The 71,116-nt window shown below is 40.7% G+C and overlaps 3 protein-coding genes across 6 annotated transcripts; 1 reads left to right on the plus strand and 2 right to left on the minus strand.

Moving 5' to 3' along the window:
• Positions 1 to 6,322: 6,322 nt before the first annotated feature.
• UQCRB (ubiquinol-cytochrome c reductase binding protein) lies at positions 6,323 to 11,289 on the minus strand. Its single transcript, XM_069854399.1, has 4 exons — positions 11,211 to 11,289; positions 9,558 to 9,629; positions 7,686 to 7,852; positions 6,323 to 6,564 (listed from the first exon to the last, which is right to left on the minus strand). Exons 1-4 carry the CDS (start codon positions 11,227 to 11,229, stop codon positions 6,487 to 6,489), a joined length of 336 nt encoding a protein of 111 aa, XP_069710500.1. The 5' UTR covers positions 11,230 to 11,289; the 3' UTR covers positions 6,323 to 6,486.
• Positions 11,290 to 14,546: 3,257 nt separating this feature from the next.
• Positions 14,547 to 28,690, minus strand: MTERF3 (mitochondrial transcription termination factor 3). The gene is made up of 7 exons (XM_069854400.1): positions 28,357 to 28,690; positions 25,570 to 25,722; positions 24,537 to 24,726; positions 21,209 to 21,356; positions 19,899 to 19,970; positions 16,937 to 17,098; positions 14,547 to 14,806 (listed from the first exon to the last, which is right to left on the minus strand). Exons 1-7 carry the CDS (start codon positions 28,664 to 28,666, stop codon positions 14,612 to 14,614), a joined length of 1,230 nt encoding a protein of 409 aa, XP_069710501.1. The 5' UTR covers positions 28,667 to 28,690; the 3' UTR covers positions 14,547 to 14,611.
• A 213-nt stretch (positions 28,691 to 28,903) lies between these two features.
• PTDSS1 (phosphatidylserine synthase 1) lies at positions 28,904 to 60,477 on the plus strand. 4 transcript variants are annotated; one of them, XM_069854401.1, is made up of 13 exons: positions 28,909 to 29,130; positions 34,996 to 35,087; positions 36,611 to 36,655; positions 38,748 to 38,872; positions 42,734 to 42,892; positions 46,318 to 46,469; positions 48,281 to 48,422; positions 49,378 to 49,490; positions 50,983 to 51,048; positions 53,857 to 53,956; positions 55,131 to 55,199; positions 55,729 to 55,798; positions 57,146 to 60,477. In XM_069854401.1, the coding sequence occupies exons 1-13, from the start codon at positions 28,952 to 28,954 to the stop codon at positions 57,256 to 57,258; spliced, it is 1,425 nt and encodes a 474-aa protein (XP_069710502.1). In that variant the 5' UTR covers positions 28,909 to 28,951; the 3' UTR covers positions 57,259 to 60,477. The 4 variants fall into 4 exon arrangements, with proteins under 4 accessions (XP_069710504.1, XP_069710505.1, XP_069710502.1 ...); XM_069854402.1 differs by having other exon boundaries at positions 28,910 to 29,130; positions 57,149 to 60,477; XM_069854403.1 differs by lacking the exon at positions 53,857 to 53,956 and having other exon boundaries at positions 28,904 to 29,130.
• The last annotated feature ends 10,639 nt before the right edge of the window (positions 60,478 to 71,116 follow it).

Below are 71,116 nucleotides of genomic sequence, written 5' to 3' on the forward strand. Positions count from 1 at the left end.
ACCTGGGCTGCCTTGTGCAAACATTGAACTATAGGTCTAAATGTCTAATCTGTCATAATTACATCACCAGTCTAATAATGGGAACAATGGCCTCTCCACAAGACAGCTGTAATTCTGAAAAAAAACATGCTTTGTTACTTTTCCCCATGAATTTATTTTATTCTGGTTCATGTTGCTTGGGTTTGTTTGGCTTTGGGGTTTTTTTTGTGGGTTTTTTTTTCAAATAAAGCATCTCCAGCTGCTCTATTTAAGTGCAGACCCAATGCAGAGCCAGGTCCTGACATTGCCCTGCTAGAGCCTAAGCGCTCCTAGGCAGAGATGACTGCCTCCATAGAGCTCTGAAATTCTGATCTCACCCCTTCTCTGCTACCTCTGCTTTTGCAACGCACACAGCAGAGCTGAGCCAAACTTCACCTGGCAGCAGAATATGTTTTGCTTTCTATCAGAGCCACCTCCATGCTGCCGTGACAGTCTCATGAGCTCCAGCAGGCAGGCTGGGCGCTGAGCATCGCTGGAGGCCTGCTTATACACCGATGGAAAATTAAAGAAGTTCTCTTCCGTCTTCTTCAGGGCAAAAGTGCAGCTGAGAAACATTTAGTATTTGGAGATTTTTTTGTTAATTGAAGTAAACCAAACATATCTAGCTGCTTTTATGACTATTTCATAACAGTATCTTTTTAAGCTAATACTCCACCAGGGAGCACAACTTGCAGGCAAAAAATCCTCTGAAGTGCCTTGAAGAGATCTGAGCTTTAGACACAGAGCTTTGCTGCTTATAAACAATCATTTCAATCTGCTGGGCCACAGAGGGAGTATGAGGCTTCATAAAAGGGCTTAGGTGTTGTAATACTGAGTGCAGCACCGCTTAACTCCATGTCTTGCTATCCAGCCTCCCCATGCAATCCAGAAGATTTAGACACAAAGAACCAGATCTGCACAGGCCAGCAGGGAACCACTTCAGGAACTGCTGAGGAGAGCTCAGCCCAGCTGCACTGAGGTACCTCTTTCTGATCAGGTTTCAAGCCCCAGATCCTTTCCTAGTACAGGAACTGACGAAGCACACGCTCATAAAAAGGCAACAGCAATTCCGGCACTTGCCTGGGCTTTGGAAGAGAAAGGTCCAGTGCTTCTCTTTCACTGCAGAAATGGAGTCACCCCAAACCCAGAGCTGCCCTGTAGTATTCAAGAGCATCCTATTCTAACCATTCTGGTTTTCACAGAAAGAAACAGATACGGTTGAGCCAGAGAAGATGGACACTTAGACTGCATCTAGGCACTCTGAAGGCAGAACAAGAGCAGCTTGGGCTCCATTCATGATCTGGTTCAATGGGTGACACATACTCTTTAGGGAAGACTTCAGTTTCAGTGAATGCCATGAACTTGAGGTTCCTGTAGTTAAGAAACACAGGTTTAACCCTCTGCAGTGGCCTACAAAGCACCCTGGCCTTTCCCTAACCACAACATACTTCCCTCTCCTCATTCTTCTACTCTGAGGTCCGATTTCCCAAAATATGTTCAACCATGCATTTTTCTTTCTCCCCCTTCTTAGTGGCCATCTTTGGTCTGTACATAAATACCTCATCCTCACCACACACCCTTAAAGCAGGCAAAGGGGATTAAGGTCAACTTAGACTACATATAAGGAAGAATTTCTTCAGTACGAGAGTGGTGAGGCACTGGACCAGGTTGCCCAGGGAATCTGTGGCTGCCCCATCCCTGGAAGTGTTCAAGGCCAGGCTGAATGGGGCTTTGGGCAGCCTGATCTAATGGGAGTTGGAACTAGAAGGTCCCTTCCAACCCAAACCATTCTATGATTCTATGACTCTATGATTCTATGATTATTTTAGCTACACTTCCTCCAAATCCTTGCACTTGCTTTTCTAATCTTGGGTCTATCCCAGTCCCTCACCTGTTCTGCATACCTTACCCAAGCCCTTGGCTTAACTCCTTGGTCTAGGTCCCAGGGCTGGCTTAGCACTTGGGTACCACAGAAGAGACCCGAGCAGGGCAGAAGTCATGACTGAAGACAATCAACCAGTAAGCAGTAATTGCCCAAGCAGGTAAATGCCTCCAAGCAGGTGAAGTCAGGCATTGCCCTTATTTTGATGCAGCCTAGGAAACAGCTCTAACCAAACTACTCAAGTCAGGGTCTCTCCCTGGTGCAGTTAATTATATCTTTCACAGTAGAACAGTCAGCGAATAGGACTAACAGCCCCACTGCACTCCAGAAAACACATTAATTAGAGAACTAGGGCATAAAGGGAACAGTGAATGCTCACCTTTTAGCGAATAAAAAGGAATCGAGCCCATGATTAAATGATCAGTGAGTAGAAGACCTTGAGGGCTCCTTCTTCAGACACACTGTGAGAACACTCGGTTTGTCAGGGAAGCAGAAGCGCGCTTCGTTTCTGGCACCTCAAGGTATCAGACCGGCCTGTCACCTCGTCCCAGCACCACCAGCACTGAGGCCCTGGGTGAGCCAACAAGTGTCTGACACTGAAAAAACTACAAAACTGCCAAATGAAGCGTACGATTTGCACAGCCTGCAGAGGAATTTGAGGAAACGGAGTTTTAGGATCAGGTCTAGCTCTTCAAGGGCACTTAGATGCTAAACCAAATTGTTTATAATGGAGATATTTCCCCACAGATTTTTCAAGATCTTAGCCCTTTGGGCCTTAGACCAGCTGAAAGAGGCTAAGAGAAGTGAAGTCACTCAAGGCAGCTCAGGTCAGCTGAGTTCTAGTCCCAGTCTACCCTGGAGCAGCGGTGGCTCAGGTTTCCTCTGCCTGCTCCGCACTACAAGGGCAGCCCTCACCCCAGCCAGTTTCGGTCCATGAAAACTGATCATAAGGGTGCAACAGGGGAAATCCTTATGATAATCTTTGACCTTTACTGTCTAGAGAGAAAGTGCTTCAAGTAGGAATGTGTGTACCATATTAAGGCTAAAACAGTTCCATTTTAATGACAAGCATGATGTTTCATCAAAATGCTTATGAGATTTATATCTGCTGTAGCTTTCCTTTGGATGGAAGTTGGATGTAAAACAAGCATATGTTTCTTGTTACAAAGCTGCAAAAAAATCCATTGTTTCTAGGTTGACTGATTCAAAACGTAAAGAAATCAATCTGCCATAACAAACACCATCTTAAACAATCAAAATATATTTAACTTATATTTCACTATGTAGTTAATAAAAGAACTTAAAGCACAGCCTAGGCTCACTTAAAAGTGATGAAAATTAATTCAAGCTGAAACTGTCATCAAACTGCATGATTACCAATGTCAACTCAGACTCCCTCTTAATTTGACATGCATAATATACATGTGCAAAGATGTGAACTCAAACTACAAACAGACCTCAGTGATTTATGTAATTTTTATAGAATTTATACCCAAAAAACTACATTAATGAAGATGAAGGTTTCCAAGCCAGCTTCCAAGGAAATGCAAGATGCATCATTGCCTTGTGCATTGTATGTCCTTAAATTGGAGGTTTGTGTTTTTCCCAGCAGGAACCCCTCTCTCATTCAAGAATTCTTTTCAAGCCTATTCAGCGCACAGCTCAACCTTGCTTTCTGCATACTGTGCAGGCCACAAATGTATCAGCTTCTTTACAAGTATTTCTGCATGTACCATCTGAGGAATAAGGATTGGAGGCCTTTTTCAAATCTGTGAGAATCCCTGCAAGATTTGCTCCTGGTACCACCATCTCTACCACCCATTTTTGTGTCTGGATGAATACCGACACTTCCACCAAATATTCAGAAGAGTCCAGGAAAAATCTACTTCTGCAGCCATAGCCCAATACACCACATATTAAGCATTTAGCAAAATACTTGGTGAGTTTCTATGAACCGAGCATCTTGCTCAATGTTGTAGAACCACCTCTTTACAGCCACAGGAGAAAAACCCAGTTCTCCAAACCACAATGCTCTTTACTTCACCTTCAGACTGTCTTTTTACCTCTGGCAGTTGGACCTCCTTTACTATTACAATGGTTTTCCTTAAAATGAGGCAATTTTGCAGCTAGAAAGCTCATGGCTGCAGTCCTGAATCATTCATAGAGGAGCACACAGCCCATACAAGGAATACGGCAGAGTCCCACAGAAAGCTGCACAGGTGGGAAGGAAGCATTACAAGGAAATTACAGATCTGAAAATCCCTAATATTTTCAAGTCTATTCCTTCCCATCCCAAATTTTTAAGGATAAATGTTAAGGATCAAAAAATGGGAATCACACTGACCCTCCAGCTCCTCACCAGCATGATTCAGATCTTTTACACAAGAAAACTGTTTCCTCCAGCTACAGATCACTGCTAGTAGCTCAGCATGCAAAGAGGGGAACACCAGAGGGTGAAATATGAAATGTCTTCCAAGTTACTTGTCTATTAGCCAGTAGCACAAGCATCCAAATCTCACATCACATATTCTAGATAAGAGTTTGCAGTATCTAACACAAAGCTGCTGGTTCCCAGGCAACAGATACCCTTTTACATCCACCTTCTTCCTCTGTTTCTCACTATTTCTAGATTTTCCTGAATGTCTTAAAGACTACACAGCCATCTCTGCCAAAAACCCAACAAATACATTTTCCTTACCAATATAATTCTAAGATACAACTAAACAGCATCCGTTGAACCTTTCCAAAATACTTCAATGGGATACTACTGCACATAATTGGAACTTGAAGTTAAAAATGATCAATCCAAGTCAGAAGCATCTGAAAACATGTGTAAATGAAGCTGTCAAACAACCTCAGCCTCAGTGAACAGGCGAGCTCTTAACATGGCTTCCTTTTCTCTCCTCCCCGAGATGCTATAAACATCACTTTGAAGACTCTTTTATTAACTTCAGCTACTCACTTCTGACTTTTAAAATGTTAAATTTGAGTGTGAAGAGGTCAGTGATTTCATATCTGTTAGGCCAATTGGAGCACAGATAATGAAACAGTTCTAATTCCATTAGAAAAATTATGTATTCTAATAATGCCATAAACTGAAGTGTGAAACTTCAAGCCCTATTCGTCTCTTGGAAGAAAATCAGAGTTCTCAAAAATTCATCAAATTCTGTATGCTTTAACCCTAAGATTTTACTATAGCAGATGAAAGAAAACTCGCATTCTTAATATCATCCCCCTATAGACTTCCAAGAAACAATGGTGATGCAGATATTTTTGTAGCATTTTATCACATCAGGCTGTGAAGTTTTTAAATAACTATTTCACCTAGGGATCACTGTATCCATTCTACAGCAACCAGAGCAGGCAGATGAAGGTTAGTAACAGAAAGATGAGCAAAGCTAAAAGACAGTTTCCAGTCTATCTTCTAATCCAATATTATATTTTCCTGGTCATACCAATCCAGAACTACAGACACTGTTTGTTCTGTATTTATGCAATTTTGTTTTTTTCCTGAACTGTTATAGCTTTCAGTCACTATATTCTTGTATTTGGCAGACAAGCATGCATAACAGGAAAAAAGAAACACTGGGATTATCACACAAGATTGTGTACTTCACAAAAAGGGCTCTATGTGATAGCCTGCAAATTTCACATGTAATATCAAAATTGGTCTCAAATTAACACTACCATTAAATGATGAAAGACTAAACTCAAGGTCTTCAGCCAGTGAGGGCTGGTATTTTCCAGATACAACTGAATTCCTTCTGTTTTTAAGCAGCACTTGAATTCCATGTATATCTCTAATGTCATTAAGCCTGATAGTTTAAAATACTTGATAACAATCACTAAACAACAGTGTGCTTTAGTCCATGAATAAAATATAAGAGAAGTTAATTAAGTGGTTGAAAGCACATCAGCATAACATTTTTACTTTTTAAAAGGATAAAAAGTCTCAAGAAACTGCAGTGAGACAGACATTATGTTTTTATGAAAACAGCCTTTTAAGGATTTACAATCTATATGGTATAAAATGCTAGCAAAACACGCCCTGATTTTGTGATTAAGAAATAATCTATGTTTTAAGTTATTCGACTATGAATGTATTTAGATGCACAAAATATTACATTCTACTGTCTCATGATGCCATCGTAACATCAAGCACCGGTCCAGTATTGTCTCCAGGGAGAAGTGACAAAGGAAAGAAAAGAAAAACCTTTTTAATTTAACAGAGCAACTAGCACCAACAGGCTTGCATGTTTCTTACCTAACCCTACAAATGCAGAAAACAGCTGTGCTATGAGAAGAGTAAGAATCAAAAAGCTGGAACGAAGACTGCATACCACTAAGCTAGTATGTAATGTATATGCTCATAGGAAAGATCTGAACATTAGCCTGTTAACATTTACAAAGAACTCTTCCAAGTAGATTTTATACTTTGACATGTTTATTTTAGTTGGATGAGCAGATTCAATGAACACGCTGAAACAGTATTCCTCAGCCTCACATTTGCCTCCCGGTAGGCTTCTATAACCAAATGTTTAAAAATATCAGAAATATGTGGATATTTGCACGAAGTAGTTCAATAGTTATTTCTTGTTCCACGCTTCTCTTTCAAGTCTTTCGCGGATTACTTCTTTTAGGTACGGTTCAAGATAATGCTTATCCTGAAAAAGAAGAGAATATATTTAAACTTATAGGGAGGTCCAGAAACATCTCAGGCCATTCCTTCAGATTACTTGCCTCAGATTCCTCCTCAGATTTGACCAAAACCCAGCTTAACAAGAAAAAAAAAAAGAAATCAAACATTACTTACTCTGAAAGGTAAACTTTGTATCTGCCAAGACTGCAGCAATAACTAATTCCTAATGCTTCGCCAACATTAACAAGCAAAGTGATGCTTCCAGCTACACCTTTAGAAACAATGTTCTTTTGGCAGATTCACAAATGTACAAAATCCATGTTAATTAGTTCAAAGTTCAACTATAATACTCTGGAGGAACTCATTTTGAACTTAACTTCTAAACAGCACTGTAAACTTGGATTCAGTGGAACACCGTGGCCATGTGTAACACTTACAAACCGAACTGCTGCTTAAGGAACTACACAAACAGTTATCCAATGCAGTAGCTACCTAAGTATGAACAATAATGCCACAAGAAAGAGCCTCTGTTTATATACCCTTACAGTAGCCTGTAAGCAGAAGTTAAGTGATAAGATTCCTTTCTGCCTTGTAACTTGAAGAAAGCCAAGATGGACAGTAATGCAAAGTCTGTGAGTCAATCCAGCACAAAAAAAAATTTATTTACATCTGAAAAGGAAGGTGCAGTTTGTTTTTCAAATGATGACACTTATTTTAATGCAAGATTTCCCTTTAAAGTTATTCCTTTTTGACATATTCATGAATAAAAGCTTTGGCTCAAGATTTTCTATAAGACAATGAAATTCATCAGAAAAACAAGAGACCTTTTGTAAGACTTCTAAGCTAGTTACAGTGTCTACCCGACAGCTTAGCAGAAATATTTTGTCTGAATCCAGACAACGTGCTATGGCTCTAAGCTGTAGTGTAAGCTTTCATCATCTTGAGAAAATTTTTGTAATTTCCACTGAAAAATAAAAATTTCTAAACAGGAATGAAAAGCTGTGTTTACCAGAGGTATCTTACAAGACACACTAATTTACTCACAAAGTGCACACAAGCATGTGTCTCTGAAGACAGAAAACCCCAAAGACCAGTCATAGCAGTGCCTTGTAAGACTTCCACCTTGGAAACACTCAGTACACGTACCTCTTCATACTTCACCCACTGGTCTTTTGGAAGGATCCGATGTTTCAGGCTTAAGTCAAGTGCTCTCTTTATGCGAAATATTCTCTCATTGTAAACATCTTCCGGAAGTCTCTTCAGTGCTTCTTTTACATCATCATCTTCATACAATGTATCATCTCGCATTAATCCTGTACCAAGAAGATTTTACAGTATCACCGGGTAAGTGTTCTCATGTAAGACTCAGGATTGAAAAACTGATGATTTTTCTACATAACATAGGCAAAACACTTCCAATGCAAAATTATAAAGAAAACCCAAACCAATTCAGGAGAAGGTAAGCACTAATTGCTCACGGAGAACAAACTTTAAAACACCAGCTTTCATATATTCCATTTACTCGGTTTTACTCCTTTTCTTAAGGAGGAATGGGGAAAAAGGGGTTTTTAATTCAATGTGTTTCATAAGAGTATATATACACAGAACAATAACTATTCTGGATCTGAGGAGCGGCCTTACATCCATCTAACTGTATTTAAGATGACTGTGAAGGTAAAGGGTTTGAGAGTTCTGAATCCATTAGTCAGTCAAACACAGATGTGGCTGCTCCAGTACCGAAGAATTATTCTCTAAACTCCACTATACATAATGACTAGATTGCCACTGGCTACATTAAGCTATGGAAACCTGAAGCTAGATATTTAAGTGCAAGCTGGTTCCCTCTCGCACCATCTCAAATCCGAGTTAAATCAGAGAAAGCACCTAGTCTTCTCAAAGCCAAGAACACTCCCACACTGCATGCAACAAGAGATTATTGAAATTTAACCAACCCTGTTTTAAGTTTCAGTATTAAAAGCATAGGACAAACTGTTACTTCTGTAACATTCCAAGTCTAATGCAGATTCCAAGAGTGACCTACTGACCGTGGTTAAAGGTTTTGATCTGGTGTGACTGAATTGGCAGTGGTCTCTCAATAAACCAGAAATTTATTCTTGAATTCAGTCTTGTAATTTATTTCAAAGGCACAGTGAATGTGGCTGCTAGTTTAATCACAAGATTAAATTGCGTGTTTCTCCTCAGTTTTCAGTTGCTTGCCCAGAAAAGCAGCAAAAAGTATTAATGCATTTAAGAATTTCAGCAGACAGATACAAAAAGAAGGGCTAAGCGCAGCACCTCTGCAGCAAAGACCTAAGCTTATTCCTCTACAGTCATCTGACAACTTTTTTCTAACTTCTCCAGGGCAAGTATGTTAACCTCCTTCAAATTATTTGCTCATATTGTGGTCAGCAGTAAATTACAGCCTCTGAATATTCAGATTCTCTCGTCATTCAAGAACAGTTATGCCATCTACATAGTTGAAATTAACTTGGTAATAACTCTGAGCAAATTGAAGTCAACAGCATCAAGATAACCTCCTCTGCTTAAAGAAACACTATTTTCACATCCACTGCACCTCTGCATAGACCAGACAGACATCAAGTGAAGTTATGGTGATACAAAGGGCAGACCTAACTAAATCCTTTCTTGAACTTTAGATACTTTGTGTAAATATTACAGACAGATGACTGCTGTCAGTGGGAACCAATAAATCATCAAGGTTTCAGAACTACTTCGTGAAAGTTTTTTTAACTGCCCCAGCTTAAACTTGGCAGTTAGAAGTTATTTCACTGAAAGCAAGAACAAACAATGGAGTAACAGAAAAGTCACTGATTCCTTACTAGGTAGCAATCACTATGGCTGACGCTATTGCTAACTTTTCCCCCACAGTAGTAGTAGTAGCTAATTTTGATAAAAAATACTTACACCAAAGTAAGCATACATACATCAGTTATGAACCATAATTAGTTTGAGGATTGCTACAAATGCAAAATTTTTAAAACTCAATAAAACACTTACCAAGTTTGTTGAATCCAGCTGCATTATAGTACCACTTGCGAATCTTGTCTATAAGGCGACCGCCTCCTGCAACTGAACGTGACCATCATCAGATAAAATTCAACACTTACACACTACTATGACAGTACACAAATATTTCCTGGCCTCCTTCACATGCAGTAATGCAACGATACACCAAGTCTGAACTTGAACATACATGACTTGGCCTCTCTGCTTTTCAGTATCTCTTAGCTGACACTGACTAGGCAGAACGAGTGCTTGTTACCTACAACAATTTGACCTCTATTTCACTAAATATGAATAACAGAGTGTTTTAAGGCTTGGAACAATGCTAACAGGTCACTGTCAATGACAGCACCAATACATTCAGGCTCCATAATTCTTACTTGAGGAAAAATCATAATGTTCTACATAAAGCAAAAGCAAAGCTGGGGAAGGGCTTTTTATCAAGGAGTGCAGTGATAGCATGAGGGGTAAAGGTTTTAAGCTGAAGGAGAGTAGATTTAGATTTAAGAAGACTTTTTTTTACTGCAAGGGTGGTGAGGCACTGGAACAGGTTGCCCAGAGAAGTCATGGATGCCCCCTCCTTGGAGGTGTTCAAGGCTAGGTTCGACAGGGCCTTTAGCAGCCTGGTCTGGTGGGAGGTGTCCCTGCACATGGCAGAAGGATTGGAACTGGATGAGCTTTAAGGTCCCTTCCAATCTAAACCATTCTGTGATTATGCTTTTCAAATAATTTATTTAAGTTCCACAGCTCTCACTATGGGTTAATAACATTTCAAGGTCACTATATTATTGCACCTGGACTGGGGCAATCTGCAGTTTCAATACAGGATGGAGGATGACATGATTGAGACAAGCCCTGCAGAGAAGGATTTGGGAGTGCTGGTTGATGAGAAGATCAACACCAGCCAGCAATGCATGCTCATAGCCCAGGCGGCCAACCACATCCTGGGCCACATTAAAAAAACTGTGGCCAGCCAAGGTGTACCCAGTCAAGGGAGGTGATTCTGCCCCTCTATTTCCCTCTTGTGAGAACCCCACCTGACCACTGTGTCCAGTTCTGGAATCCCCACCATAAGAAGGATACGGAACTGTTGGAACAGGTCCAGAGGAGGGCTACAAAGATGATCTGAGGGCTGGAGCACCTCCCATACGAGGACAGGCTGAGAGAGTTGGGGTTATTCAGACTGGAGAAAACTCCAGGAAGACCTTATAGCGACCTCCCAGTACCTGAAGGGGCTACAAGAAAGCCGGGGAGGAACTGTTCACAAAGGCTTGTAGCGATAGGAATAGAGGCAGTGGCTTTAAAGTGGAGGAGGGATGATTTAGACTATATGTTAAGAGGAAATTCTTCACTATGAGGGCGGTGAGGCACAGGTTTCCCAGGGAAGCTGTGGCTGCCCCACCCCTGCAGGTGTTCAAGGCCCGGTAGGATGTGGCCTTGAGCAGCCTGGTCTGGTGGGAGGTGTCCCTGCCCAGGGCAGGAGGGGTGGAACTGGGTGACCTTTAATGTCCCTTCCGACCCAAAGCCCGCAGTGACTCCGCACACCCAGCGCGGCCCACGCCGCTCCGGGCCGGACCCTGCTCCCGTGCGAGCAGCGCGGCCCCCGCGCCGCCCTTGCGGCCCCCTCTATCCCCGCCGCCGCCTCACCGGTCGTCCTGGCCGCCATGTTGACCTCGGCGCGCGCTGCCCGCTGGGAACCGCGCGGAGTCGCCTGCGCGTGCGCGTCGGGGCGGGACCGCGCATGGCACCGCCCCCAGAGCGTTGCTACGGGCAGCGAGGGGCGAGAGAGCGGGGGTGTGCGGCCCGCAGAGAGGGAGCCTGAGGGGAGGCTTAGCTCCACACAGCTCCGGGATGGGAGGTTGTAGCGGGGCAGGCGCTGGTCTCTTCTCCCCCGTGACAGGATGAGAGGGAGTTGCCTCGATTTGTACCAGCGCAGGTTCTGGTTAGACATCAGGAAAAATTTCTTCACTGAAAGGGTTCTCGGGCGCTGGAACAGCTGCCCAGGGGGTGGTTGAGTCACTGTCCCTGGAGGTGTTTAAAAGCCGGGTAGATGAAGTGCTGAGGGATGTGGTTTAGCAGTGGACAGGTGCGGTTGGGCTCGATGATCTCAAAGGTCTTTTCCAACTCACTCTGGCACAGGAGCTCCTGTCATCAGCGCTGCCGCCTCTGGGCAGAGGAACAAGGGCCCAGGGCAGGTGTGGGGAAGCCTGTGAGTCTGAGGATGGTTTAACTCATAGAATAGTTTGTGTTGGAAGGGACCTTAAAGATCACCCAGTTCCAACCCCCTGCCATGGGCAGAGACACCTCCCACCAGACCAGGTGGCCTAAGGCCCCATCCAACCTGGCCCTGAACACCTCCAGGGATGGGGCAGCCACAACTTTTCTGGCAAACCCTTTCCAGTGCCTCACCACTCTCACGGTGAAGAAATCCCTCCTTATGTCTAGTCTAAGTCTTCCCCTTACCAGTTTATAGCCATTGCCCCTAGTCCTATCTCTTTGTGCCCTTTAAAAAGTCCCTCCCTGGCTTTCTTGTAGGCCCATTCAGGTACTGGAAGGTGGCTATAAAGTTTCCTCGGAGCCTTCTCTTCTCCAGGCTGAACAACCCCAACTCTCTCAGCCTGTCCTTGTATGGGAGGTGCTATCCTTTCTTCCTTTTTATCACCGATATGAAATCTTTTGCTTCCTTTCTTCATGACATTTCTGGGAAGCTATTTTGGCATAAGCATTTAACATTTCAAAGAAACTAGCTTAGCTCTGGCAGCAATCATTTAAAAATATTAAAGTAATTAGAAGCTTAAGTTTAAGGCATTCAAAAGAGACTTATTCTGTAGTATGGTTTGTCACATAATGTGACAAAATCATAAGGACAGTGGAATAAATCTGCAAAAGCAAACTATTTGGCATTAGAAACCCGCATACTTTCAAATAACATTGTTTACTAGGAACATTAATTTTTACTAGATTGTTTGAAGACTATAGTTTGTTATTAGGACTTAATACAGTCAAAATCTAAGCACATTAGACTTATGTATTTTTACTTCAAAGGAAAGAATAGGGGAAGTGTTTAGCCATTACATTTCAGCCACCACTTTAGAGGAAACATGCATCACCAGCAAGAACAGTCTACTCAACAGAAAATTCCAAGTGATCTTCCCAGGCCAACAGAGTGGGGAATACGGGAACAAGAGAGAGCTTCTCAGATATATATTGCAGACAATTAATGTGGCTTTTTACTGTGTTTCAAGTGAAGATGTCCCAGTAAATCATTCTGCACACTGCTTGTTCTGACGACGCTCCTTTTCTTGAGTGTTGTAATTCAAATTGCAGGTTTTTATTTTGCATAAGACCTGACCTGTGATCCAGAGATCACTACTATTCTCATTCTTTAAAGGTCTCTTTAAACTTACTGTATTTCTCATCTGTTAGGGGAATTTGACCTTTTGAACTTTATTCTTCTGCCTGCATACAAAATCTTCAGGCTCTTACACTTCTGCAACTCAAATTGGTATCTTAAGCTCCAACACTAAGTTTTTAAAACATTGACACTTTTTTTCATTAAATAAGCTTAAATCCAAATGAAGACATCTGGACTTCAGCTTCCCAAACCATTTCGTGAGCAAGAACAGAAACCTTTAAAGCATAAACTATCAGGCAGTTTGCATTTGGTTTTAGTCAGTTTCTTCACTTTACCCAAATACACTCTGAAGCACTTGATAATTCTGTATTCATATGATTTGTTTGCCGATAGGATTAGGTACTTATAATACTCCCACAATTGCCAATGTTAGCATTTACTTCAGGTGTTACAACTAAGCAAGGTAACTCTGTCAACTAAGTATATACTACTATTCTTTTTGTATGGTTACCTGTATAATCATAGAATCACAGAATAACCAGGTTGGAAGAGACCCACAGGATCATGGAGTCCAACCATTCCTATCAAACAGTAAACCATGCCCCTTAGCACCTCGTCCATCCGTGCCTTAAACACCTCCAGGGAAGGTGACTCAACCACCTCCCTGGGCAGCCTGTTCCAGTGCCCAATGACCCTTTCTGTGAAAAATTTTTCCTAATGTCCAGCCTAAACCTCCCCTCGCAGAGCTTGAGGCCATTCCCTCTTGTCCTGTCCCCTGTCACTTGAAAGAAGAGGCCAGCACCCTCCTCTCTACAACCTCATTTCAGGTATTTATAGAAAGCAATGAGGTCTCCCCTCAGCCTCCTCTTCTCCAGGCTAAACAACCCCAGAAGCCATAAAGATCTTGCAGGGGTGGGGAAAAACTGCTTCCCCTCCTCAACATGGGGAAGAGAAAAGTGACTTAAAATAAAAACTATACACGTCCTTGAAATCTAGAAGGAGCTTATTTTCTTTCTGATATTTGCCTAGATTCAGTTTGTTTTCTTTCTTTGATAGGTCAAAACAAGTTTCACTGTGCAGCTTCAAGGATATTAACTTCAGCAGCCAGCTTCACAAAAATCGCCTTTTAAACCTGTTGAAAAATGCCCTTTTAATGTGAAGGGCTTCACATATGCAATAGTGTACTTTCTTCCACTGTACAAGGAAAACAATACCGTTATTAGCTGTTAAGATGAAAGCAGGTAAACACGTCACTTCTTCACTACTACATTAATCTGTTATTCTAATTTTTGGGAGGGAATGTGAGGGGGGAAGACGGAAGGCAAGGCAGGGAATAGGTCACTAGCCAGTTCTTCCATCTCCCAAAATTATTGAAAGAAAAAAAAAAGAAGAATCCACTTTAATTTACTTTTCTGTTAGTGTGCAGCATCATTCACTGTCACTTATGTCTTAGCAATGAATTACAAGGATTACATCAGTAGCAAACAACACATATTCCTGTAACCCTTCTGAAATATATTTTTAAGTCACCATAAAGAATATTACAGTGAGCCTTTACATCATACACATTTCATAAGCAAGAACTTCTTAACACAGTTATTAAGAAGGTAGGAGACCAAAAAGAGGAGTAGTTTTATAAAAAGTTTATTTCTAAATAAATGTTTATTCTATTCCTTTTCACATGTGTTACTAATTAAATAGTTTTTAAGAATTTTTCAAAGTCCTCTATAGAAGCTTTGGCAATCTCTGCACAAAACACCTCATCGGGCAAGGATACGAGCTGGTCCAGAGAGATGTAGCTGGGTTTTGCTGGGTCATACTGGGCTCTTCCCAAAAATTTAAGAAACATATGTCTTTCTCTGATTCGTAATAGCTTTGAGTTGAAAACCTAAGAAAGAAAGGGAAGAATCTTTTAGGTTGTCTAAATTTCAGACTGATGAATCTAAAATAAGAGCATTTTTTTAGACAAATTGAAGATCTAGGGAGAAAACATAATTTGCATCTTTTCTTCTCATTTTCTTTCAAACACCAGGTATGTTACATTCATATATAAGTTATCTAAATTCTAAATAAATGCCTTAATACAGTAGGCTGAGGTGCACACACAAGGAAAATCAGGGAGTGTCTTAAGAATGTTAGGATTTTTGTTGGTATATGATAACTGTACTACCTTTGTGCAATCACAGCCAAGAAAATAGAGAGGAGACATTTAGAAACAGAGAGCAAAAATACCTAAGAATTTTCCCTCTATTATCAGAAGTGGTTATTTATAGAATCAGATTCAGATGAGCATTGTTACAAGGAAGAAACGAAGAGGTGACTGTGTGGCATAATACAAACAAGCGGATGGCACAGCAGCCACAGAAAACGTTGAGTGGGTCATACACCTCCAGTCATAACACAGATAAAAGGCTTAAAATAGAGAAATGAGGAAGATATGCACAGTTAAAAAGACTTGAATGCAGAGATCTAAATTCATTTCTGAGCAATACAAATAAAGAGAGAGACCCTGCTTCAGAGAAGTTACTGGTGAAAACACACATGCTAGAGAAATGAAAGCGAGCAGAGTTTTTACTAAAAAGGAGAGAGACTATGCTACTTAAGGAGGGATTTCATAAGGATGCAAACTAATTAGAATTGGGACAGAAAGCAAAACTACTGTTCCTTCTTTGTCTTCCTTGAATTTTAAGAGGGAGCCAGAAGCCAGGGAAAAAGTCTTAACCACCATTTATGGAGCTAGCTGACAGGAAGGATAGTTACAACAGCAGCTCTAGCATCAGAGAGCATTTGACACAAAATTCCTGTATGCCTCTATTTACAGCATTATTGTCATTCAGGATAGAAACAAGAAGAGATAGAGAAAACGTGCATTTGTGAATGCACAGGTTAATGACCAGACCATATACAGACTGAGCTGCATATTGTGGAACTCTCAGTCTTTGAGGATGGAAGGGAAGAACAGGGAAAAGAGAGGATGGCTGCACCAAGGACAAGGAACAGAGGAAACTCTCCACTTACCCTTCCAAAGAAGGGTAAGAAAAATAATGAGGTGAACGACCACAAAGCCAACAATAAGACAACCAAGAAGAAAGTGAGCAAGACTTGTCGTCGCTTACAGGTCAAGGAGAGCAAAAGCACCCAACAGACAGGAGTTACACCAAGCATCATTGCTAAGTAAAGATATTAAATAGCAAGATAAATAATCAAAATCCTGGGGAGTAGTTTTATTTCCTCGTATAATGTTGGGTTTTTAGCTAGTTAGAAAGCTAGATTCTCTACTGGACTTGATTTAGGAAGAAAACTATTGTAGTTGAGAAGCTATAATTTGTGCTTTCTTTTTGTAAGAAGGTAGTGTGACTGCATGTCAGCACTGGACGAAGTGACTAATGCTTTCTACTTTTAATCTGTGAGGGAATAAGAGTCATGAGGAGATAGAAAAAAACCCACAATAGTCATCAAGAAACTAATCTGTTTTCCCTCCTGTGATTTTTTGAGCTACTGCCACAGCAACAGGAAGATCAATGAAAATCCAATTGCCTAACGGACAGAACTTGTCTTGCTTTTAAACTACATTTTCAAATCCTAGAATCTATAAAGTTTATATTTTAACTGGACAAATCCAAGATAAATGCTTTTACGCATGTGATATCTAATGAACAGATCTTCTATGTGACCTCTCTTCCCTTGCGCCTCTTAGCTGGGTAGGGTTTCAGGACAAGGAATCTCTAAGCAGATATGAATCCCTAAGAGATAAGTGTAGCTACATCTGTTGAAAACTTAAAAATTCACACAACTGGAGGTCATGGTGTCATGTGTGCTGGGGGAGAAGGGCACTTCCACACTAGAATCCTCAATGGTTGCTGAATTGCTAATAAAAGTTATCTTGATTAGAGTAAAAAACACAGACAATTTAACAATTCATGTGTCCTGCAAACAAAAAGGCTCCACCATCAGCACCAAACTAGTGAAGAAGCCATGCAAAGAGCATCTACAATTTATTCTCAGATTAACAGCTTACCTGAGGAAAGTGAGTAAGTGTGCGGTGGGGAATGCCCATTATGTTGTGTAAGTAGTCAAATGTCTGTTTGAGTCTCTTTCTACTTGCAGTTAAGATCTTGGGGGTTTTAAACACAATCTGTTGAATTTCACTACGCTGAAAACCTAGTTCAATCTGACAAACCTGAAAAAAAAATCAGTATTTTATCTTCAAAAGTCAGCTACCGTAAACTTAACCTAATTTAACATGCCACTGAAAGAAATGAATGCAAAATTCTTGTACCCTTTGTCACACAGCAACAAGAACACAACGCACAATGCTATCTGCCACTCCAGTTCTCAAATCAGACAGTGAAAATTATTTATCACTTGGGATTGCAGTCATTTCTTTATAGAGTATCTCTGAAGTAAAGATGACTCCTGTGAATGCTATGTATTTTTTAGCTTGTCTGAGATAAGAACAAAAAAGCCACGTATCAGTATGCTTGGCAGTTACAAGCATTAAAATTCTCTCCTAAGAATCTGTTATCAGTTTCAATACCAAACTGTCAAAAGACATTGTCTTTTTAGTTGTGGAGCTCTGTAAAACAGAGCAACCAAATAGCTAGTAACTACTTTTGTTTATGTGCTGCTTCTTTTGCTAATGTATCCAAGTCAATACAAAAATATAAGGAGGATAATTTCAGTCCTGTATTCTTCAGCTGAAGTCTGTTGAACCTCAAAGAAATGTGTAGAATATGCAGTGTATTCAATTTATCTTACAGTTGGTTAATGTCTGAAGTAAGATGTCTTTTTCAGAGACTGCCTTGACTTCAATTATGGTTTCCCAAGAGTAAAACAAACCACATTTTTTCAATAAAACCCATGAACACTCCTCTCAAAGTGCAGAACAGCAAGCAGTTCATTGAGTTGTTGAGAAAGGAATTCAGGACACAAGAGTGTCTGGTAACTCAGCCATTCTTTCTATCCTCCAGTGACATTTACAAGCAGCTTGTTTTCAATAACGAAGTGGGTGTGCTTACCAGTCAGCATAACCAGACTTTCAAAGCCAACTCAGGTACTTCTTCAGCTAGCAAAAAGGTGATTCTTTTTGTTTTTCCAGTTTGATGTGCCAAGATTGCAGCTCTTTTCCAGAACTGCCTGGCAAATACAAAGCGGGGGGGGGCGCTCAGAATCTGGGTTTTGAAGTTATCTTAGGAGTTCTAGATCTTTACAGGGAATTATTTCTAAAGTTAACTAAAATCAGGTCTTTCATCTCCTGCTTCTTCCTCATCTGCTTTGTAAACACTTGCACATCACAAGAAATATTAATTATGACAGCATTCAACTATGTAGAGATGTGTTTGCAATTCAGTGGTGACCTTCATGGATCTGAGTGGCAAGGGTAACTTACTGCATCAAGACACACAACTGAGAGTAAGACCTGATGTTAAATCAGTGGAGATGTACAGCCAGCTCCACTGTAGAGGCAATTGTGGCAAGAATCTTGAGCTTTTCTTTTCTACTCTGGAATGGATCAGCTCTCTCTTGCCATGAATGGTGAGGTCAAGTGTAAGCTGCTTTGACTGCACTCGGTTTGACAGCACACATATTTCATATTCAGTAACTCTCTAGACCACATATGCTAGTAACTTTATTGTGTAAGCCTCAGCAATATTCAACATACTCCATATGATTCCCACAACAGGCAGCAGTAATGCAAGCTGTCCATTTTTACCCTGTCAGTATATCTGTAGTTGTGTTTGATGAAACCATTAGACAATGGAATAAGCCATCCTTCAGCTCATTTAGTTGGTGACTGATACCTTTGGACAACCAATATCAGCCACAGCAGTTGTTTCTAAATAACAGCCAACTCAGAATGAGGGATATGACCAGATCACTTGTGAACTGCTGGTATATGGTTTCTCTTTGAGTACTGCCTGCCCACCTCCAGCTTAGGAGATACAGGGCTGAACCCAGATTCTAAATCCAAGACATCCAGCCTCTTGAAATGCTCCACTATTAGTAGAGTCTAATAGTGGAGAACTTAAAAATCTCTCTCTAGAACATGTTACAAGTAAGGATGCTACACTATACACTTTTTGGTAGATATACAAGATAGTTGCATGCAAGTCAGGATCTTAAAAACACATTCATTATAGTATACTAATTCCCTAGCCAGTCGAAACAATGTTCATTAAAATGAAAGCACTATTAATTGGAACAGTCTGCTACTTTCCAGTCTCCTCCCTTACCACACACACACTTCAGATTGAAAGATTCCCAGTGCTTAAGAGTTTCAGAGCAGTGAGTCTGTCTGAAAATTATATATTTTAATTCATAGTTACGCCTTATAGGATAATGGGATTTCTCAGATTGTTATACCACATCATGCTGTTTGGCCTAGATGGCTTTACAGCACAATAATTAAACCAATGCATAGTCACATTTTCAAAGGGGAAAGGAGTCCCTGTGGGTTTGAAGTTATTTACCCAACAGTTGTTAATAACGAACAGCTGCTATCAGACAATAGGTGTCAAATGCACATTTTGGCAGGCTACCTACCTGCCAAGAGGAAAATAATCAACTGCACATTTCTTGCTCCTAAATCCTCATGGACAATCCAAGTTAGCAAAATAACATAATAATTAAGGAAAAAAAAAAAAAAGGAGGGAGCAGGCCCTATTTTTCCCTTGTTATAAAAAATGGCTAACAATTTGTGTCATCAGATAGCAAATTTTGGCAGGAAGGGACTCAGATTAAGTTTCTAACCTACATCAGAGAAGAAAACAGAATAAGATACAGCTTCACATATGGCATAAGCTTGCAAGCCATACAGGAAAATAAACTGTTTAAAAAATCCTCAGTTAATTTATATCTTCACTAAAATTATTTTATTGAATTCTTTCTATGCAGGATACCCCTCTGGGAATTTTATCTTCTTTAAATTCCTAATCCTTGTGGATATGCAATACAACTTTAATATCTACTAATAAGCTCACCTGAAGATTTTCTTTTACAGGCTCCAATTTGCCAGTCAGTAGCCTTGGAAGACGAATTACCAGATCCTTTGTCTACAATTAGGGAAAACACACAAAGAAAAGACTATTACTGAAAGTTTGTTTGTGAATCCACCTGGGAAAGAAAGATAGAGATCTCATATAAACTTTTTTTTTTCCCCAGTTGGAAGAAGGATGCTCTTTCACTTGCATTTCATTTTATTTCTACCCCAAAGATAATATATTGCTGCGTTATGCAAATTCAAGATGCAAAGTTACTCGAATATGTTCATTTGGAAAACAAAAAATAACATAGCTGTAGTAAAACAGACAGGGAGTAAAAACATACCCCAGAAGTAGAAAGCATGCTCAAGTGACTAATCTCTCTCAGTGCTCAAGATTGTTTCTTCCCACCTTTTTAAAAGAAACAAGCAAAACACTACCTGATAGAGGCTATAAAGGGCTTTTTCAGTTGCAGTGGAATTTGCCTACCTGAGGAACTAGTGAAACCATAGTATAACGGCAACACAAGAAATTACTTCACATCCCTTAAGCTATGTGATTACTTGTAATCTGCCCTGAGCACAAGGCAGTGACTAAACCCTTTTACAGAGAAGTATCTTACCTTAAGTAAGGAAAGGCCAGGAACAGGCACAGTGACAGCTATGACTGTTCAGCAAATAGAAGCCAACAGAAACACACTAGATTCCACTTGGAACTTAGCATTCGTTGCAATCCCTAGCTACGGCAGGGAACAACCAACACTGCCCACTTATTAAGGGAAACTTCAGCTATTACCTCCTCTGCATGTCCTGAAGCATGGTGCTAAATACCTGCTATGCCCATAATGCAGTAAGCACTTTTATGAGAGAACCCAGAGGTGTCTCTTGGTGACTCATTTGGCATTTAGTTTGATGCAATATTCACAGATTAGACTATATTTCACCAATAAGTATGTTACAATATTGTGAAGAGGAAAGCCAATTAGCATTCTAGAAATTAAAAAAGCTGCTTGCTGATTCAGTCCTTTGACCCACCTCAGATAATAAAATTGGACACACACATGCTTATTTGATGATAACCTGCAGCAGATAATCTTCAGGGACTGTACTTCAGGACCTTTGAATGTTAGCTGTCCATATTACCTCTACAGACAGTTAAAATCATGCTATCCTGTAACTCTCTTTGTTAGCATCTGTAATGTCACTAAACTTTGTGAATAACCTCCACATACTTGAAGTATTCATATTCCAAGGCTTCACTCACGCTTGTCAATAACAAAGTATCTAAAGACTTCACTGTATGGTCTTTACCTGTTTCACACTGAGACCAAGTTCGTTTTTGAAGAAACCCAGTCTGTTATCCAGTCTTTCCACTGAAAACAACAGCAAATATGGAGCTCTTGAGACCATCTGAGCAATTTCTGACTTACGAAATTTTTTTGATTTTAGGTAAGCCACTCTAGAAAGAGAACAAAAACAAAATAAAATCCAGCGATGAAAATTTTATTGCCTCCATTTATTCAGTACTTGCTTAAATTCCTCAGTGATATCTTATAAATGGACAGATGTTCTAGCATTAACATGCAACCCTGCCAAAAATAATTAGGGGGAAATCTGCAGTTATCATAAAAGCAAAATACCATCCCTTCCAATTAATTAGAAGCAAAATAAACCTCAGAGCAGAATGTCAATACTGAAGATGGATTTTAATTCCTTCCAGCTGTCCTTGAGCAGATAACTACATTAACCTATGTTTAACTACCAGCCTGTCTCGTAGATTGCAAACACATTAATAGATCATCACAGGGTATAGACAAGAAGATATACACACCCTTTTGCTATTTTAATGAATTCCATTTCTACTGCTGAAAGAACAGAGTACTATACCTCATGCAGCCCTGTTTTCCCAATAGCACTGGAGTAGACATATACAACAATGCCATCTGTAAAGACATTGTCCAAAGACAGTTTTAAATAAGCTGAAGTTACTTTTGTTACAATAGGTCCTTACTTTCAGTTGCTGGGCCAAGGATTTAGTTACAAAACATCTGGTTGTCAGAAAGGTGAAGGAGCTGACTAAAGTTTTTATGTTTAACAGAGCTTGCTTTCTTTCCAAGGCAAAACTTTTTCCAGACTTTGCTGAATTCAGTGAAAGTGAAATGCTGTTTCAAGTACTTCTTGCAATAGATTATAACCACAGCTCCCAGAAAAAGGACTCGATGGGGGCAATTACAGCACACAAGAAAAAAAGGGGCACAACTAGTTTTCTTGGAAATGGTGGAACATGGGTTAAGCTACAATTTGAAGAGGTTTCCTTTTGTTATAGATGAGCATATACACAAGTTTCTGCTGTCAGATGAACTTGGAGAATACAAGAACAGGTTTTGCTTGGCAATAATTAAGATACTAAATAGACTGCAGAATATTCTACAGAAGAAGATATTCAGCAAAAGATTGGCTGTACGTTAAATTATGTCTTGTGGAAAGGAAAAGCAAATAAAAATGACTTCCAGTCATTACAACCTCCCTCTCTTTCCACAAACCCTCAAAATGAAATCATCACAAGCCCAAAACCTCTAAACAGAGTATCTGAGAACAAGCTCTAGAGGACCAATTCCTTACTATGCACCCCAACAGAAGGCAGCAGCCTCGGCTCCAGACAATGCTGATGGAGCTGGCTGCAGGAGCCCCAGAGACAAGGAGAAACTAGGAGCAAAGGAAATCCAGAACACAACAATAAATAATTGGCCCTTGAAAAATTATCCCATTATGCTTTGGATGCTGCAGCTTGGCTATATTGCACTTCTTCCATTAATTTTTTTGGAGAGCACAACTGCCAAGCATCCTAAGAAACATTGCTAAATAAGCAGATTAAAAATAAAACCTTCCGGTTGTCCTGATTCCACTTCACTTATTTTCTGCTAGCGAGTCATTAAGACCCCATGTGAAGCATTTCTCCACAACCTGGGAAGGCAAGAAGCTTAAAAGAGGGATAGCAAGAAGGATTGTAATAACCTGACTCTAGAAACTGGTATATTAAACAAGGACAATCATCCAACCAGGCCCAAGTCTGAGATGAATTTGTGAGTGTTGGCACCAAGGTTAGCCCTCGTTCTACTACAGGGGTCAGCAGTTCTATGCAGCATGTTAACAGTTTTAAGTCATCATTAATACCATAAAACAAAGCATCTGGTGCAGCTGCAGTACAGACACTGATTTGCAACTGTCAGAACTGTTATGAATTATGGAATGTTTTGACTTTTACAGTGTTTATCTGAAGTCAAATGCCAAATCTATTGAAATTTGTGTTTTGTTTCCTGGCAACGTGGAATCCATAGCAATAAAACATTCCAGAGTGATGTAACCAATACCATGTCCATCTGCACTAAAGTGTTTATGCAAAGGTGATACTTGGCTTTCAAAAGACAGCTATCTTAGACACACTCACTTCACAGCCTGCCATACACGCTCTGCAGCACGCTTACTTTAAAGCTTGCAGGAAAGTATTCACCAGTGCAAGAGATAAACTTACTGAAAAATCAAGCTGCAGAAAATGAATAAATTGGATTGCCCTATTCAGCCCCCTACTTCACTAACCAGGCAGTGCCACAGGACAGTCACTGAAAAGCAAATCTGACTTCACAGAAGAGTTAGAACATCTATCATAGGAAAAAATACTCTCTTCAGTAGACTACAAGCAACAAAAAACTACCCCGTATAAACTCAAAACTACTGCTGAAAAACGACACAAGTTCTTTTTTGATACTGTTTCTGAAAGGCCACTTACTGAACAGGAAGACAGAATAACAGAGGAGAAACAAGAAAAGTTAGGTCTATGTTAGACATGAGTCTCTTAACGTGCTTCTCGTTTCCAAAAAGCTGTATTTTCAGTTTTCTATCTTGGACAGCTACTACATGCAAGAGTCAAGCAGGCAGACTTTATTTTCTGGAATTTTTAAATACCAAGATGTTTTGAGTTCAATACAAAGGATGCTGTAAAAGAACTACTGAATTAATGCAAGCCTGCTTAGAGTGGTTTAAGAATAGAAGTACATTTTACAGACTTTAAGGCCATACAAATATGAACATACACAAGTTCACACAAGTTCACTGTAGTCTTGTGCTCAGTTTGAGCAGGACAGTGTGGGGAAAAAGTCACAAAACCCTTCTCCTGCTATTAGATGTAACCACAGAAGAGATCTGGTCTGTTTCTTTTACTGCAGAATTCACAAGGTATGGGTACAAATATCATCTAGAATAGCAGTTTCAAAGCTTGACTGAGGAGTTTAATATTCTTCAACAAATTTAGGTAAAGCCACAAGGACTAACATTTTGGGATGTGAGCTGACACAGGTGAAGCAAGTGGCCTAAGAAACCAAGCTGCTTCCTCTGCGGCAGAGAGTCAGGAATGAGCAGAAATTTGTTAATCATCAGTTTTCAGGCAGACCAGGGTGTTGATTCAACTTATGATACCACCGCATGTTAATGCTGACTGATGAGAAGGCACAGGAACACAGAACCACGGATCAAGACAGAAAGGAAGCAGCAGCAACACAGGTTCAGACAAATTTAAGCCAACTGGGAAACCAGACCTTCAAGCCAAACGGCTTAACACCTTGCTGCAATTTGAAAGGCTTACCTAGTTTCTAAAGCTTCCAGATCTTCACCAAGAATGTACGGATTTTTGGTCAGGAATGATCCCAGCTGATTGTCTTCCACACCCACATCCTTAAGAAACAGAAGTATTTTTTTTATATCTTTTTCAAAGTCCAAGGTCAGTAAGAGTTGGCCTGCCTTTTGACGCTTCTCCACTTGGGATAAGTCAACTCCTACAATAAACAAAATTAGAAATTGCTTTAATTAAATACAGACCCTACTTCCTATAAATATTTCAGGAAGGCATGTTGAAATTTATAGGACTACCCATTTTTGCACTGATTCAGCATGCTTGAATTGCTCAACCCAGCAAGGTCACAATACCTTGTGTATTGTGGAAAGATTCCAGATAAAACAAGCAGTCATTTTAGACACTTTTGCTGAGTTTATTTTTGAAGGATAACATTTGCAGTGAAACCTGTACAGGAGGAATCAAGTATCTTAGCACGTGCCACATAGAGACTTTGTTGCACGTAAGTATGCGTGCAATGAATTCCAAATTCCATTATACAAGGGAAGGGGACAATTTTGCAGTAAAGAGCCTTTGGATACTGCCTCATTCATAGCAATTTATTACTACATGGAACCAGATCTCCCCTTCTCCGTTACTTATTTCTCCAGCCTCCTTCTAGTGTTCCTTGCACTTTTGGTAAACAAGGAGGTGGCTAGCAACCTTGAACTCAGCTATCCTTGCACAGTCCACATGAAAAAAGACCAATAACATCAAACAAAATGCTGCCCACCTCTGGAAGCTATGGGAGATGCCTTCTTTAGCATCAACAGCACCATGGGACTAAAACTAGCCAGCTTTGTTTTGAAGTAATTGAAGCATTGCTAGCAAGTCATGTGGTCCCTTCTCTTTTCCATTTACCCTGGATAATGTCCTGGTGCTGTTAGCCATTGGTCACTGTTCCCATTTTCAAGCTTACAAAGCAACAAGTAAGATCAAAACACAAATTACAGAATCTCCAAAGCCCCAGACATAGCAAACCTGGGCAAAACAGAGTTACACATACCTAGGTGGACAAGTTTCGCCAGGGTTTCTGAGTGATCAACATAATCTCGGAGTGTGGAAGACTGAAGAGGAAGAAGTGGTTCTGCAATGATCTGTACGGCTTCTTCCTCAGAAATCTCCTCCAAAGCGGATGAAGGTTGGATGTCATCCCAGTCTAAGAAACAAGTACAGAAGACCCAAATGCGCTTTGTGAAAGATAGAGCTGCTCCCACCAAACACCATACATATCTTTTAAAATCCATTTCAAAATGCAAGAACATTGTGCATGAGATGAACAGCCAATTATTATTTGAAAACACAGGAAACCTAGACTCTACTCTCATTTTTTATTGCTGTTCCAATTCCTTGTCATTGCCTATCAGCTCTTGCTCATGTGGCCAAATCCAAGCCCAGTACCCAGCAAGACTGCCTTCAGTCTGCTGCCTTGATCGCTGCAGACTACAGATAAATCACCTTCTTGAAAAAGAATCTTTCATGTTTTCATGAATATATTCTTGCCTGATCATATCCAGATCAAAGGCTATTGCAAAGATTATTTTTCATAACCTGACAAGCCTTCTGCTTTGTGCCTCTTCTGAATCTGATGCCTGAACTGCAGTTGTTTGAACTTTCAAGGTATTTCACAGCCAACTCCAACCAAGCTATCATGTCTTGTCTACTACAGAATGACTGCTGACTGCCAACACCTTGAACAGCTAAAGAAACCAAGCTCTATTTCCTACCCATTAAAGTTTCCAAATGAATATCATTATGCTTGTTTCCCTCTTATGCGTTCCAAGTCAGAGCTCAGTGACTTTTTAAAAAATATTTCTCTAACTGATCTGTTTTTCCATTAACAGGTGTTCACAGCATCTAGATCAAGATTACTGTTTTGCAGGCTGGCTGCTAGTATCCACCTCAGTTATCAAACTGATTACTGATCAACAACTCTAATTACAAACTCTTCAGGATGGTGATTTTCTGGGCCCTGTACTTTTGCACAATAACTTCCTAGAGACTAGGGTAACAGTCCTTTGTGTCAAGCAAAGCCACATCAGAACTAACTACTGAGACAGGTTTCAAAATAAGTAGGATGATCCTAACGTTCCAGGAAGAGTTGCATAGATTAGCTCAACAGTTGCCAAAGGTCTTGCCACTTCTTTTTCTCAAGGCCTCAGAAACAAAAGCAGAGCAAAACATTTTTAGCAGCATTTGTAGCTTACACAGTAATAAGAACTCTCTAGCAATCTATACGGATATCAAGTATTTTTTTTTCAGCTTGTTGAAGGCTGAACCAATAGGCACCAAGATCCACTACAGAAGTACAAATGCCTCTTTTTTGCCACTTGAAGTTCTTTAAATGTCCTATGAGGAAACATACCTCAAGTTACCAGAAAAAAAAAAATGCTGGCAATTATATTTATTCCATTCCATACACTGCCAACTGTATGCTCCACACACACATATATACAACACTAAGTCTGTGTACAGATCTGGCACGTAGATAAACTGCACCACAGGTGCAGACGTATATGAGCTGGCTGACCTGTCAGTTCTGGTGCAACACTGTTTCCAGAACCGGCTGCACAAACACACAGATCTCACTTGCAGCTCTGAGACACCCCAAAAATAAGCTGGCTGAGCTCGAAGTTCAATCTGAACATACAAGACTGCTCAGTAATCCAGAGCAAGTGTCCTCAGCATACTGGAATTATTTTCAGAGGATGGTATTTTCTTCATCCTCACTTAGATATACAGAAAAGTGAGGCAATTTCCTCTGGGCATCAACACCAAGGCAACCTTGCATCTATTTCCTTTCTTCAAGAGACAGTTTAACTAGCATTTCTCATCAGGGCAGTGCTTAGGCAGCCTTCACACTCTGCTGCCTCCTGTTGTTCATCTCCAACCATTCAAACAGCTGCGTTGTGGGAGCTGCGTTAAGGGTGGCTACCCTAACTCCTACTCAAGAAAAACAATCCGAAAACAAGAAACAAACCTTTTTATTTTGTACCAGCATAACTCTGAGGAAAAGGTTACTGCTCAGCTGTTCTAACTAGAGTTATGAAAAGCCCTTCAAACAGCAGCTCCAGAATGATGTTTCTGCCCCAAACATTCTATCTTTATCTTGGCTTAAAGGTAATCTGTATGCTAGAGTGACCACAGGAATTCTGTGTTGGCTATGGGCCTAAAAACAAGTGAAAGTCAGGAACTTCAGATAAATGTTTTAGATAAACAGGCCAAAACAGGAGAACGAAGGGTAATACTGAAAGCATGATTTGGAGATTCATAGAATCACCAGGTTGGAAAAGACCCACAGGATCATAGAGTCCAACCGTTCCTATCAAACACTAAACCATGCCCCTCAGCACCTCGTCCACCCTTCCTTTAAACACCTCCAGGGAAGGTGAATCAATCACCTCCCTGGGCAGCCTGTTCCAGTAACCAATAATCCTTTCCACAAAAAAATTTTTCCTAATGTTCAGCCTAAATCTCCCCTGGCAGAGCTTGAGGCCATTCCCTCTTGTCCTGTCCCCTGTCACTTGGGAGAAGAGGCCAACACCCTCCTCTCCACAACCTCCTTTCAGGTAGTTGTAGAGAGCAATGAGGTCTCCTCTTCTTCAGGCTAAACAACCCCAGCTCTCTCAGCCGCTCCTCATAAGGCCTGTTCTCCAGCCCCTTCACCAGCTTCGTTGCTCTTCTCTGGACTCACTCCAGAGCCTCAACATCCTTCTTGTGGTGAGGGGCCCAGAACTGAACACAGTATTCAAGGAGCGATTAAGGAAGAAACGTTATTCCTACGGCTTCTTACCTTCACACAGGATTTTTGCATTCAGACCTGGTAATGGTTCTGCTTTTCCTTGTTCCTGTTTAACTGGTGATGGCGAACAACTTGCAGGAGAAGGAAAGGATCCATCTTTGGCACTGTCTGGTAGAGAACAGCTTCCAACCGATGCACGCCTGCACCCCTGCAGCCCCCACAGGAGAACGTCCTTTCTGGAGGGCAGCAGAGAGAGCGGGGCGAACCCCCTGCTGCCGCTCAGCCTCGATGGGAACTCAGCATCACGGGCCGCTCGCAGCAGGTACCGGCAGCGAGAGGCCTGCCGAGCGCACCAAGCCATCTCCCACCTCAGAGCGCGCGGCTCAGGCGAGACCATTCCGGAGAAAGGGGGGGGGACGGAACCAAACCGCCCGCTTCGAGCTGCGCTCGAAGCGGGCGGTTTGGTTCCGTCCCCCCCCCGCGTGGTTCGTTCCTCGCTCCACCCCCCAGCGTGGGCGCGGCAGCCTCGGCACCGCCCCTCGGCGCTTGTGCTGGTGGCGGGCGGGCGGGTCGGGCCCCTGTGGGCCGCGCCGCCCCGGGAGAGGCAGCGCCGAGCCCTGAGGGAGGGTCTAAGCAAGGGGTCGAGATGGCTTCGTGCGTGGGGAGCCGGACCCTGAGCAAGGACGACGTGAACTACCGCCTGCACTTCCGCATGATCAACGAGCAGCAGGTGGAGGACATCACGCTGGAGTTCTTCTACCGCCCGCACACCATCACCCTCCTCAGCTTCACCATCCTCAGCCTCATGGCCTTCGCCTTCACCAGGTGCGCGGAACTCGGGGCCGCCGCGGGGATCCCCGCCCGCCCCGCCCTTGGGCGCCGGGGCGGGGAGGGGCCGGTCCCGGTTTCCCCTCTGGGGATGGGGCCGGGGCCGGTTACCCCCCACCCCGCCCCAGGGATGGGGATGGGGCACCCTCGCCACCGGGGATGGGGAAGGGGCCGGTCCCAGTCCCGGTCCCCCCTTCTCCAGGGATGGGGAAGGGGCTGGTCCCGGTCCCCCCTTCTTCAGGGATGGGGATGAGACCGGTCCCGGTTCGCCCTATTCCCCTCCCCCATCGCCGGGGATGGGGCCAGTCCCCGTGCCAGTCTCTTGCTTCGGGGATGGGGATGGGGCCAGCCCCGGTGCCGGTGTTCCCCACGCCGGGGATGGGTCTGGGCCCGGTGCTGGTCCCCAACCCCGGGATGGGGCGGGCGGGTTACCGGGAGGCGCGGTTCGGGGCCGGCGCTGCGGGCCCCGCCGTGCGGGGATTCCCTTCTGCTCCGTTTATTCGGAACTTGCTGATGGTGTTGAGGCTCCCTGTGAAGGTCTTTACCAAAGTGTGTGTTTCAGCCGGTTGCCAAAATTGGCGTTTATTAGGCTATCAAGAAACCCAGGGATGACATCGCTCAAGTACTGAATTTATCAAGTGCTCGGTGCACAGGAGTGATGGTTTTGCCATCATTTTTGTACAAAACACTTAGTTTGTGGCCAGCCTCGCGTGTGCTTAGGCCCCGGTATCGATACGCTTGGCCGCATCCTTTCCTCAATGCACGAGCAGCTCTGTGGACTTTGCCGCTGCAGGTGTTCATGGAACTGAGCTAAGAATGGACACAGTTATTTCCAGGAGCCTTATTAGTAACCAAACGGTGTAGTAGCGTAGTCTGAAGGGTGTCTTACCGTATTTTTCTAAGTTGTACTGACTTTTTATTGTCTCGTACTGAATGGGACTGTGAAGACAACACCATCATTCTCCTTTAGGCTAAATGGTGCTATCTCTGGGCAAACTGTGATTCCTGAGAGGTTTTAACTGACTTGCGCATAGTGTTTGGGGCTCATTTGTGTGTAAGCAATCACAGATTCCGGTGGCCTTGTTAATGAAATTATGCATTTGATAGAAGAAAGTCATTATTTGTCCCTAGGCCTGATGCAGAATTCAGTGTGCTATCATCTGTCTTATTCTAAGAATCTAAATATGTAGTTCTTATCAGCTATGAGAACAGTGGTCAAGACTGGCTTGACCTGAGAAAGGGGCATAAGGAAAAAATGTAAAAATGTATCTGCAAATGCTCTGAGGTGTGCCTTTTCTTGTTTTAGGTTGGTTTTGGCCCCAAGGAAGGTATTTTTGGTGAACGCATCCCTTGTTCTACTTAGGCAACAAGATCTAAGCTAACTTAGAATGTTCCAAGGATCCATTTTTAACTCTTATATTGGAGACATGTTTCTGTGCTTTGGTACAGTGTTTAATTAGACACCTTGCTACAAGCATTCCTCTTGTCCTGTCTCCTCATGCCTGATCACTTTCCTCAATATATGGCTAATTTAGGACAAACTTGTGAGTTACTAAGGGATACTTACCCAGACATTGTTCTGAAGAATTAATGGAATTGATTGGTAACCTTTGGAGAGGTAGAAAGGAATTTTGCCATTATCTTTTTCAAGCAGAGGATGAGCCAAACAGCAGCAACTTCAGAGCTATGGAGTTTTCTGGCCTCAAAGAATATTGCTTCGCTTCTGTGATGTTTCTTTGCATTTTTTCCAAGAGTATTGGTATCTTTTTTTTTTTTTTTTCCTGTTTGTCTTGCTACCTTTCTAACTCTGACTTCTTCAGTTTCATGTTCTCCCCACTGCCTGTCTCTCTGCTCTGCCACCCTTCCTGTGTTTAAATACTTGTTGACTTCTCTCTAACTCTTCTCTGTTTCTCCTCTTCTCAGTCTGTAGAAGCTACTCTGATTTTTTTTTTTAATTTTTTTCCTCTCCCACCTTCTGCTATTTTCAACTATTGCAGGAATTTCCAGTGCCAGAGTGCTGCCTCTGTTGCTTATTTTGGGACATTACTCAAACCATATGTCTCTTTGAAAAGCTATGAGGGAGGAGATAAGTTCCCCACATGCTAATAGTATGTAATCCCAGGCTTGGTCTTTCTATTCCCATTGGTTTATTGCAGCGTGTCTCCAGTCACTGTGTTCATATTTCCGCCTCTTGGGCACAAGGCGCTGGAGCCTTCCCAGTAAGGTGTGACAAGTGATTCTTTGCTTCCCCTGTGCTGTCAATTGTTCCGTAATTCTCCTGATCAGTTTAAGAGGGGATTTTCTGTGATACATTCATACTGATGTTGTTAAGTAAAATTTATCTTTTTCAGGAACTTGAGCATAGGCAGAGGAAATTATGCTTCCCTTAAAATCTTTCTTGTGTCTTCTGTAATTGTGTTATGTTAGAAATACCTGGGGTTTCAGACAAGCTTAGAAAATGCTTTTCCCTTGGATATACCAAGCCATAATGCGGAGTCTCCCTTGGGATCACCGAGACCCATTGATACTGTCTTTGAGCTGACAGATAAAGGTGAAGCTGAACTTCAGATAGCAATAATCTTCAGGTAGCAATGATAACAATCCAGAAAAAGAAATAAGAGTGTTTAACTTCTGTGTGTTAAAGTGGGAAGTAAAGTCTGTATTTTTGGGTTTGGTTTTTTTTGTGGTTTTTGTTTTTTTTTTTTTTTAAAGTACATCCTTCTAGTGCTTCTGGCAATGTCTGCAGCTGCCTTGGTTATTTCCTGCCAAATGAGCCAGACACAGGCTCCTCTGCTTCCAGACTGCACCCTGGAGTAGAAGCATGGAGTGGCTCGAGCTTTCCCTGTGCTCTTCCTCCCTAGAGAGAGGGATGTGGCCTTCTCTGAGCCGGGAGGCAACCATCAGGAGGGCAGATAGATGCTGGAGGGGATGTTTTGTGGAACACAGTGAAAGGGCTGAGGAAGATGACAGGTTCGTAGTTTCTGACATGAGGTTGTAGAGGTTTATGGAAGCAGGAGCAAGACGTATGAGGTTGTAGGGCTGTTGTCTTTCACATCCTTTGATTAATGGTGTTAATTATACTGGATTGTTGTGTATGTAGGTTTGGTTTGGGGAGTTTATGGAAGATTTTTTTTTCCCAAACACACTTTATGTTTAGTGTCCTGTCTATTTTTAACTCATTTGAGTAGTGTCAGGGGTTTGTATTCATGATGTAATAACTTAACTAATTTACATTTTTGTAATGTGCTAGTGTGATGTAGTGCTCTGGAACAGAGAGAAGGAGAGAAATGTTATGCAGTTATGTGCTTTGGGGTTTTTTTGTGATTATTAGTTCTCCTCCAAAAAGCCATGAAATTGAAAAATGCCATGGTAAAGAAGGTTAAAATTGAGAGAATTTTCATCTGTCCTCCCACACAAGCATTAGAAAGCTTGTTTTTGCTTTATGAATGCTTTCATTTCAAAGTCAGCATCAGAGTTCCTAAGGCTACGCAAGATGATTTAGCACATTTTCCTGATTGCAGCTTGTTGCCATTGTCTTTCCTCCAAGAGTTATTTTGCTTCCCTGATTTTTTTTTTTGGTGTTCTCCAAAGTAGTTCTTTCAAGCAAACACTACCATTCTTATCCTAACTTGTGCAAGGTACCAAGTCTTTTGCTCACACCTCTTTTTACCTGTCTCTGGCAAGAAGATTGGATGCCTATCCATTTTGAAAGGTGTCTGCAAGCCAAAATGGAATACCTTTACCACTCTATTGGAATGAAATGCAGTTTAACACCATATACAACATCTTGTTGATTTTTTGGGAGAGATGGGGTCATCATGACTAGGACAGCTTTCCTGGAGCTGAGTAGTACTCAGAATCATGATATGCAAAGGCGAGGACCCTTCAGCCCAGCTAGTTAACAATTAAGTGATGTGATCATGGTGTCTTTCGCTTTTTTCTGGGCCACAGAATTCTACAGTAATGTGATTCCAGTTATCTATTCAGTCCTCAAAAAAGAGAGAACAGTGGTGGCACGTGTGGCAGCACTTGCCTATGTGTTATTTGCACGTGTTTAAACATGCTGAGGCTGTGGCTGGGAAGTGCACTGGATGACTTGAGGCTCTTGAGATTGCCAAGGGAGCCAGAGTTAAGCTCTGGTATTCAGGGTTCTAGCTGATGGAAGCCCCCCACATGACTATGTAGCATGTCTTCTGGAAAACGACTGATAAATCTGTACTGAGCTGTTTAAAAAAAAAAAGCTGTGGGGAGTCGCTGAGGCCTGCCAAGAACCCATTCATGTTTAATGTGCTTTTTCCTGCCTTACAGTTAAACTAACACAGTGCTTAAATGTCTCACAATGATGAAAGTCTGCTGTGGAGCTGTTAAGGTTCAATTTTGAGGGAAAGGGAAATAATTTGGCAAAGTGAGAAACATATTATAACTCTAGCAAATATGTAGTGTGGAGCGTGCTTATGTTGTCACAGATTCTTTATTGAACAATCCAGAAATGTGAAAGATGATCTGCTAAGAAGAGCTTTATCCCTCTAAAGTTTGCTGGGAATTTTTTGATATCATGGTCTGGGAATAAATAAAGGAATATATTTAAATAGATCACCTGATCCTAAATTAATAAAAATTACCCAGATAGTAAAAATTTAATTTCAAATTAGAGTTGTAGTGGCTGATACATTATAGAATCATTTGGATCAGTGGGACCTTAGAGATCATCCAGTTCCACTTCCCCTTTCATAGGCAGGGAGGGACACCTTCCGCTAGCATCAGGTTGCTCAAAGCTTCAGCCAACCTGGTCTCAAACACCTCCAAGGATGAGGATCCATGACTTCCTGGGCAACCAACCTGTTCCAGTGCCTCAGTGCTCTCACAATAAAAAAATTCTTCCTAATATCTAATCTAAATCCACTTTCTTTCAGCATAAAACTCTTACCCCTTTTCCTATCATCACACTCCCTGATAAATAGTGAAATATTACCTGTTAATACTGTGATAGTTTGACATTCCTGTTTGTATTACTGAAGTATCCTAAAAGCTGACTGCTGGTTGGAAGACTTGAGTGTGCGTCTCGTTTTTTTTGTTTTTTTTTTTTTTTTAAATCTTGCTGCTTGACACTATTCTACCTGCCTGAAAAAAAAGAAGAGCTCAATCAAGTTTGTCTTGGCATTCCAAACTGAATTCTTAGGTCTCTCCTGCCATAGTATGACAGTAGCACAAATAATAAATACCTGCTATTTTATTCAGAGCTTTGGCTAAATAAACACGAAAGCAAGCTGATATTTTTCCCTGGTTCTTTCAAGTTTTGGTGTCTCTCTGTCATTGAAGGATTCTAAGCTCTGTAAACATTATTTGCAAAGGCTGGTTATAATGATTATTTCCACTTTGTCTGCACTTGCCTCAGGTATTTGGCATCAGGAACAGGCCAAGGGAAGTGAAGGGGATTGAGAGCAGTGCCAAAACAGCTGAGGGAAACCTAGGAATTGCATCCAGCCTTCCAGAGTTTTAGGTCTAGATTTCCATTTACTATGTAAAAGTACTTTTGATGATGTTTCTGTGACCATTGAAGAAGGAATATTTTTTTTCACCTTGTGTTAACTTTAGTTATTGCTTCTGCATTGACTTCTGTCAATGCTTATAGCTCACATATATTGGTTGTATGCTTAACTCCCTTGTGAAAAAGGGATACCCAGAAGTGCAGAGTGGAAATAATTCAGAGCAGTTGCTATCTTGACTTGTTATATAACCAGCTTACTTATTTCTTATACTTATTTCCATATAGTCTTTATTCAAATGATATGATATCTTCAGAGGTTTTTGACTTCATCCTTATAATGTACTTTAACACTCTAATGTTGTCTGTCTCTTCAGGGATGATTCTGTCCCAGAGGATAATATTTGGAGGGGTATCCTCTCTGTGATTTTCTTCTTTCTAATCATCAGTGTTCTAGCTTTTCCTAATGGTGAGTAAGGTTTGTACTATTTATACTTCACTTTTTGTAACCTGTGAATTTCTCTTTATTGTCACTGTATTTGTTCTGATTGTTATTAAAGCACCATGTTTTTTTTCTTTACTGTTTTGAATTCCTTTATGTTAAAGAACAGTCTAAAAATGGGTTGCAATCATACTGAGCAGAGATAACAGTAAAATGCAAGTTATTTATAGCTTCTCTGTATCTAACAAGGAGGTTGGCTTTTTAAAATCTTTGTCTATTTGCAGGTGTGCAGTTGTAGCTCCAATTGCTGGATAATGATGCTCCAGATCCTTAAACAATGTTTAAAAGGAGTGTGACTCAGTGTGTTTTAACAGAAGTGTTATTCTACAAATTCTCAAAAATACAACTTGCATAAATCACCGTACCAGAATCTAGTGATAGTTAGAAATGGTCTAAGTCACATTACGAAGTAAAAGCACGGTTGCTTATAGAATTGTAAGTTGGACGAAGGCTTTTATAACTGTGTGAAGAGCAGAAAATGCAAAAAGGTCAAAACATTTGTGTAACACTTAAGTCTTTGGAGGGAATGCTGTCTTCCTGGTATACTTAGGGTTATTTTTTAAATTACTATTTATTTCTAATTATTGCTGTCAACAAAAGCGTAATTCTTAGGTCAAGTCTAAACTGTCTCAGGATTGGCAGTGTTCAGGAAAAACACAGTGATTGTGCTCAGGGCAGATTTTTACTTCAGAGTTGAAATGTACTTTTCTCATATTTTCAAAAATGTTAATCCATACTTTTACAAAGCACTACCTGAAAAACTGAGTGCCAGAAAAAAAATAAACTTCATGCATACAGTGGTGAAAGAGCAGTCTATAGTGTATGCTCAAAATATTTGTTCAGCCACCTCTTGCTGACTAAACATATGATTCATGTTTAGAGATTTTCCAGTTTCACCAGACTTACCCCTTTGCGTTCTTCACATCACTCGAGGTTTTTAATCTAAAAAAGTCAGTTTAATCACTAGCTCTAAGGTAAATAATGTTGATACTGTTAAAAAGCATAAGTATCTTCTTGTCAGATATATGATACTCAGTTTGGAAGTTTTAGGAGGCCTGTTTGCTATCATTTTGTGGTCATCTGAAGGCTAAGCACCGTGTTTCTTTGCTTACACACAAAAATTTGTATTTGATGGCTTTATTGGGAGCAAGCCACATGTGAGCTATGGTCCAGAAACCAGATCAAGAGATCAAGTTACACCTGAGATATGGTGGTTTGTCTGCTGAACAGGCAGCATATTATGTTCAGGAAGCATCTCCACAGAACTAATTGAAAATCATGTCTAGACCCTATTAATTGGCATCTCTTTTTCCTCTCTGAAATCTGCTGTTACCATTTTAATGGAGAGCACAAACTTTTGGGCATATTACATAGTTCAATGAAGAACTGATCCATGCTCATGCCAATTCCTCATACGAGGTATACTCAGAATAGATTATGTGGTTCTTTTTGATAGGTCTTCTAACAGACTTTTTGTTTACTGCCCGCAGGACCCTTTACACGTCCTCACCCTGCAATATGGAGAATGGTTTTTGGTAAGTTTAAGTCGTGTTTCTTGCTTTTTTTAATGCTTCTGCGGGACTGGGCATTTTAACTTTCAGATGAATAGAATTGTCATGAAACATAATTGTCTATCTCGTTTGTGTGAATGCCACTTCCCTCCCACTTCTGCACACTTGCTTATCATCTGTTTTTAATTACGCTTGGGATTGTCATTGTAGTTACTCCGTGTCGGGATGGTGTAAATTACATCACCACAAAGGTATCGTTCTGATACTCTGTTTTAATCCTGTCTTCTTTGTGATTCCTAATCTTCCTCCATACCCATCTTACTGCCATCTTTTCCCACACCAAAAGAGTTTGGATTCTTTTTTATAGCTAGTGCATATGCTGTTTGACTTCTAACTAAATCCAGTTCAGTAAGGTGTTTATTTCTGTTGTTGGCAAAATATGCTATGAAACTTACTGAGTCAAGTCTTGCTCCTTAAATGTCTGAGTTACATGGCAAAAACATAAGGAATTTTATTTTGAAATAATATGTGGTTCACCAAGCATATCTTAGACTTTAAGCACATTTGCAGAGAATTAGGTACATTTGATTTAAAAGCTAATCTATTTCTTTTTAAGGGGACTGAATGTTTCTCTATCCTGCCACCTTATATGGCTAAACATAAGTAATCTCCCAAAGTAGCTGATTACTCATCTGTTGACATTGAGCGGATACTGCTGATTAGATAGTACTTGTTAAAGTATCCTACTCCTTGTGAAGTCTGGAAAACACAGGTCCTACTGCTCATTACAGATTTCAGCAAATGTAAATTAAAAGGTCCTTCTCAATGCTGATACAGGGGGTCAAACTCTGACAGTACTTTCGGGAAAAGGCTGCATGGCATATCAAGAGCAACATTTTTTTCCCTGCATAATTCTGCTGCTTCTGGCATGGCTTATTTAGCCATGCTTGAGGTCTCGGACCTATTCAGTAGATGAAAGGCAGGAGGAGTGTGTCCTCAGCATTTCAGAATGCACCGTCACCTCCTGGCTTGTACTTCTAGTGTTTTGACATCTGTTTCCCTGGTGTGTTTATAGGATGTACTGCAGAGGACAGATATATATATAGTTTCTATTCGTGCGTGTGTACTTGAATGGAGGTTGTTCTTTAGCATACACTGAGGATTAATAATACGTGAGTTCTGGTTATAGTTTAAAATATATTTTTAGAATTGCTATAGTTTATTTTGGATAGTGGATACTAACTTTATTCACATTAGTCTTTCTGCCTTCCGTAACATTGCTGCAGGATGCAATTAAGTGTGAGTGCTGGACTATGGAAATGGTGTTAGTGTTTATAAGCATCTCCCAAATGTAGTCTTGGATACCTGTGAACTTGCGAATAATTTAAAGGTATGCTTTCAACAGCAGCTTCGTCTACCCACAGATCTACACCTAGGACTCTTCTTACAAGTTTTTTTCTGTTTAAAAAAACAATCTGTGCTCAGGCATCGGAAAGAGAGAGGCAGTAGTCTCAAATGCAGTAGTGTTTCATAGTTTATAATGGTGTGAAAATAAATAGTAATCACTTTTATCTTTAAAAGCTTCAAAGAGCAAATCTTCCGTCTAAACAGAGTGACTTAAACGTACATTAGTTTATATTTAGAACTACTCTTTATTGCCAGCATAGGTCAGAATTGCCAGGTGGGATTATTAAATTGATCTTTGTGTTGAAATCTGCATATGGCAGATTAGAGAGCTGTATTAATGAGAGCAAGAATACCTGAATCAAAGGGGCGGAGCTAATCCAATCCTGAGGTCCTAATGTATCTTGCTGAAGAGCATCCTGATCACAGCCTTGTACTACTCATGTCTAAACTGATTTTGTTACACTGATTTTGTTTTCATTAGGTTCACGCAGTCAAGTATATGTTATGTCACTTGAAAAGGGAGATAAGGGCTGAGTGCTCAGAGATTACTATCTGATTTGTGTCATGTTTTTTTGCATGTAGCCACTGTATTTAGGAAAATTGTGCAAAGTGGACGTGTATAGAGCAACAGTTTGAAAGCAGCTTTTTGGACTCGTGTCCCAAGGAGTTTTGTGAGTGAACATAATTGTAAAGTTGAGTCTTTTTGCAGGTCTCAGTGTGCTCTATTTTCTGTTCCTGGTGTTCGTGCTCTTCCTTAACTTTGAGCAGGTAAAAGCAGTGATGTACTGGCTGGATCCTAATCTTCGATATGCCACAAGGGAAGCAGATATTATGGTATGTATCCATGACACTTTATTGGACATTTTGGCTATTTTAAGCATGTTTTTCATGGGTGGAAGGGATAAATCTGAATTTGCTGGCTATGAGCAGTGCAAGTTTCTGTGTATACTTGACAGAGTCAACAAGCCTTTTGTGTCAACTGCTATTTCTTTATATTGAAATCGATTGGTGTGAAAAACGGTATTCTCTGTATATAATGCAGGTGCTCACATGGGTGTACAGTCAGGAGTGTGAGATATGTTTGCACCGAGTTGGCTTTGGATTCCTCTAAATAATAGATACTGAAAATAGACTTAGCAAGGTAGTATCTAAATGAGGCTTTTATGGTGTGTATTCCTCAGATCAGGCTTTGATGCCACGGTGCTGCAGTCAAAAAGGCAAACCCAAAATTCTTTGATCTGAGCTCAGTATACAACTGGCATATTACTGAGTATGTAGAATTCCAGGTACAGCAGCTACAGGGCTCTGCTGCCTTCTGCTCAGCTAAGCGCTACTGCTATTACCATTGGGAAATTAGCTATATAGACCATGATCTAGAGTGGTGTGGAAAGCCAGGCTTGTTCTTCTGCCTGCTGAACAGCTTGCAGAGAGTTTTCAATACAGAGAACATTCCGCTTCAGGTGAGAACACTTCTAGCAGAGGGAGAGGAGTTGGTAAAAGGAGGCCTGGGAGAAGTGTGTGAGGTATGTTGGGAGACAGGCAGAAGAGTCTTAGCAGTTGAGCGTCATACAGAAGAGGGTTACAGTGAAGCAAGAGTTGCAGGACTAGTCCTCTTCACTATCACATCAAATTACTGCCCACAACCTGACCAGCATGCTTCCTTGGCGTTGGGTTTGCGCATTGGCACACTGTGGTTATCAGCTACGTAGTAGGTACTGTTAATGAACTCATCATAAAATCATAGAATAGTTTGGGTTGGAAGAGACCTTAAAGATCATCTAGTCCCAAACGCCCTGTCATGAGCAGGGACACCTGCCACTAGATCAGGCTGCCCAAGGCCCCATCCAGCCTGGCCTTGAACACCTCCAGGGATGGGGCATCCACAACTTCCCCGGGCAACCTATGCCAGTGCCTCACCACTCTCACAGTGAAGAAGTTCCTCCTTATGTCTAGTCTAAATCTGCACCTCTTCAGTTTATAGCTGTTGCCCCTAGTCTTATCACTACAAGCCTTTGTAAACAGTCCCTCCCCAGCTTTCTTGTAGGCCCCTTCAGGTACTGGAAGGCTCCTATAAGGTCTCCTGAGAGCCTTTTCTTCTCCAGGCTGAGCAACCCTAACTCTCTCAGCATGTCCTCGTATGGCAAGTGCTCCAGCCCCCTGATAATCCTTGTAACCTGCCTCTGGACACGTTCCAACGGTTCCGTATCTTTGTTGAGGATTCCAGAGGTGGACACGCTGCTCCAGGTGAGCTCTCACTAGAAAGGAATAGAGGGGCAGAATCACCTCCCTTGCCCTTCTGGCCATACTTCTTTTGATGCATCCCAGGATAAGGTTGGCCTTCTGTGCCGAGAGTGCACATTGCTGGCTCATGTCAAGCTTCTCACCAACCAGCACCCCCAAAGTCCTTTGCAGGGCTGCTCTCAGTCACATCATCCTCCATCTTATATTAAAACCATGGATTGCCCTGACCCAGGTGTAGGATCTTGCACTTGGCCTTGTTGAACCTCATGAGGCTCACACAGGCCCACTTCTCCAGCCTGTCCAGGTCCCTCTGGATGACATCTCATCCTGTCATGCCTCAAGAATAAGGAAATGCACTGATTGTCTTTGGCAAAGAGCAATTGACTATGTATGTGAGCTGCTGCACAGCACCTGATCAACCGTGGCTGCCAACTCCTGCCCTGCAGCACATAAGAGGGAATGGAAATCTTTACAGTGCAATAAGTTCACATTAGCTGACCAGTAGTGAGGGCTGCTTACAGGATCTTTACCTGGAAAACTCTGGATACTTCAGGTTTTGCACCACAGCTCACCATCAATAGGTGCTGTGCTACATCAGTACCCAGAGCAGGTCTCTTCTGCAGGAGACGTGGTGGTAGTGAGGCGTGGGCAGCCCGCTGGTAGGGTGGTAGGAGGACACATTGCTAAATGGAGCATGAGCATGAGAGTTAGTGATGTTGCTGAGCAACAAAAGGGAACTGAGATAAGCAGTCTGGTAAGTCAGTTTCGCCTGTCATTTAAGTCAGAAATAAATAGATTCAGGTCAGTGGAGGACTAGTACTACTACTGGGACAGAAGCACAGGACAGCAGATTACTTGACTGTAGCAGTCAGCAGAAACTTACTACTTTGCAATCCTGATACTGTCACTTAAAGTTGGACTAAATTTTTAAAATGGAACTATAATGAAGATGAAGCTTGGTCTCTTGCAAGGCTGGCAAAGTTGCTTGAGTATAAAAGAAAGTCTGATGGATTTCACTATGACTGGCAGAGCTGCAGTGGGAAAGATAAGATAGAGGGAAGGGAAAGCCTCAGTTAAAAGAAAAAGGAAAAAAGCAAGAGCCCTGAAAAAAGCTTACTTTTGGAGTAACCTTATTGTGTTTACTCATTATGGAGTTTTGGGTATGATGGTGTGGCTAGGAGCCTGCATCTTCCATTGTGAATTCAGTGCTTATCATGCTGGTTAATGAGCCCATTTTCAGAAATCCTTCGGTACATGCGATAAAGCTGCTCCTTTTGCCATCCTTAGAACAGGTGGAGCAGCTTTCTCTGTGTGACCAGCAGCAGTACCGTGCATGAAAAACGGTATTATCATTTCAGGGAGCACTAGCAGTAAGGATTACTTACACTTTCATAGTGGGGTGTAACTGTCTCCTGTTAGAAGTATTTGTGTGAAATTGTTCATTCTTCTCTCTATGGTGACCAGAAATTAAATCTTTCTCTACCATGCCATTTTCAACTTGATCATGGTTTTTTTTGTTCAGAGCTAGCTATAGTTCTGGACTGAACCTTTCTTAAAGTCAGCAGCACTGAGCAGTGCTGTGTTGTCACCTGCAGGTGGCAATGTATATTTTAGGAGGGTTGGAAAGCAGAGTTTTGTTGCTATGTATGTTTCCAGTTGGGAATTGTTTGGTTTGTGCCCAGTGGTGAGACAGAACCCCACAGATGCAGCCTCCTGATGGCATGCAGATTTTCTTTCTAATTGGGCAGTGATTTCTAGCACTTGCTGTACAACATGGTGAGAAAACATTTGTTATTGATGACTAGTATATTAATTAATATTCTTAAGGAATCTTCCACTCATCTGTGACAGAACAGTTACAAATTCCCTTTTGTTTTATTTATTTTTTTTCCTTTATCCCTGTGACAAAACTTTCTCAGTGTGAATGTGTTCTTGGAAATTGCTTTGAGGAAAACAAGACACCAGAGGTGCTCAAATGAACAATGAGATGAGTAACATAACTTCACATACTGGTGGGGATTAGGCACTGATGACCTACATCTAAACACCTGACAGCATGAAAATGGAGAAAAGTGATTATTTTGAATTAAGAGCCCAAAGAAAAGCAAATAACTATTTTCTGGAGTATTGCTTGCTGGCTTTATTATTGTTGATTTTGTTGCTCCTGCTGTTCCTCTGTCACATATGAGATACATGCTCTTTCAGGCACCAAGGTCTATTCCATCTCCTTTTACGTTAGGGCTGTGTGGTGATGACACTGATTCTTAATACTGAAAATTTTCCTGTAGAGCTTAGAAGGACAAGAGAGCAGAAAATGCATACTTCAATACCTTTATAATTTCAGATTTGTTGCATTGTATAGAAAGAAGTTTCTTCATTCTAGTGTTTCTGAAGTTACTTGGTCAGAGGGTTTTTTTTGTTTTGTATTTTTTGTTGGTTTTTTTCTGTTAACAGGAGTATGCTGTGAACTGCCATGTTATCACCTGGGAGAGAATCCTCAGCCACTTTGATATATTTGCTTTTGGGCATTTCTGGGGCTGGGCTATGAAAGCTCTGCTGATCCGCAGTTATGGGCTGTGCTGGACTATTAGCATCACCTGGGAGCTTACTGAGGTAGGCTATGCATTTATCTTAATTATAAGCAAATATGTAAGACTTTAATTGTTCGGGGGGGGAGGGGAAATGTGAGTGTTACTAGAAGGATGACTTATTAGTTCTTAGTATAGATTTATATTTTAAGCCTTATAATCTAGATGTTCAACAATTGACGCTGTCAATAGCAAGCTGGGATTTAGGCAGGTGTCTTACTACTACTTGAATATGAGAGAAGTCTAGGCCAGCCTATTGATGCCATCCATATTTTGGTTTTCTCTTACGTGAGTTAATACTTGGACAACTTCAGATTTTCACTAATATACCCTAATTCAGAGCAATTGCTTTTTCACTTTGTAGTATCTGATCTACTGTCATGATGCCCATGCCCCAGATACAACAGTATTGCACATTGTGTATAGTCATGCATACTGTATGGCAAAATGGGGATGAGGGCTCTCCAAGGTAGCTATGAGAACCCAGGAAAATTCTACATGAACTGCAAGATACTGTTCGTGTGTTGTTTTCTGTTGTGAGGCCTGAGAGCATAGCCAGTTCTTTTCTTGACTCGTATGCCACAAGCCTACTTTATTTGTATTCACTGACATAAAACATCATTTTTACTAGACTTGGATCTAAGTAACTAAACACAGTGTAGTCCCCTGCACCATGTTTTGGAGGACCACTGATATATTCTTGTTATCTAGCTTTATATAGTTCTCCCAAGCACATGCCCAAGTCATTTGACAGTTAGCATGTTCAAATCCTATTTCAGCTAAAAAAAAATAAAGATGCTTAACATGATTCAGCCAGCTTACTGTTGCTTGGACTGCTGGTCCTTACTGTTAGAACTTTTTTAAGAATTCAAACTGATTAATTGATATGCTGGATAGTATCATTTGCATGTAACTTAGAGCCTGATTAGTAGAATGTGTCACCTAAAATCCAAGGATGTATTTCTATAAAAATAAGTTTAATTTCAGTGTATTCTTTGATTGGACAAATCAGAGAAAAAAAAAATCCAGCTTTTGAGACAGCATAGTCTAACCTGTCTTACATTTAGTATTAAGTGTAGATGTAAACACCTGAATTTAGTCTGTTAAATCATAATTTTCTGGAGACATTGCTGTCTTGAGAATGGTTGGCTCATCTGACAAGGTATTTGCAATTCAGTAATGCAGAAAAAGATTTAGTTGTCTAAAATTAAAATTCTCGGTTTGAAAATACTGGTGCCATGAGTTCCTTTTCAAAACAAGGGTTTTTTTCCTGTGGCATTGAAGGATATTCTGGTTTTGAAGCTATTTTGAAAATGCTTGAGTTTGGGATTTCAGTTATCCATCTACAAAACCCAGCTTTGCTGGTTATTGTACTCATTTTTCACTCTGGAAAAGAATAAATCTGGATTTGGTTTACATGCACTCTTATCATTCAGTTGATCATCACGCGGCCGTCATCTTCAATTTGACACCACATGGGGTGTCTAGTATTCCGTGTTGTTGAAAGGCGTATTATTGGAACAGGCAGTGTGTTGGGTAAGATTCAACATATAGAGAGATTATCACCACTCAAATGGATTTTTAATGAATAAGTTTATTCAAAAAAGTCATCAGAAACCTACAGAAGTTATCAGAGCAGTTATACAGGGAGTTAGCTGTACAACTCCTATGAGCATTAATGGATTTCACCTGGCTCCCATTCTGAAATAGGACACTTGGCTCTTACTTCATATTATTGGATTAAAGTTGAGATGGAGGCAGACCTTGATCTCTTGTTCTGAGAAAAAAGCTAGTACCTTAGAGACTGTTTGGTTAATACCTGTGCTCTGTTTTTTACTGTCTTACTAATTTTGGTGTCTTTGGTTGGGTTGTTGCAGGTTGATATTCATAACCAGTGCCTCTTTCAGGTGCAATGAACGTAAAATGTGAAAGGAAAACTGTAGCAGGTTAATAAGTAGCACTGTAGAGCTTGGATCCTGGAGAAAAATGCAAACTTTCTTTTCTACAGTTGAAATTCACGTAAACTTGTCAAATAAACCGAGTTACTTTTATATACTTTTGCAAGAGTTTTCAAAGGAGCTGTCGCTGTCAGTATTGGTCACTGTAATTTATTATAAGTGGACCAGTATTCATTCTTGCTGTATACAGAAAGCATTGTTCCTTTTCCTGCATCTGATTTTTTTTTTTTAGTGTTTTATTTATGCACCTGTTACGAAAATAAATAGTACCAATAATTTTCCACAGACAAAATGTATGTATGTTAACTAACAAAAAGTTGTACTGTTTTTGTGGAGGTAAGAATATTTTGTTTGCTGTTTGTTTTGTTGAGCATCTCCTCAAGTATTCCAAAGGGACTGATTTTCAGTCCACAGCTAACTTTTTCAGACTGTTCTGGGCTACTGTGATTTTTCTTGTGAATAGAGGTACAATTATTTTCTCTTAAAGGAGAATGAGAGGTGCTGAATACTGAATAATTTCAGTATTCTCAGTAAATTATGTTTTTATCTTGCCATAACTCTAGCCAATTGTCTTCCTTTGCTCTATCAGAGATGTAAAGTCACCAAATTTATCTGCAAATACATTTAATTGCCTTACTGATGTCTCCTAGTGATCTTGAGAAAGGAAAGGGTTGCTTCAGAGATAAATGATCTGTGCATTTTCCAGAGGAAATCCTTAAGGAACTGAATATGTTTTCATATATCCAGATGGTGTCAGCTTTTCAGTCTCATGTTGGTTTGTTTCTGGGGTATTTTCAAATATCTTTGTTGTAAAAGTACCTTCATCATCAGTTCTTACCCAAGACCCAAGGAACGGAGTGTGGAATATCTTCTTAACTTCCTGAGCTATTGTGGATCAAGTACAGCAGCAAAGCTTGTGGTGTCTGAAATATCAGTGAACTCTTAATCATTTTACAGTCACTAAATTTCCTGAAAATGTAAATTAAGGGAAGTGTTTTGAAATGGAACAAGTCTTAAGTCCTAAATGCCAGCATCCCTTAGTACTGACAGTTGCTATAGAAGTATCCATTCTGTTTATTGCATCTTGAAAACATACTTTTAAAACTAGTTTGCAAAATGAAATAAAGATTCTCTGCAATTCATTTTTTTGAAGCACAAAACGCCTTCTTTCCTCCAAGAAATGCAATAGTTTTCCTTGTGTCATGCACTTCTGTGAATGTTTTGTGTGTCATCTTGAAGACGAAGAACTGCATGAACTACAGCATAGCCCCAACAGGGAGTGATGAGGAGGAAACTTCCAATATCTTCTGTGGTTCTAGCCGAGACCTTCTGGAGTTGATGATAGGATACCCACCAAATTTCAGTGGTTGTGGTTCATGTCCTTGAAGTATGACATGTACTGAAAAGCTGATTTTTGAATGTGTACTTAAAGAGTGAATGTATATGGATTCTGAGCTGTTTCTCACCCTTATTCTTTTGCTGTATTCTGTAGCTCTTCTTCATGCACCTTCTGCCTAATTTTGCTGAATGCTGGTGGGATCAAGTCATTTTGGACATCCTGCTTTGTAACGGGGGTGGCATCTGGTTGGGCATGGTAGTTTGTCGTTTCTTGGAGATGAGGACCTATCACTGGGCAAGCTTCAAGTAGGTCTAAATTAGAGCTTGATAAACTTTGTTTGATGTTATATTAAAATAATTACCCTGGGAAGTAGGCCTCCTTTTTGCCTATGTGAGATGTGTGTGATTTAGAAATAGAATGCAATCTGCATGCACTAATAATGCTGTAAATTCATTTTAAATGTTAAAAATCCATCTCAGTAATGCTACTGTACACCATATATTTGTATTATGTACACAGAATTTTCCTTTGCAATCTAAGTTACAAACATAAATGCCAAATGAAAATATAAAGTAGTAAAGCTATTTGCTTTTTATGTTTCTTTTGTACAAGTAAAACTTTGAAGAAGGCAGTGAGCAAAACAAATTTTAGTTCTTTTCTCATTATACAATGTTTTTAAACTAGATTTGGGCTCAGCTTGATGAGGCATTAGCATGGCAATCTGTCAGGACTAGTTGTAGTCACAGAAGAGTCTTCTGGCTGATTGTACCTGTGCTGTGAATTGCCTTGCCATGTTACTGGTCTCTAAAGTAAATTGAATAATTGCAAAATAAAGTAGTGTTCATTGTCTTGAAAGGGCAACGGCTTTCCTGCTGGCTGGTGGCAAGCATGATTATCTGCATGTTATCAATGGTATAGATGAAACGGTATCAAGTACAATGCATTGCCAAAAGATATTACCTTGAGAGATGGAAAAGGAGCTCAAATCTTGACTTCCAAATTTGTACCCTACATGAACTTTTTTACTGCTTTCTTTTCTTACTCACAAATTTGTTAATTGGTCTGAGAACCATCTAGCCTTTAGTCTCAATTCAGTTTTTTGCATTTCAATTCAGAAGAAATAATGAGCATCATAAAGATGATGGTCCCTCTGTTTTTAGAGTTCACTGGAAGTTGAAACAGCAGAATATTTATAGAAGACTAGTCTTTACTGTCTTTGTGGAACAATTTTTCGTCTTGTTTTTTAAATGCATGAATAGATATTTTTGACTTTTAATATTAAGAGGAGCAGTGTGGAATGAGATGCTTTTGCTTGTGCCCTTTTGTTTTCTTTTTCTCATTGAATAAACACAGATCATAAAGATTAGAAGGTTCCCACTAGCCTAGAAATGCAAGTATCAGAAATGCCAAATCTGAATCTCCTTTTTTGTCCAGAAGGGCCAGAGAAATAACAGGATGAAAACGGACTTGTAGCCTTGCTAGTCTTCCTTCAAGAAAAAGAAACTGAGCTTTTCTTTGATTCCCTGTCCTTTGCATGCTGTTGCTCATCTGAGTTAATGTTATCAAAAGCAAGATACAGTAACACATCTGTCAGGTGAACTTCATTCACATTCCCTTTCAAAAGGGAATTTAAAAGCTATTACATTTCTCCAGAAGATTTGCATGCATGAAATACCAGAACAGCAGGGGTTATGTGTGCTGGAAGTACAATATTTTCAAACCTGTGGAGCTAGCCCCTTATACAATTAATAATTAATCCACCGGATTTGTGAAGGATTGATGTCAGTGAGCTCTAGAACAAGCAGTCTTTGGGATAAAAGAAGTGACCGCATAGACTAGTAAGGAATATCCTTTAGATTTTCCAAAGGGGTTACAGAACCACAATTTGTGTTGCTTTTCTTCACAGAGAGAATGATAGATATGTTTTGTAGTTAGTTATTGACTGAGGATAGGGGAGGGTTGGCTTTCAATGCACTCTGATTGAAATGCTTAATAGATTATATTTCTCAATTCATCCTAGACTGGTACACAGTTGTGTCTGTGAAGATGGTCATTGTGATTTTTTTTTTTTCCTTGCATTTTTCTTTTGTTTACTCCAGCTGTTCTCTCTTTCTAGGGATATTCACACGACCACAGGGAAAATCAAAAGAGCAGTATTACAGTTCACCCCAGCCAGCTGGACCTATGTCCGCTGGTTTGACCCAAAGTCTTCATTTCAAAGAGTGGCTGGAGTCTACCTTTTCATGATCATTTGGCAGGTAAGAAAGAAGTTCTGTGAAATCAAAGCTGCCATCAGCTCAGTTACTTATTGGTTGTGTTTGGCTAAAAGATATTCTAATGCAGTGTATCTCTGTTGTTGAAATATAGAGTTGAATGAATGGTTAATACAGAATTGGTCAGGGCATTTTTCACAGTAGTTACATGATAGCTCAGGAGTGTAATTACAGAATCTGTGGGAAGACCCAAAATTGGACCTGGCTATTGCTGTCCTGGCTATCAGTTTGCTCTTTGCAATTGATACAGCTTTTAAAACTGCTAGACAGTGGGGCTTTGGGGTGGTGGGGTTTTTTTGGTGGTGTTTTGTGGTGAGTTTTTTTGTGGTTATGGGGTTTGTTGTGTTTTTATTTCATTGGTTTGTTTTTCTCCACTGACTGTTGGATGGATCGCAGATACTCAGAATTCTTGCCTTGATCCATCAAGACTCCATAATATATTTAAAATGTATTGGTACATCTGGTACTTCATCACACAGATGAAGTGGGCTTTTAGTGGACTTCACTAAAATTTTTTTTTTGTTTGCTGAATTTAGTTTTTAAAAGGAGAACCAGAAGTATTTCTCATATATGGATATTATCTCTTCTATTCCTCTACCAAATTTGCCTACCTGATTTAGGATATGAAAGTTATCAGGAGTTGTGAATTAGTGTCTGGTCCCTTAATGTCTAGGATGTCTAGGAAGAGACCAAATACTTTCGCAGAGGTGTCCGGGGGAGGATTTTTGTTTTCCCAGTATATTCCTTGCTTGCCCTAGAACAGGAGTCTTAGACTGTTTAAACCCTTAATCTAACCATCAGGGTTATAGGAGAGAATAAATTGTTTTGCTTTTGTGTTTTAGTTCCTATATTAATCTTCGCACGTTTTCTGTATTAACTCATTAAAATTTATATAGGTTGAACGCTATTAACTAACAATTTATTATTTCATTTTTTTTAGCTAACTGAGTTGAACACTTTCTTTTTGAAACATATCTTTGTGTTCCAAGCAAGCCACCCTTTAAGTTGGGGGAGAATTCTCTTCATAGGAATCATAACAGCACCCACTGTAAGGTAATTTTGTTACCATGGGCTTTTTCCTTCAGTTTAAAGTAGCTTTAGTTCTAGGCACCCAAGAACTGCATATAGTTTGTGAATAACTACAGCACGTTTCAAGAAACTTATGTTTTTACCACTTTGAAAAGGAAAATAATCATCACTTTTCAATGAAATGTGTTTTCTGACAAGTAAACTAATAAGGTAAAATGTATATTAACATCTGTTTCTCCATAGAGATGCAGAACCAGTCTGTTCCATCTTCTGTTTGTATACCATCTCCCTGTTTTGTGAGTTAGATGCATATGTTATTCTTGAGGACTGCATGTGAAAGCATCGAAGTTGATGAGTCAGATGCTCATGAAAGCGTAGATGAGGAAAAGCAGAGCTCTTATTCTATTTGTCTACATGAAATATTAGCACGTTATGAGAAAAGATAGAGCATTGCCATGTTCTGACTAACAGAATGGTATATATGCAGCATTAATAGTTGTATAGAAACATGAACCTGCTTTTAGCCGTGCACGCTGTTTCTCATTGTTAGCAGAGTCCCCTTTCCTGTGACATAGCCAGAGGTAGACACAATACATGCAGTTCCGAAATTAGAGGCAGGAAACTTGCCATGCATGAGTAAAGTGATGTTGCCTTGGACAGTTAAATGGCAGCCATACATTGGTTTATTCCTAAAATATAGCTGTTAGTGTCTCAAGTTATGTGGAATGATTTCACACTGTTAATTCAGTCACCTTAAGCATCCTATAAACTTCTGTATAGGTGAGCTTTCAAGTATTTTTATGGCATTTGCCAGTCTGTAGAAGTCTTTTTTTTTCTAAAACAATCCTTGTATTGTTGGGTTAATAACACTTGTATTCCCCATCTGTCAGTGGAGATCAGAGACTGAGAAAAGGAACTTTGGTCCCACTTCTTTGGAATTCCTCTCTCTAAACTCTTAATGTTTAGGGGCATAATGAACAGAGCAAAATGGTCTCCAGACTGCTTTCCAAACAGTGAGAAATTCTACTCTGTTCTTTAGAGGAATATATGTCAGTGGTTAAAACACTCACCCAGGATGTGGAACAACCATATTCATTTTCTTTTGAGATTCAAACCCACATTTCTTAAGAAAATGCAATTGTTAATGATTTAAAGACTAACTGTGGAAAAAGTGAGTGGTTCTCTAGTTCTTTCAAAGCTGTTACACTTTGTCTGAAAGAACTGGAGATTCAGCGGAGAGGCAGGAGACGTATATAGCTTTGTGAACCTACTAGTTTGGGTTCTTTCCCAGTCCTTGCTCTCAGATTTTTCTGTGTTGTTTCAAGCTATTCAATCTGCGTGATAATCTATCCTTCTAGAACTGAAGCCATCTGGTAGACAACTAGCATGATTGCATGTAATTTTAACCATCAGCACTTCATTTTCACTGTCCATTTGTAACAAACATATATTTTCTAAATGTAAAGACTCTGGAAACTTTCAACTGAACAAAGAATTTCCTTGTTTCCCTTCTCAGACAATACTATGCGTACCTCACAGATACGCAGTGCAAGAGGGTAGGAACTCAATGCTGGGTGTTCGGGTAAGTGTTCTTGCCACATTCTTGAAGTGCTTGGACAAGTGTTAAGTAGGAATAGGCTTTGCATGAAGCCAGTCTTTGTCTGGCATTGATTTTAGCATAAAGAACAGTATTGAAGAGGTTTAAGATTTGGGGTTTTTTTTTTTGGTTTTGGTTTTTTTACCCCAAGTTCGGAATCTGGAGGTAGACTATGAGAAGTGATGGAATGAGTAAGGAGAAGAACAGAAAGAAGAGCTTGAAACTGTAGGATAAAGTTAGACTCCTTCAAAGCAGAATTGACCTTGCTGCTCATGTTTTCAGTCAAGTGAAAGGCAAATCATTTGCCTCTACCACTTACCTGTCATTGGAGCAACATTTACCTAGCTCTCAAGGTGGGCATTGCTACTGTTAATAGAATCATGACAGAAGATGGTGAAACAAACCACAATTATCAACTTATCTTAAAGAGTGTACATTTTAAATAAATTTATAAATTTGAGGGAAGAATCTTTGATTTCTACGTTATGAAGAAGAAAAGAAAGATAAGCTCTTCTGTTTCATCCAAGTAAAATTTTTTTATTGAAAGCTAAAGAGGAATATTATGTTGAATGTATGCCTTCTGGCTCTGAAAAATTAAAGATTACAGCAACCATCACCATTGGTTCAAAGCTCTCACTGAACACGTGAGTGTAATTTATGCAAATAAACAGATGCTCAAATATCTCTTTATTGATCACATAATAACAACTGCAATTCATCTCCAGTTTGATCTAATCATGGGAAATGTGCATGGAGCAAGTATTCACATTGATACAGAGCAACACCATGAGTTCCTGTTTGCTGGAAAAGCAGTGCTCTTTCGGTAATTTAACTATCCAGAATATAATTTCTGAAGTAATTAAAGGCAAGTATATAGAGTATTCATATCTGTGGCGATAAAAAAAAAAAACACTTTGAAAGGCACTGAATGGATTTGCAGCACCCTAACCATGGGAACAATTAAAACCAGTGCTTTGCATTAGTGTGAAACTGTATTCTCTGCAACTTGTGCATCAGATCTTCTGGAAACTGCACCATTTTAATCAAGATGTTTTTCAAAACCAAGTAACTGTTAGGATGTTGCAAGACAATTTTGATTGAATGAAAACTTACTGTCTTTAGTTCCGTTGATGATTCTCATCACCCTTCAGCAGGATACTAACACTTTGCACGCGTTAGCATTCTTCTGCCTTTTGGTTTCCCACTTCTTTAACTGTAATAGCTGCCCTGTTGTACAGTGTGCTTAACCCAAGTATTCATGACAAGAACAATGGCAAGAACATACAAATGCAGCACAAGCAACTCTATCATTCTTTAAGTCCTTGTTGAAAATTGTCTATTGTTTTGTTTATACCTTTGAGTATATCATACTCTCATGTTTGTTTCTGTTCCCACAGCTGTAGCTTAACTGTTTTTTAATCTGCAGCTGGATCAGTAAGGATAATATAAGAAAGAAAAGCAGTTGGTAACACTGCTCTCAAATTTTAACTAATATGAACCTCATTAATTTGCAGTATTGGTCAATTAGGTTTTAATTCCACAATTCTAAGTTTTAAGTCCACTCAACATGCTGCAAATCACATTAGATAGTATAGAGAAAGCTGTAATTTATTATTTGCACCAGGACCATTACTGCAATATCAGTGGTTGTCCTGCACATGTCTTTCCTCCATTTTCATGGAGGGAGCTGGGTCCTGTCTGCCAGGCAGTAGAGCTGGTTTTGGCAGCTCCCTTGTTGTGGAGAGTGCTGGTGGAGAATGTGTCGAGCTTGGGAGACCAGAACACTTGATCTGATGTTGCCTGTACATGTTTGAGGAGTGTTCATGCATCTGATCACACAACCTTGAGGTTAACAACGAAGAAGTGCTAAACTTTTATAAATTTAAGAGTTTTCTTCATAATTTGTTTCAGCTTGAGAAGATCAATTTTATACCCTTTTGCTGCACTAGTGGTATTTCTGTACGTGCATTTGTTAAGATGTAATTTTGTGTCCAGGACCTACACAAAATAAATAAATTTCCATGACACGTGATGGAATCTTTGGATTCATAACCTCTTGCTCCCCACCAAGTGGTGGACCAGCCTCCATAGCTTTGAGCCTGAAAAGATTTAAACATCTGGGACTGGTGAGAAAGCTGGAGATACTTGTTTTGGTTCTTATAATGCCAGAGCAGAAAGTGAATATTGCAGTTTTTCCTCTTGCATTTCTCCAAATCCTCTGATACTATAGTGTGGATCTCTGTTTACATAGCAATAAAACCAAATACATGGATTCCCAGAGAATTTGAAATGCTGTTTCATTTTAATTTTCTTGTTGAAATCCATCTGAAGCAAGCAAAGTAGTCTATTTAGAATTGTAATAAATTTACATCCAGTAGATAGATGCCCAAAGCACAGTTCTGGTTCATCCAACTGGGAGGCTAGTGGTTGTTCAGCATGGAAAATAAATTTATATTTGGTGAGGGCTGAAACTCAGTGGTAGGTATAAAGAGAAATTCTCTGCTATTGGCAGACACTCCTCCTTGTTTCCTGGCAGGCGCAGAGGCTTGCAGAACTGTGAACTGCCAGTCAATTTCTTTTTTGTGTGCTGTTTATGCTGAAGAAAAGTTTAAGAAAAAAGTTTCCCAAAGAACTTCATCTAATACTGTTTTTAGGGAAGTGTATGTTTGCTGGAAAGTAGTGCTTGTTTGGAGCTGACAGACTAGAGTCTGAGTTGTGAACATGTGAATTAAATCCATAGTGTTTGTAAACACTTTTTTTCTTTTTTTTTGCCCCTCTCTCATTTACCCACAGGGTTATTGCTTTCCTTGAAGCTATTGTGTGCATAAAGTTTGGACAGGATCTTTTTTCCAAAACACAAATACTGTATGTTGTATTTTGGCTTCTCTGTGTGGTAAGTGAGATTTCTCATGTGAAACGTAAAGCATGGCAAAAGCATTGAAAGCATCTAAATAGCTTCCTCTCTGGAACACTGGCAGCAGGGGATCATTGTGAGGGAGTGCTGGTAAAGAGCTTTGTGCATGTCCTAAGAAAAGAAAATGTGAGATCGTTTAGGATGCTTTTTGAAGGGACTAGAATAACTTTTTTTTTTTTTTTTTATTTCTTAGCATAGCAGAGCATAGCCACTTCACCAGTGCTTAACAATGTAACTAACACTAGCTATAGGGCTTTTTATCTTCATGAGAGAAAAATCTCAGTGCAATGAGGCTCACTTTAGAGGTGCTTACTGTAGTGCCCACTGGGAAGGAACAAGAGTTAATGAAGAGCATTAATAAGTAATGCCTGTTGTTTCACACTGAAGTCTAACAACTACATAAACAACCCTGCTTTATCAGGCAAATCATTCTCACTCAGCCTGCAACTTTCTGTACTTCAGCATGATTACTGCAAATGCAGCATGAAATGCCCATTTTATAACAGTAAATGGATATTTGTCTTGTCAGACTTGTAACTCTGATGCCAAATGCATTTTTAATGGTTAGTAAAAAAAAAGGCATTCATAATAGGCTGACAGGTAAATAATTCTCCCTTCTAGTTGGGAACATAGTTTGAATGGGTGATGGGGAGTCAGAATTTATTGTTCTCTTATTTAGCATGACAATTTTATTCCTGAAACGTCAGAGGAGAAAAGTATTGAATGGCTTCCTGAATCAGAGCACCACGAAACCAAGCATGTAACCCAGCATGGGGCAGGGAGAAGAGGAATTTTTTTTTCTCCTTGACTGATTGTTCCTCCAAATATACCTGCAAGTGCCTAAACTGCCTTTGTGTGATGACTGTGTAGGAGAAAGACAGAAATTGTACTGCCAGTGTATTCTGCATGTATGTGGGTGATCTGTATGTATTCTTATTGTCCTATTGATAATAGCTCTGCATACCTTATGGGTGGCACAATGTGCCTTGAAGCTGAAGTGTGAGTCTTGCCTGATCCTGACAAAAGATACAGAGAAACAGAGAGTGAAAGTCTGTCAATATGGAAAATCCACGGGCTCTGAGACCCTGAACCAGCAAGGAATTTGGAAAAAAGTTTTATGGATTTTTTTTTTTCTTTCTCCTCCTTTGTTCAGGCCTTTACGACTTTCCTGTGTTTATATGGTATGGTTTGGTACGCAGAATACTACGGCCACCGAGAAAAGGTACTATTTTAGGAAGTCTGGTTTTGTTTTATACTAGAGTTAAAACTGGAAAGCTCCTAGATATTAAAATTCTTTGCCAGAGCTAGTGTAAATGGGGATGGGAGCCTGGGGTGGGGATGGGAGGGAGGACACAGAGTCCAACTGAAGTCAATAGAAAGAACTCTGAATTCAGTAGGCCTTGGATAGATCCCAGATTACACTGTGGTTTCTAAAGAACGCTGTACTCAAAATGAGGCTGTAATTCTAGCAAAGCATTCAGGGATGAATGGTTAGCTAATGTTCCCATTGTACAGGTGGAATGCTAGGGGAATATTAAGAATACTTGGTTACACAACAAATCACATGGCAAGTGGCAAGTTTTTACTGTATCATCAGTGTTGAACCTCCTAATTAGGAAAAGTCCTAAGTACTGGCTGAATGTTTTATGAAGGCTTCTGCTGCAGTTAAAATTTATGAGTCCAACTCTAAACAGAACTGCCAGTCACAAGAACTAGCATCCCAATTGCATGTGTCCTTCTTGGTTTTGCAGACTTTGTCAGAAAGTGAAGACAGCCCATACAGTCCAGATGCTTCTTGGCTTCATTCTAAGTTCAGTAAAGGTATTGGTATTTTTGCACTTGTATTCTTGAAGTGGTAGCATTAAAGCTCAGCACTAGAAAATGAGGTTTGAGAAACTTGCCTTGGGGACAACTGGACTTATTTAAATATCCCTGCAGGAGTTATTTATACATACATATTATATTTATACAGAGAAATCATCTGCAAAGCTATTTGGCTTTACTGCCTTTTTGGTTCTGACTCTTGGTACTATATTTATTTTTTAATTAAGCAGCTGAATTTTTCTGCCATTATTCCAGGCCATTCTTGTAGGTTTAGGGCATTTTGCATTTCATAATTGTTGTGGACAGGTTTTCTCTGTGAACACTGCATTTTTGATTTGAAGCATATGAATATGGATTGTGCTTTTATTCCTGCTTGTTAAGAAACAGTCAAGAATATGCCCTGGAGCTTGTGTTCTTACTGATGCTTGCGTAGGCAATGTCAGTGATGGTGATAAACAGCTTTCTCTGTCCTAAGTGAAGGCAGCCTCCTTCTCTGACTTCTTTTCCCTAGCTAGAGGACATTTAAGTTACCTACCTTCTCCATTAACTCTTTAGTGTGGTCTCATTTATTGAACAAATATCAAGATTCACACCTGGAAGTTACCTCTGTCAGAATTTACGCTCCAGATGTTCATACAATTAAAAATGCTTGAAAAGCACCTACAGCAGAGCTTTTGTTTCATACGTGATATTTCTGGGTGTTTGCATTCACTTATTCTCAGTTCTGTCAGTTTGTGGATTTTTATATTTTGGAGAAAAATTGCTTGCACTCAAAATGTTTTCCTTATTTATATATGCTGAAAAAATCTAGCCAAGCAAATTTTCTCTGACTTTCTGTTACTTCATTAACTACAGACTTCAGCCTCTTTCATGTTTTGCTCTTGAATTCTTGTTTCAGTCCCCACTGTCTCCCTTTGTTTTCTCAGATTCAACGTGGTCTGTCATACGAAAGACTGAAAACAAGAAATGTATTCTTACAAGGATCTGTGACCTCACTCCTGTAGCTCTTAATTTCTGAGAGTAGTACCTACCCATAACAAAACTGTAAAGGTTTAATTATTGATGTCATTTAAAGTGGAGGATGTTTCACCACTATATTCTGCTATAGCAAACTTCTGAATATTTTTGGAGGAGGAAGGATTTTATGGAGGTCTTAAGAATTGCTTTTTTTTTTTTTTTTAAAGAAAAGGCCACTAGATGGAGTACAAGTACAACCAGTCTCTATCAGCCAGAAATAATTCATACTGTAAACACTGTAGCTCTTAGAAAGCCTTATTGTGTTTAAGGCAAGATCTTGACAATGTCAAATTATATATATATATATAAAATATATTTATTTCTTAGCAGGTTCTGAGAATAGTCCACCAAAACCTTCAGTCAATAGTGAAAGCCATTCATCTAGAAGGAGGAATCGGCACTCCAAATCAAAAGTAGCGAATGGAATCGGCAAGAAATAAGAATGATCTCTGAAGATATCCTACAGTGTGACCAAAGGTGACAAAGAAAATCAGACATAGCTCTGAATCTCCAAATGGAAGATTGGTTTCTACATTTAAAAGTTAGGAAAAGGAGGTATTGAAGAAAAGGTTGATGAAGATGGAGCCACCAGTGTAGTGAAAATCATTGCCTGCTGACATTTGCCATTCACTGATTTAAATCTAGTTTCTTCAGCATGTGGCGCCAAAAGCTAATGAAGACTGTGCTGAAAAGAAACGTAATTTTGTCATAGCAGGTACTCACTGTTTTGTGTTCAAGTGCTGCAAGTGCATTTTTAATATCTTAGTTGAGGACATAAACACAAAAGTTAGTAAACTGATAATCAGTTGGCATGGTTGGGTTGTTTTGTTTTGCTGTGGTTTTGTTGTTTTCTAAACGAGTATGCAATCCTTTGACTAAAAGAAACTTTGCCTTTCTCTCTTTGTCTCACTACTAAACTTTTCTGTACAACAGTTAGTAAGTATTGAAAATTTCCATATTGTATCCATCTGCTTACTTTTGTGTAAAGGCTCTTTGGACCTGGTGACAGGGATTTACCCGCAAAGGAATGGGTCCAGGCTTCTTGTAAGCGATGTGAAATTCACCTTCGAACATGGTTCTTTTGTTCTGCTTTGTCCTTCTGCTTGATTGTTACATATTCAATTTCTTTTAAGTTTTTAAAATACTTATGAAAAACCTGTTGGAAAGTAGAGGACTGTGCCTCTTGCCCTCAGAGACAGATGTCATGTCATTTAGTTGTTTTTCTTCCTTTACTGCAGTGTGTTTTACATCTTCAAGTGCAGATAGGTGATTTTTTCAGTTGTGTCACGTGTTATACAATGTTCCTTCCCACTCCCTTCCAATTTGCCTCTGCTTCAGGGGAACCAGAAATCCTGGTGCCTTCAGACTGATAGCAGAAACTGCTTTGAAGGCTCTGATACCCTGCTAAGCCTGGTGATAAGGCAGTTTTTTGCTGAAGTAAAGTTGCTTACTACTGCCAAAAGCATAATTGTTTGTGAAAGCTTGCTATAGTCTTTAGTATCTGAGAGGCAGCATGATATTCCATTTCTTTGGTATTGTCATGCAGTCAGATACCCAATTGCAGGTTGTTTTGTTTTGTTTGTTGTTGTCGGGGTCTTTTTAAATGTATTAATTCTGACACCTGGCAAAGTGGGTAATTCTCCAGCAGTGAACCTAATCATTAAATCAAGAGGCAAACAATCAAGAGCAATCAGTTCCTGTATTAAGCTATCTAAATTTTTTTGTGCCAATTAGGTTTTGAGATTCATGGGGTTCAGAGGGGTAGGTAGTATAAGCAGTGATAATTAATACCCGCTAGTCATTTAATCGTTATAAGAAAATGGGATTTCCTTTTTCTGTGAATGTTACTGTGATTTGCCACAGACTAAGTACTAAAAAAAGTGCAGCAAAGGCTTTATACAAGTGTATGATACTGTAAATAGGAAAAAAAGTATCCTGTGTAATCCATTAATTCCTATGTGCCACAGATTATCAATGTTTTCAATGCACTTAAGTGTTGCTGCTGAACTTCTCAGAGGCCCTTTATTTCCTGCTCCCCTTTTCAATCAACCTTAAAGTGTGCTGCTTGGGAAGTAACAATGTAGAAGCTGCTATATTATCATTGCTACAGTGACATTATGTGTTACATAAGAAAAAATGTTAGCAAGACTTTCAGGCTTTCCTACAACTGCTTGGGATTTTTTTCCATGCTATAGCAATTCCTCCACGTATTATCTCCTTATTTGTAATGTGTTATGTATTGATGAATATATTTGTAGATTTCATTGGATACTCAGACTTCTTACTTTTTTATTTTCTTGTTTAATAACTCAGTCTGTGTAAGACTGAAGAATGGCATTGTAAATTTTCTGTTGATTCAATACCAAAGCAAGAGGTTGGAAGTCTAACAGTTTAGATATTTTAAGTACTGTGGTTTTCAAAAGTGAGAGCCTGTTTTGTACTTGCAAGTAGTATCCGCACCAAATATGTATGCAGAGCTTACATGGGTAAGCAGATGCTGAAGTACAATATCTACTTGCCTGTGGGGACAAGCACACATTTTGTAAATGCAGAGCTGGTGCTCATACTGCCGAATTGCACCCTAAAAATATTGGAAAGGCAAATATGAAGTGTCATCTTGTTGGAAGCTGAATAGCATACAGCAGTTTGGCCTTGAAAAGTGTTGTTTGACAACATCTTTAAGAATATTTCTCATGAAGTCTTTAATTTTTCATTTGTTTGTGTTTAGTTGGTTTTGGTTTTATTTTACTACTTTAAAAGAAGAATGGCCAGGGAGAGGGAAAACTTGAAGTAAACTATTCAACTGCTGCTTGGAAAATGGCACTTTGTCTTCTGCCAGCAGTTCTGGCTGGAATTCACATGTGTTCTCACAAGTCCTCCGCTGACTGACAACTGTATTCTCAGCCCCATCATCTTTGGATGTGAACTTTGCACTGACAGGCATTGGAAAGGTGCTTTTGATCACTGCTGTAAAACTAGTGATCCAAATTTTCTCATTTACTGTGCTATTGCTGAATTCTGTATGTTTGTAACACCTACAATGACAAATCACTGTGCTGTTTAGCAACAAGTGTCCATGTATGACTTCTGCATGAACAGTGTTTTATAACAGTCACAGATGCACTGTCCTGTTTTTAACTACTTGTTCTGTCACAGCCTCTCATCCATACTTTCACGCTTCTGATGTTCCTTCCTCTGTCCTCTAGTGATCTCCCTTGCTGCTATAGAGAGATCTGAATTGGCCCTCCAGAGGCTGTCTATCAATGTCAGTCATTGAAGGGAGGCTAATTCAGGGCAGCATGGTGTAAGCAGAGGGTCGTGGCAGAACTTCAGTGGATTAAATAAGAACAGGAAGTTTGAAAATACAGTGAACCAGAGCTAGCCTTGAGTACTGGATTCCAGTATTAAAGTTGCTGCATAGATCATACACCCCAACTAATAAATTATTTGGTGTGTGGTTTCAACCAGTACTTCTGTTACTCTTCTGTGAAGATCATAATTTGATATTCCAGCTGTTAAAACTTTAATATGGTTTGCTTTGTTATCACAAGAGGACACAGATGTTACCATGTATTTAATAGTTTTTTGATAGACTTGCTCTGTATTGATTGCAAAGTGTTGTATTTTGCAAGAACTCAGTAAATCAACCCATGTCACCAGTGTGTGTCTTTGTCTATACGTGCAAGACAGAGGAAATTATTGCATACTGCCTTTAGAAGCTATTACATTTTATTATATGTAATTGCATGCTAACAAATGCAGAAGTTCCTGAGCTGCCTACAGTGGGCTCTGAAGTTTTGCTGTAATTTATTATTTTGGAGCAGCAGAGCTGATCATATGAAGAGTTACATTATGCCCTCTGAGTTTTTTTAAATATACAGAATGCGTCTTGTCTTACACTTAATTGTTCTTTCTGGATTTGTTTTATTGTTGAATGGGAGAGCTAAGTGTGATGGATTGACCTTTGCTGGATGCCAGGTGCCCACCTCTCCTTAGCTGGGCAGAGGAGAGAGAATATAACAAAATGCTTATGGGTTGAGATAAGGACAGGAAGAGATCTCTTAGTTCTCTAATGTGAGTCTTTCACATGGGATGCAGTTCTTCACAAACTGCTGTCTCCTGTGGGGTCACAAATCCTGCTAGCAAACCTGCTTCAGCTTGGGCACCTCTCTGTGGGTCCACACATCCTGTCCTCTCAGAAGCCTACTCCAGTGTTGGCTTCAGATGGGCTCACAGCCTCCTTTGGGCATCTATGTGCTCCAGTGTGGGATCCTCCACCAGCTGCAGGTTAATATCTGCTCTACCATTAACCTTCATGGGCTGCAGTAGGACAGCCTGCCTCACCATGGTCTTCACCACAGGCTACAGGGGAATCTCTGCTCTGGCACCTGGAGTATCTCCTCTCCCTCCTCCTTCACTGACCTTGGTGTCTGCAGAGTTGTTTCGCTCACGTGTTCTCACATCTCTGTCCTCCTGCAATTCCTGTTGCACTGGGTAGGACTTTTTCCCCCCCTTCTTAAGTATGTTATCGCCAGAGGTGCTACCAGCATCACTGGGTGGCTCAGCCTTGGCCACTGGCAGGTCCATTTCGAAGCCAGCTGGCATTGGCTCTGTTGGACATAGACGAAGCTTCTAGCAGCTTCTCCTAGAAGCCACCCCTGTTGCCCTGCTGCTGCCTAAGCCTTGCATTGCAAACCCTGTGTTGCCAAACAGTCTCATGACACACCTTCAAAGAAGAAATATGACTTCTGTAGAAGAAGTGTAAGACAGGCGACTAGCAAGTAAACTTTTACCAGTAGAAAGGAGTCATGGAGTATCAGAAACACTTCACTTTGGCTTCCACTGCTGCCATGGTTTCCACAATGGCACTTGCTAGTTGGTTTTATGCTAAAATCAGATTCTGAGCTCTTGATAGCTCCACTGCTGTGGTCCTAGCATGATGTCTAGTGTGTAAACAAGCATGGCTTTCTATTTTTTCCTCAGTTCCTTCTCTCTACAGGCAGTGAATGCTAGAACTTTCTGCCTTGCTGGGAAGGGCCTTTCTTAAATTTGATTTATCTTTTTGAGTACTAATTTATAGTGAGCCCATAAATTCTGAGGTTGTAGATAAAATAACTGGGGGGAAAAAATGAAGCATTGGAAGGAACTTCACTTAAAAAGCAACCCTTGAAAAAATGTGCTCTTATAAGCATGGGGCTCAGCTACCTTTGAAGGATTGCTCCTTATTTTGTGTCTTGGTAGTTGCTGTTGTGAGCGGAGCTGTAATCAGCGGTGTCAGAGTAGGGCCAAGTGACCTGTACCACTACATTTCTGCTCCATCATCCCCTGGTGGAACTCGCACACTATTTTAATGTGATTTGGCACAGACCGGAAGCTGGAGCCAAAAGCTGGCATCATGCTATTGATGTCCATACCTACTTGATACCTGTAGTTCATTCAGGTTTTGTTACTGGCATGGAAATTTGCCCTTGAGCCAGTTCTACCCTGTATTGTGTGGCTGAGGAACTGCTGCTCTGGCTTACTTTTTCCCTTGGAAAAGAGGGGAGCACAGTGCTCACTTTTTGAAATGTCCAAGCACTCACATTCAATACATCCTGATAAGATGCCCATAGGTCTAGGCACTACTCTTCTATGCCGCTGTTTTCCCACTGATATTTCTTCATCTGACCATAGTGGAGCACTAAGGACTACAACAGTCAGACTGGGGTTTAACTAGAAATTTCTGAGCTGATTTTAAGCCTCATATGCTCAAAATGCCTCCTGCAATATTTTGTCTCCCTCTCTTCCAGGTCTCCTCTGCATTCCTATCTACCTCTTGTCACTACATACTTTTTATTTCTGGGGCCGTGACAGAGACTGTTTCTACCTTAACAAATTAATTGAGTTCCCTAATGGTGCAGTTTCACAATTGGCTGGGAACGTGTGCACATCCCCCACATTACTCACTTTGCTTTTTGCATGGCTGGTCAGGAATTGAGAGCATACATTGTTGTTCAAAGAATATGGGACTAGAATGCCACAAGCTCTTCATTCACTAGCCAGACTGCTAGCTTACGCTTAACAAAATGCATGGTCTGTTACCTGTATCGCTGCCTGCTCATCTGTCAATGCTGTAGCCACAGGTATGCTTGGATAAGGAGCAGTCCTGCTTCCCTCAACAGTCTAAATTATATTATGGTAAGACCAAGTGAGTTTTAACTTTAGTTGAGAAAAGAAAAAGGAAAGTCTGGGAAAGAATGTAGATTGTAAACTTTGAATTCCTATAATCAGCAACAATGTAAGTGCCAAACTATGCTGAGCATACACATGGGTTTAATTTTCATGGTTTTCATGGATATCAGTTTGCAGATGATCATGAAATAACTGGATGGCTTATTTAATGGGTTTTGTTTTGTTTTTTTTTTTTTTTGGAATAGGAGAATTTACAGCAGTAGCATTCCTATGGACACTATCCAAAGTATGTTCTACAACTGCTATGCCCTCCAGTTCAGTAGTTCAGTGGATCTTGCTTACATACACACAAGTACTTTATGCATTTTCTGTATGTACATTTAAAACTACAAGATGAACTTTCTCACCAAGATGCTCAGGGCCTGGCTGAGTATAGTCTCCGTGGCAGTGTCTGCTGTGTGCCCCGACGTTTGGCAGCGTCAAAGTCTGTGGGTAGCTCTATAATGTCCCAGACAGTGTCATTACTATCAGTTGCAGCCTCTAGGTGATGCTGTAACACAAACACACAGGGAACGTGACCTGGGTTTTCAAATGTTGCTTCGAATTTGGGGCTACTGGCTTTAGCCACTCTGGCTCAGTTTTAAAGACTTCATAACTCCTGTGGACTTTAATTACATGTGCCGTACACACAGGCCTGCAAAGTGCCTGTGTTGTCAAACTTGCTGCAGGGCAACCAAAGCAAAATAAAATCAGAGGAGCAGCTTTGTGGAGGCTTTTAATTAAAATCTGAAATGATAGCTCTAGTCCTTGGAGAGCAAAAGCAAAAGACTTCTATTTTGGTTTTTACCAAACTCGTAGACTACCAATTTGTTGTGTAACTACCTTCCGTGTTTGAAGGGAGCACTATCTCCAGAAGATCTTCAGGATGAAGCTCTGGGCAGAGTTCTGGCTTTCTTCCTGTTCCCACTGCCCTGTGTAGAGCCTACGGGCTGGACAGGGTGACTGCTGTTTGAAAAGGTGGTTTGGTTTTTGTTCGCAGGAGCTCAGCTGGAGCAGGATCTCTGGTGCTGCCCACTTGCCTGAGTTTCTGGCTGTAGCAGTGAAGCTGTGAGTTTACCTGCTTGCTCAGATGAGCCTATTCCTCACCCCTGCCATCCTGTTTGGGAAAGGGAAGCCACTGTGTTGTGGGTTATCTCTTCATGTCTCTATGTGGCTCAGAGCTTGGGATGGTTCATCATGTTTCATTAAGTGTTCAGAACTTCATACCATCTGCAAAGAATTCCCGTTTTCTCCACAAGAGTCACTGAGCATTTTCTCTGAAGATTTAGAAAATCCTGTTAGTCACAGAGCTCAACAGGGCACCTGATTTCTATCAATTGACTTCTACCTATTAATGCTAAGATGTTCCGACTGAATAAGGAAAAATCCTCAAGATCATTTAACTTGAATGTGACTAGTTGAGAGAAGAAATTGCAGTCCTCATTCCTTGCAGGAGGAAACACGATGTCCTTGCTCTTCTGAATCTGGTTCAGTACAGGATCACCATCAGTGGAAACCCATATTGGTTTTGTGGTAGCCTGAATGCAGTACTTAATGGAGAGGAAAAAAGAACACAGTGAAAAATATCACTAAAAGATACTTATTTCCATTAATCAAATAAATAATCTGGAAGAAAACCAAGACCTTTTGTTAAATTAGCTGAGACTAATCATTTGGGATCTGATTTTTTTTTCCCTGTGTACGTGCCATAAGAGCAGCAGGGGATGCATAATGATGTTTACAACTTTATAAATGTTCTTATTTCTACCCATTTGCTGACTTTGCCATATTTGGATCCTAAATCCGGATCTGCACATTCCATTTGCCCACATTTAAAATGCAGGACAGAGATCAGGGCGGAGAAACCAGATAGAGTTGAATTGCAATTTCCTGGTGACATGTTCTCTAAACATCCCAAAATATCTTCCAGGGGGAAGCGTTCCACTTGTAGACTTCAGGTTTCGACAGCACACACTGTTCATTCAGTCCTTGTGCTACTCACAGGGATGGTAACATAATTACCAGTAATGAGCTTTCATGCTGTAGAGTTTTCTTCTTGCACTGCTTCCACATTGAAGGAATTTCTTTGAAACAACGCGTAGGACATTGCAAGCTTGATAGGGGTGTGGCCTGTAAATTCATGTTAAAGATTGGAAATGGAGACAAAGGGTAAGTGACTTGTCTATATTTCCACAGGAAGCTGAAGACAAAGAGAAGAATAAGATCCCAGACCTTCGATTCCCATGCTGTTACCAGAAAACTATTGTGGGCCTTGCTAAGGGCTTGTGTAGTAAATCAAAGAATGTTATCCCCATCATTTTAATTCCTATAAAATGAAAACACAGTGTGCTACATAAATAGGAGCCGAGAGTGGGATGACACCCCTTCTCCATTCATCTATTCTAGTCTTCATTTTATTTTGCTTGCTCACTTCAAGTTACCTACCTTTTCCAATGAGCTTTCATGACCAATACCTTGGCTATTGATTTAAAATTGTTCTTTACTAAAGGTAGGTTAACACCTGTAGGGCAAAATAGGAGCTCTTCAGATCTCCAAGGCATGCTAGAGCACTGCTTTTTGCAGAGCCACACTCTCCCTTGGGACACTCCACATCTGTCTTGAGATGTGAGATTATTTTGGACCTTTTGCTTCTCTCAGGTGTGTCTGTTTCTCATGGGCCAGAATCAGTTTTGTCTTTCACTTTATTGCAAGGTTGTCCTTATTATAAGCCTCCACAATGACTATCGCTTCTTGCTTACCTGACCATCTCACACCTAGCAAGTTTCCAGCGGACCTTTCTGAGGAAAGCTGCTGTGATTAGCTGATGGCACAGTCCTCCCTTGTCTCTCTCCACAGCAAATCTTTCAAATTTGGCTGTCAGTAGCTTGGTTAAGGAGGTGGCTGTGAGTACTCTTCATGTGCCATGTTAAAACTGGTATGGTCTATGACTTCATGCCAAATAACCACGGTATTTCCAAGGACTGATTTTGTTCTTTTCTGATTCAAAAATACACTGCTATAAATCACTTGGAGCACCAAGCACTGAAACATCAATTGCCTCTGTGAAGATCTTGGATGTGTGCAGAGCTCAGAGCTGGGATAAGGTAGGGGTTTGGCTTTGGCTACCATATAAAGTTATATTTTTTCTTTTTTTTTTTTTTTTTTTGATGAACATCTCCACATCGCTGCAGAGAAAGCCGTTCGCTGTGGGCTTGTGTGCCCAGGCATGCATTGCTTTCTTGCACCTGCATGAGGAAACTCTGTAGGAATGATTTGGCACAGTCCTGACACTTAATACCAGGACCTTAAGGCCCTTGTGGTTCTGGTCAGGCATTTATCAGAATTGCTGGGTGAGCTGATCTCCTTTGCATCCTGCTGTTTTCCCTGTTTTGTTATAGCAAGATTAAAGGAAGTGATGACCCAAGTGAGTTTGTACCAGGCTAGAATGTTTCAATTTCTGCTCCTTAAATACTGTTCACAAACCTGTCCAGGCTCTGGTATTTGCTTCCATCGGCCCCGCTCTTCTGCCTTGACATGTCAGACATCTTTCATCAAGAATTAATTATTTTTTGTACTTGATAGTAGGATGCCTACAATTTTAAAGAGAAAAGAAAAAGAAACCTAAGTATGGCTTTTGTTTCAGAGCTGGGCTCCTGGCTCGTCTCTGTTCTTCCATCTAATGTGATCCCACAAGGCTTCAGCTTTCAGTGGGTGACAGATGTGTCCCAGTGACAGTCTGATTCAGCCTCTGTGCTACTTCACTCAGTTAATTTTTTACACCTCTCCCTCAGCAGCTGTATCACTTTCCTTCATGCAGCAGCCAGTCTCTTCCCTTCCAGCAGCAAGACGGCACTCCTGCATTTGTCTCTACTTGGGACAACTGACGGAAAAGCCTAACTTAGGTGCAGAGTCCCTGTAGATTTCCCTGCCAATCAATAGCATTAAGTAGGCACCTTCAAAGCGCAAGGCAGATTGTAGTTGGCTTGATCACCTTCTGGAGTCGCAGGTGACCTCTGAAGGAGCCTCCACAACCAGCGGCAGGCGTGTAGCTACACCCATGTTCTCAGTGCAGCACCTCCTGGAAATGCCTAAATTACGAGGGATGAGTCCAGGCCCCTTGTTCCGTGTTGGTTCATGAGCCATCTCTCCTTTTCCCTGTTGGTCCTCACTGTGTGATGCTGTTTCCCAAATTCAGAAATACTGTACTGCAGTGATGGATAATCCCCATCTGGCAGGATGGGAAATATTTCAGTGTGATCCCCCACCCCTTCCTGATGACACTGGGTACTTTAAGGATGTTGCTGATACTCTGAGCCCATTACAGTGACAAAAAGGAATGAATGGGTCCATGCCAGAATGAAAGCATTGTTCACCTGCATTCTTACAGGACCCACTAAATTTGAAGCTGTTTTCCTACTAGTATGATAAGCAATATTCATCATGTGAAAAGATAAGAGACAAACCTTTCTTTCTTCTCTCAGCTCTCCCAAGCTCCCATTCACATTCCCCAGCTTCTTTCTTTAGGAACTAGCTGCGGCTGTTAGAAGAGGGTTAAACAATCTCACTAGGAAGCAGAGAACTTTATCATTGCTAAGGAGGATTAACACACACATAATCCCCTTACAAAGCCACTTGCCTTCCAACTCCAGTGAGTAAAAATAAAAAAAGGTTGGGTCAATGTTATTTTTCTCATATCTAATTCAAGAACAATAGAGCACATTAAGTAATTAAAATGTTCATCTGTAAGGTGCTTAAAAGCAAGGCTGCTGACAGATATATAATTAGCTCCATGTAGCTGCTTGCTTGTTTACTTCAGTTTATTTACCTAGTGTGGGGTCTTTGGGCTTGGAGCTTTATTTAGAAAACACTTTGTTGTTGCATAAGGTAATGCAGTGGATAGGTAGGGACCAAAGACAGAGAAATAGAAAACAGATAATTTACAACATACATGGTAATATAGGGTATTTCTGGACAATTTCTCTTTTGTCAGAAATATAGTTCTTAATAGGTTGAGTAAAATCACCCCAAACATTATAATTTTTCTTGAACTGTTTTTTCTTCCACCAAGGACCCAATCTGCTCTACTGTTTCTGCATGCAATATAAAAAGCAGGGGGTTTTCTACTTTCTCTGCTGGAAAGGTGACTTACAGACATACAGAGCTGGGCACTCTCTCATGGACGTTTTGAAAAGAAGGAATCTGGCAGGGATGCTACATGCACCACCAGATAAAAACTAGCCTTAAATGATGATGAGGGTTCATTTACTGTTTGTGTTTGGTCCTGGTTTGTTTGTGGGAGTGCACGGGGATGCATGTGAAAGGGACAACAGCAGGATTTTGGCCTGGTTTCACATGCAGACAGACACAGACCTGAGCAGATGGAAGGACAGAGGAAAGAACAGCAAATACAGGCTGCGGTTAACAGCTCCCTCACCATGAGCTACTGGCAATGCTGCCCAGGGGTCAGGACCATTCATTTCACCTGTTTTTTATAGAGTCCTAAAAAACCTGACAGCACTGTGAAAACAGACCCTGGGAATGATTTGCAATTATTTATTGTTCTGATGTTACATAGGAATGGGTGACTCAGCAGAAGAGCCCACAAACAGCACTTATGATCTGGATAAGATGTGGGAGGCTGAAGGATAATGACTGACACTTAGGAAAAGGGGGAAATTTTATTAGACGGATGATGTGTGAGCGCTGTGAAGGAAGTAAGCCTGTAAAGCATGAATCCTCCAGCACTTGAAATGATAAGCAGTGCCTACAGAAATCAGCTTGTGGGATCTGTTTCTCTTACTAAGCTGCCTTTGAAGGTTGAGGGGTTGGTTTGCTTTCAGTTCCCCCAGGGAAGTTTTCCTGCCTTTCTAGTCTTGCCCGTTGATCAGAGCTACACCCTCGGATCTGTAGGCATCTGTATTCCCATGGCAGGCTATGACAAAGCCCAGTGTTTCTTTGCACAGTATAAATTATTGTATTCCCCTGTAGGTCTTGAGTTCAACAGCCACAGGAGACTGAGCCTGTCAGCAAATGAGCCCTTTGTGGGTTCTGCTTTCTTAGTTGCTTTCATGGCTCCCAACTCATGCATCTCAATATGAAACTCACGAGTGCAAGTGAACTTTTTTCTTTCTTTTTTTTTTTTTCTCCTGTGGAAAACTTATCTTTGCCTTCCTGTATTTACTGGCTTGCTTAGGACTGAGGACAAAACACCTGCCTGCCAGCTCCCCTGCCAAATCCAGGGCTCCCTATTCCCTCCAGGAACTGCATGTATTATACTTGCAGTGACGAGGACAAGGCCACCAAAGCTGGGGGAGTTTTACTAGAGATGGATCCATATATCCATTTAAGTGGTTCTAAGGTCAAGTTACTCAGGTTACCTATTTACATCCACGAGTTACTAGTTTTGATTTAAACAATGCGCTAGAATGTTGCCTCATACTGGAAACAGTCTGTGTACCCAACTCTTTTAAACCCTAATTTCTCACTGTGGGGGTGGAGTGGCTCAATGTGAGGCTGGCACGTGGCCCTTGTGACACTCGATTAGTATCACAGCTCAGTATCTCCTGTAAAATCAAACCTACCAGCTCAACAGAGGTAACTAAATCAGGTCCCACAGCCTACAGCCACAGAAAGGCCTTTTTATTGCAGAGCGACCACCACCTTCCCGACCCAGTCCAAGAGGGATGCATGCCAGCGCGTGGCCCACCCGCTTGCTCCTGTTCTCAGCTGGTGGCCCTGCATAACTACAAAGCCTTCCAACTCAACTTGGGCAACAGGCACAGGGGGGTGGAACAAGGACAAATCCCACACATATGGCATTCCCCCTTTTCTATCCCCTAATCTTTCCTCTGGCAGCATGTATTTGCTCGCTAGTGAGTCCACATCAGCTAATCTGCTCTCACAGTGCGCCCTGAGTGTCTCCATCTGGTTCTCACCAAGTAGTGAAGGAAGCTGCAGAGCTTGGACCTCATCTGAGAGGCTCTTGGGCTCCCCTTGGTTTCCCTGCAAGGGGAGGGTGTCAGTGAGTGATACACTTAGCTGCTGTCACAGTCAGATGTGTTTTTCCCAGCCCAGCACACACAGCACATCAGCGATGGGAAATCCTACAAGGGATACCAACCCAGGCTTGAGTTACTGTCCAGACCTGCTGGAAGCTGCAGGAAAGAAAGAGGGACTTGTATCCACCAAGCATAGAGGCAGCTACCCTCCAGGAATGGGCAGTGATGCTGTGAGTGCTGGATAAGTACAGCCAAGAGCAGCCAAAGAGGGCACCAGCTCCAGCAGAAATGCGTATGTGAACAGCTGGGACAAAACAGGAACTTTAAGCTACATCTCCAGATGTGAAACTACAGACCTTGACTGACTGACTCAGAAATGGGACAAAAGGTAGCAATTGTGTTTGTTTATCCTTGTAAAGATCTGCCTCACCCTCTGACTTTACCCTTCCTGTTTCAAATGGGTCACCCTGACCTAATTTTCAGACAATATTTTTGTATCTCACAAAACTGTGATGGAATCTGAATAAGTAAGAGCACAGAGGGCTTTCCTGGTAGGTTTGCAAATGCAGGTGGGCTTGAATTCAGATCTGAAGAACAAAGTGGTAGAAGAAGTCCTCAACTGTATTTCTTTCCTCTGGTCCTACAGTACGGTGTTTTCATTACAAAACTCTCAATTACAGAGGTGGCTGATGGCAGGTTGCAGGGATGTGACCGAGAGGGACGGTACAGGACTGTGTTGGGCTACAGCTGGGGAAATCTGACCAGGGATTTCCCGTTTAAGCTAAATCTCTTCCTCCCCAGCAGGGATAAAGGTTAACTCCAGCTGTGCAAACTGATTTATATTCAGCTACATGTGGCTGTAAACTGTACTTTTTGTTCCTGACAAATACGAATATGGTATTTGCTCTGAAAAATCACCATTTATCCTGTAAAGTCTTTCCCATTGCCATTTGTCTCTGAGATGTTGAATTTACTTGGCAGATGGACAGTGCAGGAAGGTGGCCAGGCTGTGTGGGAAAAAGTGAGTACCCAAGATATGGGGTATGTTCTTTTCCTCTGAGCTCTCCTGCAAGTTTTACTCATTTAATAT

This window comes from Phaenicophaeus curvirostris, chromosome 3 (genome assembly GCF_032191515.1).
Source record: "Phaenicophaeus curvirostris isolate KB17595 chromosome 3, BPBGC_Pcur_1.0, whole genome shotgun sequence".
In the NCBI taxonomy this organism is placed as follows: Eukaryota; Metazoa; Chordata; class Aves; order Cuculiformes; family Cuculidae; genus Phaenicophaeus; species Phaenicophaeus curvirostris.

Bases quoted from the DNA above. Each gene is read 5' to 3' on its own strand.
- UQCRB (XM_069854399.1), bottom strand. The intron at 7,853-9,557 runs GTAAGTGTTTTA...TTCTTGGTACAG, and splicing joins AGCTGGATTCAACAAACTTG to GATTAATGCGAGATGATACA. The intron at 6,565-7,685 runs GTACGTGTACTG...CTTCTTTTTCAG, and splicing joins AGTGGGTGAAGTATGAAGAG to GATAAGCATTATCTTGAACC.
- MTERF3 (XM_069854400.1), bottom strand. From the start codon at position 28,666: ATGGCTTGGTGCGCTCGGCAGGCCTCTCGCTGCCGGTACCTGCTGCGA. The intron at 25,723-28,356 runs GTAAGAAGCCGT...CTTGTTTCTTAG, and splicing joins TGCAAAAATCCTGTGTGAAG to ACTGGGATGACATCCAACCT. The intron at 17,099-19,898 runs GTGAGCTTATTA...TTTTTTTTTCAG, and splicing joins CTGTAAAAGAAAATCTTCAG to GTTTGTCAGATTGAACTAGG.
- PTDSS1 (XM_069854401.1), top strand. From the start codon at position 28,952: ATGGCTTCGTGCGTGGGGAGCCGGACCCTGAGCAAGGACGACGTGAAC. The intron at 48,423-49,377 runs GTAAGAAAGAAG...CATTTTTTTTAG, and splicing joins TTTTCATGATCATTTGGCAG to CTAACTGAGTTGAACACTTT. The intron at 49,491-50,982 runs GTAATTTTGTTA...TTCCCTTCTCAG, and splicing joins ATAACAGCACCCACTGTAAG to ACAATACTATGCGTACCTCA.